Raw genomic sequence first — 68,620 nt, forward strand, 5'->3', positions numbered from 1 at the left:
ATGACTTTATTTTTCTTGGCAGCTGCATAGTGTGTAGATGTACCATAGTTTCTTCATCCACTCATCTGTTCTCATGCACAAGGGGTTGTTTCCAGAATCTGGGTACTGTAAATAGTGCTGCAATGAACATAGAAGAGGGTGGCTTTTCTGCAGTGTTTCTGGGCCCCCAGAGTATATTTCCAGGAATGATATTGCCGGCGTGTATGGAAGCTCAATTTCTAGTTTATTGAGAAATTCCCATATTGTTTTCCAAGGAGGCTGGACTAGTCGGCATTCTCATGAGCAATAAATGAGAGTTCCTTTCTCCCTGCATCCATGCCAGCATTGTCTGTTCTTGGTTTTGGGTTTTGTTGGTTTGTTTTTTTTTTTTTTTTTGAGCTGATGATTTTTTGTGCTACTGTTTGTTCTTGAGTCACACCTGCGGTGCTCGGAGGCTCTTACCTGCTTGGTACTTGAGAGCTGTTCTGGCAGCACTCTGGACCTTGGGGTGCTAGAAACTAAATTTGAGGCTCTAATGTGCAAAGCTGAGCCCAGCCCTTTGGAACATCCCTTCAGCCCCTAAAAACTGCTGCCACGGCAATTTTTGGGAGCCAACTCGTGTCCTTGCATGTCCCTCTCTCTCGCCCTGATCCCAAGTCAGACTCCTGCCTCCTCCTCTGGCTCCGGCAGCCCTTGGTGTAAAGGACCAAGCTTCGTCATGGCTTAGGGTCCCCGCGTGGCCCGTCCACACGCGCAGCCCACCCCCAGCTCCCCCCGAGGCCCAGCCCAAGGAGCCTTATCCCCACGGTCCTTCCATTTCTGCCACCAAGCCTGTCCCCCGCCTTCTCCTGACTGGCCTGTCAGCGTTTCCATTAGAAGCTCCTTGCCCGCTGCAGGGGGTCAGTGGGCTTTGGGGGCTGGACAGCCCCACCCGGTGGGCAGTGGGCAGTGGGCAGGCCGCCCCCACCCGTGGGCACACCCACGTGCCTGGTGAGCTCGTTTCCAACACCAGGACCCTGAGGCGAGCGCCTTTCTCGGACCCTCGCAGGGGACCCCAGCCAGTGGCCCAGCTGAGGGCGCCGGCTGCCCCCTTGGCCTGGTGGCCGTGGACACACATGGTCAGTGCCTGCTGTGCTCCCTCCCGCCAGAACTTTCTGTCCCCGCGTGTGCCCAGGGGCCAGATGCAATGGCTACTGATTAACACAGGCCGCTGGCACCTGTGTGTGTGAACGCCCCAGAGTGGATGTGGGCAAGAGGACAGCCAGGGCGGGGACGGGGGTCCAGAGGCGGACAGGGGCAGCGGGCAGCCTCGACACCCCAATCCTTCGAGCCTGAAGGATTCGACCGTGTGCAAGGCAAATGCCCTCCCCGTTGTGCTATCGCTCCAGCCCCTTAAATTTTTTTTTTTAATCCAATCGCCATGAGACCCATGCATGGTTACAAAGTTACTTGACTGTGTATGTTCCAACACCCTCCGCCGGCCCAGCCTCCCACCACCACCGCCCCCAGTTTCCCCACCAGCGCCAGCCTGCCTCTGTGGCTTCCTTCTCCTCCCTGTCCCTGTCTCCGTCTGCCCATCTCTCTCCGTCCCTCCCACGCTCCCTCTCTCTCTCCCTCTCTCTTTCTCCCTCTCTCTATCTCTTTCTCTCTCTCTCCCTCTCTCTCTTCCCCTCTCCCCCTTTCTCTCCCTCTTTCTCTCTCCCTCTGCAGGCTGTCTCCCCTCTCTCTTCCTCTCTCTCTCTCCCTCAGTCTTCCTCCCTCTCTCTCCCCTCCGCCCTCTCCCCCCTCTCTCTCCCCCTCCCTCTCCCCCTCCCCCTTCAGGCACTGAGGTTGCAGTACCCTTACTGTCTTTCCCTTTGGCTCCTCTCAGCACTCAGCTCCTGTCCAGAGTGATCGTTCCCAACTGTCACTGTCACAGCGGTCCCTTCTCTGTCCCAACTGCCTCCCTGCGCCCTAGTGGTCAGCTTCCAACCATGGACCAGTCCTGCTGGCCCTTGTTTCTAGTGATCTGATTCTTTTTTTTTTCTTTTTGGGGTCACACCGGCTACGCTCAGGGGTCACTCCTGGCACTGCACTCAGGAATCACCCCTGGCGGTGCTCAGGGGACAACACGGGATACTGGGAATCAAGCCCGGGCCTGCCGCGTGCAAGGCAAACGTGCTACCCGCTGTGCTATCGCTCCAGTCCCGTGACCTGAGTTAGGAGCTCACACGCAAACATGTTTCGGCGTGGCTGGGTCTGGGCGGCACCCAGTGGGGCTCGGCTCCGTTCTCTGTGCTCAGGGGTCACTTCCTGCATCTGCGCGTCTGGGCCGGTACCTGCAGGCCCAGGGCCTAAGCCCACGGCCCCCACCCCCACACTATCTCCAGCCCAAACACCTGCAGTGCTCCATAAGACCAGCGGGAAAGAGAAGGTACTGCAGAGCAGAAGGCGCCGGGGCAGAAGGGGAGCGTCTGGGCCCCCATGGGGTACAAGAGGCTTCTCCGGGCCGGAGCGATCTTAAGTTCTGGTAAGGCCCTTGCCTTGTGCATGGCTGACCCAGCCGTGACTCCGTGCTGTGGGGACGCTCCCCAAATAAAAGTCACGAGAGGAGATGCTTTTAAGGTTTGGCACGTTTTCAATGGAGCAAGAGAAGACTAGCTCAGTGACGGAGCCCCGAGTCCCAGGAGGCCCTTTGGTGGGGCGACCTGGCACCCAGCTCAGAGCTGAGCCCCTATCGTGCCAGCCAGAACCAGGAGGGTCATGGCAGGGGGCACACAGAGCCCCACTGTGCGCTTCAAAGGCGGCCGTGACCCCACGTGGCCAGGAGGCTGCTCGCTAGGTCGGACTCGAGTCTCCTGCCTGCAGTCAGGTCCGAGACCCCCGGGGGAGAGAAGAAAGTACACGAAGGAGCTTGGCCCAGGGCATCCCAGGACGCAGGAGCAGAACCTGAGCCGGCTTATGAATCCGCGGCTCCCTGAGGACACTCGGACCCTGGACACACCCGGCACCATATAAGCTCCTAAGCCCCGTCCTGGCCCCCCCCCCCCCCGTGCCCTCAGCTCCCAGCTGGTGCGGGGGGCGGGGGGGATGGAGGAGCAGCTCGGTGACTTGTGGGGACCCTTGGCAGACTGGCTCCCCCGCCAGGCCTGCGGTGAAGCTCCTTAGAGGCTGGGCGGGGCCCCAGCCCCCTCGGGCACCCAGGGGCCCCTCAGCACCCTCTGCCCTGGCCCCCGCCTGTGTGCCCTGCCGCCCCCCTCGTCTTGCTGACCCCCAAGGCGTGTCTGCCAGCCGCCGTGGGTCACCCCCAGAGAGGCTGCCTCTGGGTCCCCAGCTCTCCCAGGCGTGCTGTGGGTACTGGAGGTCAGCCCTCTGCAGGGAGGGTCCAGTTCCGGGGCTTGGGTGGGGCCTTGAGACCCTTCCCCCCTCACCCCCCGTCCTCGCGCCCCCCTCCCACAGGACGCACTGTGCACTGCATCAAAGATCCAGACTGTGGGAACCGGCCGGCCCGAGGCCCGGGGGTGGATACCCAGGGCAGCCCAGAGCAGCCGGGGCCCCCCCTGCCCCCACCCCACCCCCCTCGGCCAAGCGGACCAGAACAGCAGCTCAGAGCCGCTTACTCGAGGTGAGATGGCGGAAGTAGGTTAATGCTTAACCTCCGCGTCCCTGGCTTGGGGTAAAGGCACTGCAGTGGGGGAGGGTGGGCCTCGCCCAGCGGTGCTCCGCGCGTACTCTTGCCTCTGTGCTCAGGGATCCCTCCCGGCAGGGCTTGGGGGACGCTATGGGGTACAGGGACTGAACCCAGGTGGGCCGCATGTGGCAGGCGCCCTGCCCGCTGTCCCTGCTCTCCACCAAGTGCTCTGTGTTCAGGTTGGCTGTGGAGGGGCGGGGAGAAGTGGCTCCAAGGGGCCAGGACCCCCAGTTCCTCTAGCCCCTGAGACAGGGCCCCCAGCGCTGAGTTAAGAACAGCACAGAGAAGGAAACTGAGGCTCGAAAAGGAACGAGGTGGGGGGCCCTGGGGCACAGGGGGGCCCTCAGTCCTCCAGCACCCCGCCCCCTCCCCTGCTCCTGGGAAACGGTCCAGTAGACAGGACACACTGTACTGTCTTGACAATTTTCCTGTAAGACAACCTGAAAGTTATAATTTTTTTTCAAAACCAAAGTGTAGTTGAGAGGGTCATGGGTGGAGAGGTAGCCTGGGGCAAACAGGGACATGTAAGTCAAGGAAGGGCAGGAGCAGCAATGGAGCTACGTGGCCCTGGGCTGACAGCCCTCGTCCATCCATCCATCCATCCATCCATCCATCTGTACATCCACCACCTATCTATCTATCCATCCATCCATTCATCCATTCGTTAATCACCTGTCCGTCTGTCCATCCATCCATCTGTCCATTGTCTATCCATCCATCCATCCATCCACCCACCCATCCATCCATCCATCCATCCATTTATCCATCCATCCCTCCGTCTGTCCATCCATCTGTCCGTCTGTCCATCCATCTGTCCACCCATCTATCCATCCATTCATCCAATCATACATCGTCTATCCATCCACCCACCCATCTTTTCATCTGACCGACCACCCACCCTTCCATCCATCTACCTATTCAACCATCTACTCATCTGTCCTCCCATCCACCAGCCCCTCAAGCATCCATCCATGAGCCCATGCATCCATCTATATGTCCATCCATCCACCATCCACCCACCCACCCATCCATCCATCCATCCATCCATCCATCCATCCATCCACCATCCACCCACCCATCCATCCATCTCCCATCCTCCCCCCCACCCATCCATGTACCCACTGTACATACATCTGCTATCACATATATGCAGAATTTTCTTGCTGCCCAGCATTTTGCCAGATGCCAGCGGTGGGCAGCGTACTGCTCTGTGGTCACTAGCCTGACCCCCGGCTCAGCAAACCCCTCACGGGGCTCCGGACAGTAATTCTTTCAACCTTGCAGCTGTCCAAAGCACACAGCCCTTCTTTGTGGGGAATGCGGGCTCAGACAACATGCAAATGAGGCCGCGGCTCTGTCCCGACACAGCTGCGAGGACACAGTGCTCCGCCGCAGTGCTCCCGCGAGCTGTGCAGCACCCTCACGCCCTGCACTTAGCACCAGCCCTTAAAGACTGAAAAGGGGCTGGAGCAGTCGGACAGCGCGGAGGGGGGGCGCTGGCCTTGCACGCAGCTGACCAGGGTTCGATCCCCCGTACCACCATACGGTTTCCTGAGCCCCGCTAGGAGCGATCCCTGAGCACCTCCGGATGTGTCCCCAAAACAAACAAAAGTAAATAAAAACTGAAGACCCCCGTGAGGGGGCCCGGAACTGGAGCTCGACGGTGCGCATGCGCGCTCTGCGCAAGGGCGGCCCGGATTAGCCCCCCGTCCCACAAGCTCCCCGAAGCATCGCCGCGCATTTCTGGATGGGACCCCAAAGAACGAACGAATTAATACCTTAAAACACCCTTAGAGGGGCTGGAGCGATAGCACAGCAGGTAGGGCGTTTGCCTTGCACGCGGCCGACCCGGGTTCGATCCCCGGCATCCCATATGGTCCCCTGAGCACCGCCAGGAGTAATTCCTGAGTGCAGAGCCAGGAGTAACCCCTGAGCATCGCTGGGTGTGACCCAAAGAGGAAAAAAAAAAACCCTTAGAGGGGCTGGAGCAATAGCACAGCGGGTAGGGCGTTTGCCTTGCACGCGGCCGACCCGGGTTCGATCCCCAGCATCCCATATGGTACCCTGAGCACCGCCAGGAGTAATTCCTGAGTGCAGAGCCAGGAGTAACCCCTGTGCATCGCCAGGTGTGACCCAAAAAGCAAAAAAAAAAAAACACCCTTAGAGCCCCTGGCGGCACAAGCACACTAATATCTGGGCTGTAACGACCTTGACTCTGATCAGCAGATAAGGCCCTGGGTCCCTGAAACGCAGCGGGACAGCGGGGCTGTGTCCTAGGGGCCCCCTCAGCCCCTGCCTGCAGCCCCTCCTCCCTCCGTGGGAAAGCCGCATTCCCAGCTTATGCCTTCCTGGGGCCCGAGAAACAGGACAGCAGGTCGGGCGTTTGCCTTACCCGTGCTGCCCTGGGTTCGATCCTCAGCATCCCATATGATCCCCTGAGCACCACCGGGGAGTAATTCCTGAGCGTAGGGCCAGGAGTCAGCCCTGAGCATCACTGGGTGTGACCCAAAAAGAAAAAAATAAAACAAAACAGAACAGTCTATGCCTCTCTCAGTTTGCCGCCCATGTTCGAAGGAGGCAGGTTTACACGGCCTCACTGTGTTCAAGGGAGAGAGGGGCATGGCGGGGCGGGGCTTGGCACAGTGGGGAGCACTGGAGTAGGTGCAGCAGGGTGGGCTGCAGTGGAGTGCGCTGAGATGGGTGCGGTGCAGTGATGAATGTGTGGGCCGGGGTGGGGGAGGTACAGGGGGTGGGGTGCAGTGGGGGGCACAGGGGGGCACGTTGAGGCCTCGGCGGAGGAAGCTGCCCATGGTGCTTGGGGGGAGACGCAGAAGGACCCCGGGTCTCAGTTCGGGTCCCCTGAGTGCCAAGAGGCCAGGAGTAGAAGCAGAGGGGGTGGGACGGGGCTGAGGGGGCAGCACGGGGCGTCCCGTGGGCAGGGGGCCAGCTGGGCCAGCTGGACGTGGGCTGGATCAGGGAGTGCACCCGTTAACGCCTGGGCTTGTCCCCGGCTGACCCCGGAAGCCATGGTGATGGCCGAGTCTCCCGGAAGGCCTGGGGGTGAGCGAGCGGGGAGGAAGCAGAGGACAAAGCCGGGGCGGCCAGCTCTGGGCAGCGCGGCCGGCCCCCACCCTGGGGAGAGGCGCTCGGGGGGCCACGGACTCCACAGCCCAGCTGTGAAGGGGAAGGCAGGCCTGAGAGACGGTGTGAAGGCCGAAAGGGCTGCCGGGCGTCCCCTGGACGAGGACCCGGCGGGGTGGGGGGGGACGGACGGTCACTCTCTCAGGGAACCCAGGCAGGGGAGGCCGGGCCCAGGCTGCAGGGTGGAAGGAGCTTCTGGAAAGAGGCCACGGTGGGGGCGGGGGGCCTGTTCTGGCACGGGGAGGGGGTGCCGTGGCCAACAAATCTGCAAGCCATGCCCAGTAGGCTGGCTTCGAAACGGAAGACGGGGCCGAGCAGCAGTGCAGGAGGGAAGGCACTCGCCTTGCCCGCGGCCAACCAGGGTTCGATCCCCCGCACCCGTGGGGTCCCCAGAGCCTGCCAGGAGTGATCCCTGAGCGCAGAGCCAGGAAAAGCCCCGAGCACGCCGAGTGTGACCCAAAACACGAACAAAGAGAATAAAGAGCAGCGCTCCGGTTCACCAGACCCCCGTTACGAGGCGGAGGAGGGCTCCGCCAGCCCCGGGTTCTGCTTGGTTCTTAGTTAAGGGAAGGGCTGCAGTGTCGCTCAGCAGTTCACACCTTGCCCGCAGGAAACCTGGGTTCAACCCCCAGCAGTGCAAAACAGGAAAATTTCAGGCCGACAGCTCAGCGATAGCCCACTTACTCGCGTGTGTGAAGGCCTGAGCTCCAGCCTCAGCCTGCAGAAGGAAAACAACAAAAACCACAGACGCGGGGCTGGAGCGAGAGCACAGCGGGGAGGGCGTTTGCCTGGCACGCGGCCTACCCGGGTTCGATTCCCAGCATCCCATGGGGTCCCCGGAGCACCGCCAGGGGTAATTCCTGAGTGCAGAGCCAGGAGTGACCCCTGTGCATCGCCAGGTGTGACCCAAAAAGCAATAAATAAATAAATAAATAACCACAAACGTCATTAAGGCCCTGTTACCCCCCTGACCAGGCCTAGTGTCACCTCACAGCCCCGCGGCTTCCTGGGACCAAGGGGACACGCACAGTCTGAATGTCCAGCCTGGGGGGACAGGCACCCGGACTTGGCACCCCACTGAGACTTTCTGGACTGTTCCCCACTTTGTCTCACCTTAACCAGCGGGAGAAGAGCCAGACTCAGTCACGCCTCAGACCACACCCAGAGCCACACCCCGCCCCGCTTCCTGCTCTGGCCCCAGGGGGTCTCACGGCCTTAGGGGGAGCCAAGTGGTAGTTCCTGTGTGGAAGAATGAACCGCTGGGGAGCGATAGCAGAGTGGGGAGGCGCTGACCCAGGTCCAATGCCCAGCGCCCTCTGTTCCTTCAAGCCTACCCAGAGTGATCCCTGAGCACAACTGCGTGTGGCTCAAAACACCAAAAGAAAAAGGAATTCGCCGGCCGTTTGTAGGTTATTCGTCATGTCTCTCCGTGGGCTGGTCGGAGTGTCACGGCAACGGGGACTGTGGCGTTCTCAGACCGGCTGTATTTCTGGAAGCAGGGGTCCATACCTCCACCCCATCGCTCTGACCTTCGAAATCTTGCAAACTTCGGTCCATTTGTCCCGTATCTGCACTGTCAGACTCACCCAAACACAAGGTATGCTTCTGTGGATGAACCAGAGTAGATTCCAAACAGAGGCTGTAGGGACCCAAAACAGAGGCTGCTCAAGCCCACTGGGCACCCCACAGCCAGCCAGGCTGCACCCATTTGCTTCTCTGTCTCCAGGGTGCTGCCCAAGGCCACCTTCTCTCCATGCAAGTTCACTCTGGCCTCAGGACCTTTGCACCTGCTGTACCATAGCTCTCCTGGGCTCAGCTGCACCTCACCTGCTGCCTGCTATAGAACCTCCCTGTCCCCTCCGGATCCTGGAGCCAGTGGCCCTCACAGTTCCCCATGCTGGCTTCCTGCCATCCTCACCAATTGCCTTCCCCCCTCCCCTCTCCCCACCCCCTCGTTTGTGGAACACACCTGCTGGTCCTCAGGGCTTACTCCTGGCTCTGCACGCAGGGATTTCTTCTGACTGGCCTGAGGGGACCAGGTGCTTTCCCAGAAACAGAACCTGGACCAGCCCCACACAGGGCAAACGGCTTCACCCCTGTTCTGTCTCTCTCCAGCTCCTCGCCAAGTAATGATTTAGTTACTTTTCTTTTGTTTATGTTTTTATTCTGATTTGGGGGCCACACGTGGCATTTCTTGGGGGTTAATCTTGGCTCTGTGCTCAGGAATTACTCCCGGTGGTGCTGGGGGACCATACGGGATGCCGGGGATCAAACTGGGTCACCACAAGAAAGGCGAAGGCCCTCCCCGCTTGGCACCTGCTTTTTCTTTTCCTATTTACACAGGGCTAATGCTCCAGGGCTGAAGCGACAGCACAACGGGTAGGGTGTTTGCCTTGCCCACGGCCGACCGGGGTTTGATTCCTTCGTCCCTCTCGGAGAGCCTGGTAAGCTACCAAGAGTATCCCGCCCGCACGGCAGAGCCTGGCAAGCTACCTGTGGGGTATTCAATATGCCAAAAACAGTAACAAGTCTCACAATGGAGACGTTACTGGTGTCAACTCGAGCAAATCGATGAACAACGGGACGACAGTGCGACAGTGCTCTAGGATGGCAGAGACTGTTATATACTTTTTATTTTTATCTGTGTCCCCCTTTCCCTTCGTTTTTTTTTGGGGGGGGGGTTGGGATGTTACAACCTGTGGTACTCTGGGGTTACTCCTGTCTGTGCATCAGGGATCAATCCTGGTGGGGTTCAGGGGACCATATGGGTGCCGGGATCGAACCTGGGTCAGCCACATGCCAGGCGAACGTCCTCCCCGCTGTCCTATCACTCCAGCCCCCTCTCCTCTCCTTGACCGTGTGTGTGTGTGTGTGTGTGTGTGTGTGTGTGTGTGAGTGTGTGTTGGGTTGGGGCAGGGTGGGTCACACACACTCACTGCTGTGGTGCCGGGGTCCCGAGGGGCAGTTGTGGGGTACTTTGCATACCGGGCACCAGGATCAAGTCACGCCTATGGGTCCACGCTCCCCAACTGAGCCACCTGCCCCACCCAGGGTCTTTCGTACCTGACTGGGGGACTGCAGCCCGGCTCCTGCCCACACCCCCCCGTGCCCCCTCACTTACATAAAGGGGTGAAGTGCGGGCATCACGCTTGGCCCGCCAGCCCTATCTGAACGCCAGAGCAAGAGACGAGGGGCGTGTCCTGCTGAGTGGCGTGGGTGGTGGCACTCTGGAACCAAGGGCGCTGCTGGGTGAGAGCATCTGTGCCTCAGTCTCCTTGTCTGTCTTATGGGCCCACAGTTGCCACCACACCGGTGGGGGTGAACATGAGCCTGGGGCACTGCTCAAGCTGGCAGGGACTGGGGGCCCCGTTGCAGGCCCACCCACCATAAGACCGCAGCCCCCCAGGTCTCTCCACTTAGAAGGCAGCCCGTGGGGTGTCGACACCCCCCCAGAGCCAGTCCTCCCAGGAGCTCTGAGGTCTCCAGCACATACTCCCCTACAACACAGGCGCAGGGGCTGGCCTGGCCCAGAGAGTTCCGGAATGACAAGCCCCTGGGCCTGACACCAGGTGGGAGATACTCCCCTGCCCCACCACCACCACTGCAGGGGGGCTGCAGAGCCACTCGGAAGCTCAGTTTGCACACCTGTTAAATGGGAACAAGGAGTGGGGGCGGGGGGCTGTCGGGAGAATGGGGCTGGCCCAAACCCAAGGCTCTTGACCTTGGGGGTGTCATGGTGCCCCAAAGTTCTCTACCTGATGCCCTTCCTCCGTGGGGGAGAGATGGATGCTGCAAGTGTGACATACGTGAATCACCCGTGATCCAAAGGCAGCACCCTGGAGACTGACGTCCCAGCTGCTCGGGGGCCCTGCCGCTGTGTCCGTGGCCGGGGCGTCACCGGGAGGCTATTTCCAGGGTGTCGTTTGCCCCGGGAAGGGTGACTGTGAGCTCCTGGGGCCAGCGAATCCGCACCCTGGGTGCCTCTAGGGGCACAGGAGAGCCGACGGTCAGTGGCCCCGACCTCCAGCCCTCGAGGCCCCAGGCCCAGAGCACTCTCAGTTGAGCCTTCCGCAGCCTCGATGAACCTCAAGGGCCAGGGAGGAGCCTTATTTTTTATTGTTTTGTTTTTGCTTCGGGGCCTCCTGACTCTGTGCTCAGGAATCAGTTCTGGGAGGCTCAAGGGGACCCGTGTGGGGCGCCAGGGATCGAACCCAGGGCCCTACTGCTACATACAGCTGGGGCCTTGAGGAGCTTCCAGCCCCGTTACCAGAGACCAGAGCGTTGCCAGCCAGGGCCGCTGTACCCCCCCGCCCCGGCCTGGCTACAGACTCAGACGATGGATTTCCTGGGTGGGCAGCTGGCCAGGGAGGGGTCGCTCTGGGGAGCCTCTCCTCTGCTCACGTCTCAGCATGCTCGGGTCCGAGCAAGTCTGCAGGACCCGCCACCGGAAGGCACAGGACCAGGCTGGCCTGGGCGCCCCCAGCCCGGCCGGCAGAGTCTTTGCTGCACTTGCTCCGTTGCTGTGGTTACGGGGTGGGGAGGCGGTCGGGGCGGTGAGTCAGCCCTGGGCAGCGGAGGGCTGCTGGAACAAGGGATGACCGGGAGCGCGGGGCCGGGCTGGGGCGCGGCTGCCCAGCCGGGCAGATGCTCCTGGGGAGTGCCCACCAGGCGCCACACGTGGTTCAAAACATGTCGGGAACACGGGGCCCTGAGACCTGCCGTTCCACGGAAGCTGCTCCTCTTCAGAGAAGCCGACAGAGCAGCGAGGGGGAGGGGCACTGGGCTCGCAGCCCGGGGCCCTGGCTGGTCATCTCCGGCCCCAGACAGCAGAAGGACTGGCCTAACCGTAGCCCCCAGCCAGGCGACAGGTCTGGTTCAGGGTCCGGCCCGGGAGAGCAATCAGCCCTGCTTCTGCCTCCACCCCTGCAGACCTAGAATGTTCCTCCCTGACTCAGTGAGACCTGCAAGCCCCGGACGGCCGGTCCGACTCTCTCTCTCAGAGCTGCAGCTTCTGCGGGAAAATGAGGGTTAAAGTAGTCATGGAGGGGAGGAGCCAAGGGCTGGGGTGCCCCGCATGCCGCCCCCAAGGACTGCTGGGACTATCCCCTAAGCACTGCCATGTGTTGACCAAAATCACTTTTTTTTTTCAGGGGGAGGTGTCATACTCAGCGATGCTCAGGGGTTACTCCTGACTCTACACTGGGGAATTACTACCGGTAGTGCTTGGGGGACTATATAGGATGCCGGGGATCGAACCCGGGTCAACCACGGGCAAGGTAAACGCCCCCCTCCCCCACTACACTATCGCTCTGGCCCCATCAGTTTTAAAAGGTAAATAGAGACTCTTGTGACTGGAGCGATAGGACGGCAGGTAGGTGCTTGCCCTGCATGCGGCTGACCTGGGTTTGATCCCAGCATCCCATCTGGTCCCCCGAACAAATAGATAAGCAAAAAGTAAGTCAAGATTTGACAGCCAAGTGAGATAACAAGAATGAATAGCCCTTGGGGCTGGAGGAATAGCACAGCGGGTAGGGCGTTTGCCTTGCATGCGGCCGACCCGAGTTCGATTCCCAGCATCCCATATGGTCCCCTGAGCATTGCCAGGGGTGATTCCTGAGTGCAGAGCCAGGAGTAACCCCTGTGCATCGCCGCGTGTGACCCAAAAAGCAAAAAAAAAAAAAAAAAAAAGAATGAATAGCCCCCCGGCTGGGTACATTGGGTAGGACACTTGCCTTGTAGGTTCAATCCCCAACACCCCATAGGGTCCCCTGAGCACTGCCAGGCAACATTCCTGAGTGCAGGGCCTGGAGTAACCCCTGACCATAGGTCAGAGCTAAAGCAAACAAGAAACAACCAACAGCCTGGATCCACAGGAAGCCGTTGACCTTCTACACCTCAGACAGGCTCGTGGTCAGGGCTCGGCCCAGTGGTGGCGTGTGGGCCTTGCGTGTGTGGAGACCCACGCTGCGTCCAGATCTTGGGCACCAGGGGGCTGGAGCGATAGCACAGTGGGTAGGGCGTTTGCCTTGCACGCGGCCGACCCGGGTTCGAATCCCAGCATCCTATATTGTCCCCTGAGCACCGCCAGGGGTGATTCCTGAGTGCATGAGCCAGGAGTGATCCCTGTGCATCGCCGGGTGTGACCAAAAAAAAAAAACCAAACAGATCTTGGGCACCAGACCAGCCGCCCGTCCTCTCCAGCACCTCCGTGCAGCACCTTCTTTGTCCCGTCTTCATCTCTCTCTCTCTTGTTTTGCTTTGACCTGGGGGGCCATGCCCAGCTCAGGGGCCACAGGTGCAAGGGTCCATTCCACAGAGCACGCCCATTAAGCTTGCGTGCCATCTCCCTGCCCCCCACATTTTGGCGTGGTCCCGCACGCTCTGCCCTTCTGGCTCACCCCAGCCCTCCTTCCTCATTGCTAAACTCTATATATTGGATTTCTATTTCTTTTTTTTCTTTTCTTTTCTTTTTGGGCCACACCCGGTGATGCTCAGGGGTTCCTCCTGGCACTCAGGAATCACTCCTGGTGGTGCTCGGGGACCGCCATAGGCAATGCTGGGAATCGAACCCAGGTTGGCTGCGTGCAAGGCAAACGCCCTCCCTGCTGTGCTGTCACTCCGGCCCCTGGATTCCTGTTTCTAGGAAGGTCTCCTGCTGTGTTTTCTTTGTGTGTTGGGGTGGGGGGTGCTGATTCTGGGCTTGGGAATCAGTCCTGGCTCTCCGGAGACAGGTGCTGTGCCAGGGAGAGCCGCTGGGTGAGCAGCCTGCGAGGCAACCGCTTGACCCTCTGCGCTCTCTCTCCAACCCCGTTATTTTAGTTATTGGGTGCCCGTCTGTGCTCCACCATGGAGCCCCATTCCTGGCCCTGGATATAGTCTGCTTTGCACTGAGCTGTAACTGACACACAGCCCTTTTAGTTTATTATTTTTATTTATTTATTTATTTTTAATTTTTTAATTTTATTTTTTATTGAATCACTGTGAGATACAGTTACAAAGTTTTCATATTTGACCCACCACCAAACCCCGCATACCCCCCTCCCACTCCCCCTCTCTTTGTGTGGCAGACATTTTTCATTTTACTCTTTATTTACTTTGATTACTTTCAATTTTCAACAGGAATCTCACTATTATTATTTGGAGGTTTTCCTCCAATAGTCAGACATGTTGGATGGCATCAATAGATTGTATGTTTTCATTTTCATAAAAGGTTCGGAGTTGTCCCAGTCCCGCATCCCAGAGCCGTGTTAGTAGTTGCTCAGTGTCGCCGGGGCTCCGTCTGGAGAAGGCGTACCGGCTGTGCCTCCTCCGGCTGGCTCCCGGGTGTTGCTGGCCCATCTGGGGTCCGGAGCAGTCTCCGGCCGACACGCAGCCCTTTTAACAGTAATGTTTAATAAGCATTAACAGGTCCTTAGAGGCTAATCAGGATATTGAACGTTTTCATCACTCTGAGAAACAATATCTCCATCAGATACTTCCTGGTGTCTCCTTTGTTGCTATTCTTTTCTCTTTAGTGCTATTGAAAGTGGAGTTTTCTTTCATGTCTATTTATGTAATTATTTGTTTTGGACTTGAGGACACACTTGGTGGTGCTCAGGGGTGCCTCCTGGCTCTGCACTCGGTAATTATTACTGGCAGTGCTCAGGGGATCGAACCCCGGTCGGCTGCGTGCAAGGCAAACTTGCCATGTCGCTGTACTATCACTCCAGCTCCGAAAATAGAATTTTAAACAACTTTACATTCAAGTCAGACCAATGATGCCGTACTTGATCTTCTGCGCTTGCACCATCAGGTCCTCGATGGATGCTTCTGATGCCAGTGTCCGTGTGTTGAAAGTACAGACAATCATTTTAGTCTTTCTTCATTTTGTCAGTCTAGGTGGTCCCCGAGATTTTTTCAGCCTCTCTTTGCTCATCTTTTTTTTTTTTTTGGTCACACCTGGCAATGCACAGGGATTATTCCTGGCTCATGCACTCAGGAATTACTCCTGGCGGGGCTCGGGGGACCATATGGGATGCTGGGAATTGAACCTGGGTCGGCCGCGTGCAAGGCAAACGCCCTCCCCGCTGTGCTATTGCTCCAGCCCCTGCTCATCTTTCTTGATGCTGCCGTATCAGGGGCTCTTTCGGTGACAGGTGAATGAGGCCAATTGTTGTTACTGTTGTTGGCATATTGAATATGTGACGGGTCTGACTGAAACTAGGAGACATCAATCACATCACGTCATTTTCAACACTGGAGAAGAATTTTTCCTCAGAATATGCGACAACAGAGGCATCGGTGGCGTTGGAGTCCTTGTCAACATGAACTTGGCCATGAGCATCGATTCATTCAGGCCTAACAACTTGAATTGGACGATTACGCTTGAATAGATGTGGCTCACTGCCTGCAGTTTCATTTTCATCATCTATGCACCAACTTCCAACTACGATGAAGAAGAAATTGAGAGGTTCTACATGGAACTGGAGAAGTTCTATAAAGAAGACCACACCTTCTACAAGATCATTGTTGGTGATTTTAATGCCAAGATAGGTCCGAGAAGGTCGCCCAAAGAACTCCACATTGGGACACATGGCCTAGAATGGAACGATCCGGGTGAGAGACTGTCTGAATTCATCATGTCGACCAAGACCATCCATGGTAACTCACAGTTCCAGAAGGCCGAATCTAAACGCTGGACATGGGAGTCTCCCGGTGGACAGTTCCACAGTGAAATTAACCACATCATATTCAATCAAAGGTTTTGCCTGACCGATGTCACTGTTGTCCCAAAATTCCAAACGGGATCGGACCACCGTCTCCTTGGTGCAAAATTCTACTTCACAGAGCAGGGAGAAAAGTCTGCAAAATTTAAGTCTAAGAAGGCAACTCCCAGAATGACCACCAACTGGGAGCTCTTTGGCACTATTGCGGCAACGTGGGAAGATGCTGGCCTTGACAACATCGACAAGGAATACGATCGACTGGTTCAGCACCTCCATGTCTGTGCGAAGAATGCCAAGAGGGAGAAAGACACAAACAGACGCCTGTCTTCAGAAACTCTCAAGCTCATTCGTCAATGTGGTTTGGCGTGAGCCTCAGGCAACCACAAGCTAACGTCTGAGCTCACAAAGCTGTGCAGAGAAGCGATAAAGGAAGACGTCAAAGAGAGAAGAGCAGCAGTGTTGGCCAGTGCAGCAGAAGCCGGGAAAAGTATTCGCAACACTCGCCTGTCCTTCGCCAACTACAAGACCAAGATGACTGCCCTCCCACGTCCCGATGGATCTATCACATCCTCCAGAAGGGCAATGGAGAGGATTATTCACGACTTCTACTTGGATCTCTTTGACAGCCATGTCCACCTGCCCACATACCAAATTCCGCAGGATGGATATGTCATTCCCAACGTTCTCCCTTCTGAAATCCGACATGCCATTTCATTGGTAAAGACGTGAACAGTCCGGACAAGGTCAGACCAGAACACCTGAAGAATCTGCCGCCAGTACTCATCAATACACTGGCCCGACTCTTCACACGCTACCTGTCTGAATGCAAGGTTCCTTCTCAGTGGAAAACCAGTAGGACCGTTCTTTTGTACAGGAAGGGAGACATCCACGACATCGGCAACTATCGCCCAATGTGCCTTCTGTCTGTTCTCTACAAGTCATTCACTCATGTCATCCTGAATAGAATAGGCAGAACACTAGACGAAGGACAGCCATGTGAGCAGGCTGGGTTCCGAAGGGGATTCAGCATGATAGATCATATCCACACAGTGACCAAACTCATTGAAGTTTCACGAGAGTTCAAGATGCCACTCTGTCTAACGTTCATCGACTTAAAGAAGGCCTTCGATTCCTTTGAGACTGAGGCGGTCATCGAAGCCCTGGCCAAACAGGGCGTTCAAACTCAGTATATCAAAATCCTCCGAGAGCTGTATTGTGGATTCACCACCAGGATCTCACCATTCTACAAGGAAGTGATCATTGATGTAAAGAGAGGGGTGCGGCAGGGTGATACCATTTCACCGAAACTCTTCAGTGCCGCCCTTGAGAACATCATGCAACGACTAGAATGGGAAGGAATGGGAGTGAAGATAGATGGTCGGCAATTACACCACCTCTGCTTCGCTGATGACATTGTTCTCATAACACCAAACATTAGCCGAGCGGCACAAATGTTGGCAGACTTCGACCACGAGTGTGGAAAGGTCAGATTGCAGCTGAATCTCAACAAGACCGATGTTCATGAAAAACGAACTGGTCCCTGAAGCTCCATTTGCTCTCAATGGAACGAACATCTCTGAATGCAGCAGCTATGTGTACCTGGGTCGAGAAATCAACATGAGGAATGACTTGGTGCCAGAACTGCGCAGGAGGAAGAGAGCAGCGTGGAATGCCTTCAAGAGCGTCGAAGAAGTGGTTAAGAGGACGAAGAACCTCCGGCTCCCAGCACATCTTTTCCATTCCACCATTCTTCCTGCACTAACATATGCCTCAGAGACCTGGGCCCTATGCAAACAGGATGAGAATGCTATTCGGGTATCCCAAAGAGGAATCGAAAGAGCGATGCTGGGAATATCATGTCTCACTCAAGTGAGAGAAGGAACCCAGAGTTCTGACCTCCATCAATGGTCAAGAATCAGAGATGCTGTCTCGTTTGCCAAGGCATCAAAAATCAGATGGGCCAGTCATGTAATGCGACTCAGAGACGATCGCTGGACTAGAGCTGTTACCGACTGGATTCCACGGGACGTCAGAAGACCTCGTGGCTGCCCACCAACTGGATGGTCAGATTTCTTCGTCAAATCCCTGAATGAACAATTTGAGGCTCTTCCTGTTCCTGAGGCGAGCAGATATCATTGGGCTAGCACTAGCATGCGACAGGGACAAATGGAGACATTACTGGCGCCCACTCAAGCAAATCGAAGATCAACGGGACGACAAGTGATACAAGTGATGCATTCAAAGTTGTTTTGGGAGGTGGCACTCCTAGCAGTGCTGAGGGCCCCCGGGTACACAACTGGCAGTGCTCAGGGGGCCATATGGTGCTAGGAATGAACCCAAGACCTGACCCACGAAAGGCATCACGGGAGCCAACTGCCCAGCCCCTGGATCCAGATTATTTACAACTAACAAGTGCAGGATTTTTTTTATATTTTTTTTGCTTTTTGGGTCACACCCGGCGATGCACAGGGGTTACTCCTGGCTCTGCACTCAGGAATTACTCCTGGCGGTGCTCAGGGGACCATATGGGATGCTGGGATTCGAAGCCGGGTCGGCCGCGTGCAAGGCAAACACCTTACCCACTGTGCTATTGCTCCAGCCCCAGTGCAGGATTTTTTAATAAAATTTTTTTTTTGCTTTATCAATCTTGCCTTCTGCTGAATTCATGGATTAGTTCTAGTAATCATGATGTTATGGGGACCCAGGGAAGTGGGGCGTGAGGGGGTTTGGCTCAACAGTGCTCCCACTTTTCTGCCTGACCCATCTTGGCACCAGTTCTCGGGGAACTGCCCGGCTTGGGCTAGGACTGGCAGAGTCAGCTCCGAGCACCGGCGTGGCATGACGCCCACTGGCAGCCCCACGAGGAGGCTGTCTCGGGTGCTTCCTGCGGCCAGAGCACGGCACAGCGGGGAGGGGCTCCCCTGGCACACGGCCGACCTGGGCTCAACCCCCAGCATCCCAAACGGCGCCTGGAGCTTAGAACCAGGAGTGGCCACTGAGCATCGCTGGGGGGGGGCCCCGAAAGATATGCTTGAAGTCCACTTGTTCTGCACGGTGGGGGCTGACCCCCCACATCCCACCCGTCTCCCGGCGAGCCGTGGACTCGGGCTGCGGAGAGGAGTTCCTCTCTGCAGGAAGGAAAGGCAGCCCGAGTGTCCGCACAGGCCTCGGGGTCTGAAGCCTCCCCCGCACGGAAAAGAATTCCGGGAGATGAAATAGTGGAGCCAGATCGTTTTCATTGCATGAGACCCGTTTAGAAAGATGTGAAGGGAGGGGCTGGAGTGATAGCACAGTGGGGAGGGCGTTTGCCTTGCACGTGGCCGACCTGGGTTTGAATCCCAGCATCCCATATGGTCCCCTGAGCACTGCCAGAGGTGGTTCCTGAGTGCACAGCCAGGAGTAACCCCTGTGCATCACCAGGTGCGACCCAAAAAGCAAAAAAAATAAAATAAAATAAAAAAAAGAAAGATGTGAAGGGAGAGAAACTGAGGAATGCGTGTTCAAGAAAGCTCATGGGTCCTCCAGAGTGGAAGATGCAAGGGAGCGAAGAGACTTAGGAGCGAGCAAGTGGGGTTCACGGGAGAGCAGGGCTGGAGGGCGAGACCCAAGGCTGTTAGCAGGAGCTTCTAGACGATTCCCCCAAAGGCTCCCCCTCTGCCACCACCCCCCCCCCCAAGTTTGCATAAACAAAAGCTAATCCCAGGGCCTGGAGCACAGGCCCACCCAGGACCTAGGTTCAATCCCGGGGCATCCCATAGGGCCCCCTCATGGAGTAATTCCTGAGTGCAGAGCCAGGAGTAGCCTGAGCATCGCTGGGTGTGACCCCAAACAGAAGTAACAGAAAACAAAATGAAAAAAAAGCTCATCCCGGAGGAGATGCTCATGGGAGAGGCGTGTCCAGTCCGGGCTGGTCTCTTCCTGAGCCGGGCCCTGCAGCGCTACCTCTCTGGGTGGGGCTGTGCCTCTGCCCCTTTGTACTTCAGAGTACTGTCATCTTGATGCCCGAGGGCTACTTCTGGGCTGCAGAATCTCTTTGAGGGGGAGGGGGAGGGGACCACACACCTGGCCTTGCCCCGGGCTTACTCCTGGCAGCGCTCTGGGGACCTCACCTTGCTTGCCTTGATGTTTCTTTGCTTTTTGTTCCCCCTCCACACACTCTGGAGAAGCCCTGAGAGCGTGTTCTCTCTCTCTCCCTCCCTCCCTCCCTCTGTCTCTCCCCCTTCCTCCTTCCTCCCCCTCTCTCCCCTCTCTCTCTCCCCTTCTACCTCCCCCTCTCCCCTTTCCTCTCTCTCCCCCATCTCCCCCCCTCTCTCCCTCCCTCCATTCCTCCCTCTTTGTCCTCTTCCTCTCTCCCTCTCCTTCCCTCCCTCTCTCCCTTTCTCTCTCTGTTGTCTGCTTGGGTTTGGGGTTTGTTTCGTTTTCTGCCCCTGTTCTCTTTCACACTTACCTCCCTTCCGGTGAGTTCCATCCCATAAAAACCACCTAGCTTCAGTATCTGACTCCTCTGAGTTCTTTTATCGCGGGGGGCGCCTGTGCCGAGGTGAGACCCCCTTCCATCTCCCGAGACCCCCTTCCATCTCCCGAGACCCCCTTCCATCTCCCGAGACCCCCTTCCATCTCCCGAGACCCCCTTCCATCTCCCGAGACCCCCTTCCATCTCCCGAGACCCCCGTCCATCTCCCGAGACCCCCGTCCATCTCCCGCATGAGCAGTTCTGCCCCAGCCCGAGGGAGGAATCTGGGGGCAGGGCTCATCCCCACGCCGCAGACAAGTGGCCCCATGGGGCTGGCGGGACGGGAGCGTCCATGCAGTGTGGGTGCTCAGAGTAGACGTCACCCGTCCTGACCCCCGAGCACTGGTGGGCAGGGTGGGAGCACTCTTTCCTCAGGCTGTCTCCTTTGCTGCTGGCACCCCGGATGGTCCTCAAGCCTGCCAGCTCTCAGTTTCAAAAGGAAAAATTGCGGTGGCCCACAGGGAACACGAGTGTTTGGTTCCCTCATCCTGGTCCCCGTAGACCTGAGTCCTCTCCTTCACTATGTCCTTCCTCCTCTCGTCAGTCTCCGGGCCCCTCTCTCCCCTGACAGCACAGTTATACAGCAGTCACGCAGGGTGGGGTACACACGGGTGGGGCTGAACATTCTCATGGCAACAAACAGAGGGAAAGCCACCCCTTAGGGGAAGTTCTAGGGGATTAACTCAAGGACAAGAATCCCATCTGAGGAGACCCGCTCAGGGGCTCAGGGCGGGATTCTACCCAGGGAGCATTGCTTCCTCCTGTCCTCAGCGAGTGATCCATTTAAACAGTCACAGTGAATTTACTTTTTTTTTTTTAAGCCATTTTCTTTTATTTATTTATTTATTTATTTTCTTTTTGGGTTACACCCAGCGATGTACAGAGGTTACTCCTGGCTCTACACTCAGGAATTACTCCTGGAGGTGCTGGGGGACCATATGAGATGCTGGGAATCGAACCCGGGTCGGCCGCGTGCAAGGCAAATGCCCTACCCGCTGTGCTATCACTCTAGCCCCGAATTTACTTCTTATAATACATAGCACTGCACTGCACTGTCGTCCCGTTGTCCATCGATTTCCTCGAACGGGCACCAGTAACGTCTCCACTGTAAGACTTATTACTGTTTTTGGCATCTCAAATACGCCACGGGGAGCTTGCCAGGCTCCGCCGTGCAGACAGGATACTCTTGGTAGCTTGCTGGGCTCTCTGAGAGGGGCGGAAGAATCGAACCTGGGTCGGCCACGTGCGAGGCAAATGCCCTACCTGCTGTGCTATAATTCTAGCAACGTCACTTTGTATGAACGCAGTAAGAGACATATTAAGCTTAAAGGTAGGCTCTTCCAATAGCACAGTGGGTAGGGCGTTTGCCTTGCACGTGGCCGACCCGGGTTCAATTCCCAGCATCCCACATGGTCCCCTGAGCACTGCCAGGAGTGATTCCTGAGTGCAGAGCCAGGAGGAACCCCTGAGCATTGCCGGGTGTGACCCAAAAAGTAAAAAACAAATAAAAAAACAAAAAGGTTGGCTCTTCCTGGGGACATCCCAGACCACAGTCCTCAGGCCAGGTTAGTCTTCCCCAACCCCATCAAGGTCCTTATTCAGTCACTTCTTTTTTGGGTCATGACAGAGTTTGTCCCATGACCCTGCTCTTAACTTATACTTATGGTGCTTAGCTTGTGCCCTTTCAAAGCCAGGGGAGCTTACAGCTTGCCGTGGGTCCACCCAGTTCCTTCATCAGGATCCTGTTTTTGGAGTGCTAGGAATTAAGTGCAACTGAGGCTTAGTCAAGTAAATACGGATGCCCAGGAGTAAATATTATTTTGGAGTCAATTAACTCCCATGTTACAAAGCATAGCATGAACTGTCTTCCTGTGTCTATACAAAAAGGACATTGCTAAACCATGCAAATGACATAAAGGAAAGAGAAAAGCAATATAGGATTATTAGTGCTTGATGGTATTGGGTGTGCCTCGGGAGCACTGTTGTAGGAGTAACTCTATAAACCTAAGCCCCCTGTGGGAGGAGCAAGGACAATCCAATGTTATCCAACACCAATGTTTTCCAGCTATCTCTGACCCCTTGCCTCTTTTTTTCATCTCCCCTTTAACTCCCTAAGTCATTTTTTTTTTTGAAGTAAATAGATTTTATTCAGAGGTTTCTGAGGGAGGGAGGAAGGGATAAGTGGGAGAGAGAATAGTAAGAATAATGCGCTCGAGAGAGAACGCGGGCTTCTCCAGGGGTGGAGGAAGCCCCTACACATTATCGAGCTTTAGACACAAAAGTAGGAAAGCAAGAAAGTACACATCTCAAGAGAGGAGATGCGGGTGACACATGTGCTCGGGCAACACATGTGCTCGGCCACATGGGCACAAGCAGCACATGGGCTCAGGCAGCATATGCGCGCCTCCCTAAGTCATTTATTTATTCTTTCTCTCTTTTTTTTTTTTTGGAAGTAAAACAGATTTTATTTGGAGGATCTTTGAAGGGAAAGAGGAGAAAGTGGGAGAGAGTGGCGAGGGAGAGAGACCGAGTAACGTGCTCAAGGTAGAATGCGGGCTTCTCCCAGGGCGGAGAGAGCCTCTTTTTTTTTTTTTTAATGTAGGAGCACTGCTATTTATTCAGCCACTGATTAAGCTGATTGAACTAGGCATGAACTCTGCATTAATGTTTTTTAATTTTTGAAGTTTTTAATAAAGTTGTTCACAATAATTATTTACATTCAATATTTCAACACCTGGCTGGAGCGATAGCACAGCAGGTTAGGCATTAGCCTTGCACACGGCCGACCCGGGTTCGATTCCTTCGTCCCTCTCAGAGAGCCTGGCAAGCTACCAAGAGTATCCTGCCCGCACAGCAGAGCCTGGCAAGCTACCCGTGATGTATTTGATATGCCAAAAAACAGTAACAACAAGTCTCACAATGGAGATGTTACTGGTGCCCACTCAAGCAAATGGATGAATAACAGGACAACAGTACTACAGTGAGACAGTAATTTCAACACCAAGCCCATCACCAGTGCACCTTCCCACCACCACCCCAGCCAGCCCCTCAGGCAGATGCTAAATAATTTAGTTTGTATTGCTTGCCATGAATAGTATTAGGTGTCATGCAGCCGCGAAAGTGGCCACGGGCTCCTGGAATTCTAAAATTTTTAAATATTTGGGGTCCGGAGGCATCTCTGCAGTGTGCTGCTCTCTTCAGAGATTCATTTGTGAGTCTCTGAGTCTTGGTGGTTAACGCGCTTGAATGGCTCCCAGAGGCAGTTCATGGCGTGACTGCCAGGGAACGGGAAAGGCCTGGAGATGGGGGAGGTCGCCCACTCCCAACTCCGTGAGGCCTGGAGTTTTCAGTCACAAGTCACACATACCTGGAGTTTTCGGCAGATTCATTTTTATGCATTGAGGGCTTGGGACGAGCCTGTGAAGGTGGGCCACGAGCGTGGCAGCGATTGGGTTCGGGAGGTTTGTGGCTGCCAGGAGTCATTTGGGGCAGGCAGAGGGACACATGTGCCTCCCTCCGAGGTGCCCCCGTGAAATCAGCCTGGCACGGGCTGGGGAGACATCTCTGCCACACGCTGCTCTCCTCCAAGTTTCATTTGTGAGTCTCTGAATCATGGCCATGAGTGCACTTGCACGGCCTTCTTTTGATTTCTTTAGTGACTTATTTATGGGTCTCTGAAGCAAGGCCAATAAGTGAGCTTCTATAGCTGAGCTGGAGGTGGTTTGTGGCCGTGACTCCCACATACCTAACTTTTGGCCGTTTAATTTCTTGGGAAACTTGGTCCCAAGTTGTTGGGTCTGGCTGGAAGCACAGCAGCAATTTGGAGGTATCAGGAAGCCTGAAGTCACCATCAGGTACAGACTGACCTGCTACGTGGCACCCTACCCCCTTTTATTTATTTACTTAAAATTTTTTATTAGTGAATCACTGTGAGGTACAGTTACAAACTTTCATGTTTGCATTTCAGTCACACAGTGACCGATTACATCCCTCCAACAGTGCCCGTTCTCCTCCACCACTGTTCCCAGTACCCCTCCCACCACCCAATTTATTTTTTAAGGGGAAGAGTTGGACCACATCCAGCAGAGCTCAGGGCTTACTCCAGGCTTTGTGCTCAGGGATCACTCGCAGAAGTGCTCAGGGTATGTGGGATCAAACCAGGGGCAGCCGTGTGCGAGGCCTTCCCTGCTGAACTGTCTCTCTGGCCCTTTTCTTTAATTGATTTGGCTTTGGATTTGCGGCCACACGTCCTGCAGTGCTCAGGGGCTTCTCCTGGCACAGTGCCTGGGGTCACTCACTCTTGGGAGTGCCGGGGGGATCCTGACATTCCTGGGGTTGAAGTCAGACCTCTGGCCTGCGAAGTCTTTGTCTCGCCTTGGTTCCCTCTCGGGCACGAAGCAAGCCACGGGGCCGGAGTGACAGTACAGCAGGGAGGGCGACTGCCGCGACCCAGCTATCCAGTTCAATCCCGAGCACCGCCAGGAGCAATGCCTGAGCACAGAGCCAGGAGTAGCCCCTGGGTATTGCCAGTGCGCCCCTCAAAACAAACATAGTTGTCATGAGATCCCAGGAGAGCTTTGGCCCAAGAGGTGGACTGGGGGAAATTTGCAAGGCCTGGTTCCATTTCCTCTTTGTGTCCCTTTATCTCTATCTGGCAAACACTTTGGCTAAATATTTGCCTTCCCTTCTTCCTGTTAGTTGTCTTCCTCCCTCTGAGGTCCGAGGGCCCCACCCCCGTCTCCCTGCTTCAGACCCTGACTGCCGGCTCTGGAGCCCGGTACCTTTGCGGGCTCCCAGAGGTGCAACAATATTTGTTTGGGAGCCACACCCGGCAGTGCTAAAGACTTTACTCTTTGTTGGCACTCAGGGATCACTCCCGGCAGGCTCCGGGGATCACACAGGGTGAAGGGAAAAGGTCCTAGGAAAATGCAGTGTACGACATAAGCACCCTCCCTGCGGTACTGTTGCTCTGGCTGCCAACAAAATTTTTAAAAATGTTTTCCTAGGATCCGGAGCAGCCGCACACGACACGTCCAGCCCCTCTGCTCCTTAGAGACTATGATCCAGGAGGTCTACTAACCCATTTTGGCACCCAGAGACTTATAGAAATGCATCTTGACTGTGAGCTGAGCTAAAACAACAGAAATCCAAAACCGCGTGGCTGCGACAGCTCCTATAATCCTCATTCTCAGCAATGGAAAACAAACTATCAAATGAAGCCTTTTCAGCAGGTTCGATTGTTGGGGGGAAATTCCAAATAATAATAATCAGTTCTCTGTTGAAATACTGAATGTATCCAAAGTATAGAGAGTATAAAGTGAAAATCATTGGCCACTCAGGTGCGGGGAGTGGGGTTGGGAAGGGGGTATATTGGGGTTCTTGGTTGGGGAACAGGTGCACTGGTGAAGGGATGGGGGTTTGATCATTATATGGCTGAGACTTAAACCTGAAAGCTTTGTTTTCCTCATGGGGCTGGAGAAGAGGACATTTGCCTTGCTGGCGGCCGACCCGGGTTTGATTCCCCGCATCCCAAACAGTTCCCAAAGCACCACCAGGAGTAATTCCTGGGTAATTCCAGGAGTAACCCGAGCTTTGCCGAGTGACCCAAAAAGTAAAAAAAAAAAAAAGTTTTTCTCTTGCTAAGTTTTTTGTTTTGTCTTTAGGGGCCACACCTGACAGTGCTCTGAGCTCTTCCTGGCTGCGGGTGAGGGGCGGGGGAAGGAGGGAGGAACATGCAGCATCAGGACTTAAACCTGGGGCTCAAGCAAGCAAGGAGCGTGCCCTGTTGCATCCCTGGCACCTCTTGTTAATCTGCTTATGTCTATGATTAGAACAAAAAAGCCCTCGAGATTTCTTCTCTGAACAGTTTGTCACAGGCCCAGACTGATAGTTCAGCGGGGAGCGCACCGGCCTTGCGTACAGCCAACCCGGGTTCACACCTGGGATTGCTCAGGGGTTACTCCTGACTCTGCACTCAGGAATGACTCTTGGCGATGCCCAGGGGACCATACAGGGAGCCGGGGGTCTAACCGGGGTTGGTCATATGCAAGGCAAAGTGCCCTACATGTTCCGGGCCCCGCAGGACAACATTTTGACTGGCATGTCCAGACTTTGCCCCGAAAATGGCCTCATCTGCTTCCTCCTACCCATCCCCAGAGACCCGGGGAGGCGTGTTGGGGCCACTACAGACAAGGCAGGACAAGCAGGACAAAGCAGCAGTGTCCTGGGGGAACAAGGAGAGAGGCTGGGTCCCCCACTGGTGCCCAAGGATGCCGGGAGTCCAGCCTGCAGAGGGAGGGATGACCAGGTCACGTTCCAGGGCACGAGGAGACTCGACCTAGCATTGCATCAGTCACTCAGGAGCCAGTGACCTTGGGCGAATCGATCCTGTGTGTCCAGAGAAAGGGCAAAAAAACAACAGGCTGGCAAGCACCACCACCTCCATTGAGGGCACAGTGGAAAAGGCCGGTCCTGGGCTACCTGCACGCTGGACTCCTGTGGACAAGCTGCCCTGTGCTGACAGCCTGGGGGACAGACACAGGCTGTGTCCCCAGGACGGCACGGGGTGGCATGCGGGGTGGGAATCATGCTGAAGCAGGGAGCGGTTGTTTCCAGGTTAAAGGGCACCATCGCTCTTTCCTCCTGTCTACTGGGCTGCATCCAGCCTCCAGCTAAGACCAAGACCCATCCCCAGGCCACTCCAGAAGGAATTTGGAAGATGCAGAACGCTGGAAGAAACTCAGCTTTCCCCTTCCTCTCTGCTTTTCTTCCTCCCCCCACCCCCCTCTCCAGGCCTGGGAATAAATGGCTTTAATATAGGGCACTGGCTGGATTCACCAGTGAGCATTCCTCTTGCAAGAGTTGTTTTTCAAGGGTGCAGCAATCAAATACCCGGCTCGCTGATAGCCCGTCTCATTAAGCCATCCGTGTTTACACACAGGGCTCCAGCCGTTGGGTCAGCTCTGAGGTCTGAAAACAAAGGGCTAGTATATTCTGCTTGGTGGTGACGGAGACGCCACCAAGGACACTGGCAACTGCTGGCTTGGCCTGCGGTGACTGCACCAGGCAGTGTCGCCACCAGGACAGGAAATACAAGTGTCTGAGCAGCCTGGCAGGGAAAGGGACGCCCTAGGCCTGCATTACGATTCCCAAGACGCAGGGACCCCAGAAACCGGGGCGCCGCTCTTTGGAAGCTGCGAGAACAATTTAAGCCAGTGACGGCAACAAAGTAACTGCAGAAACCTGCGTGCTGACATTCAGGGGAGTCACGTGGGAACTCCCGCGGCCGGCCGGGAGCCGGGTAAGAGGACACCAACCAGGCAGGGCCGCATCCTCTGCGGCCCCACGGGCGGGCAGACGGGAGACAGCTTAGATGTGCCAGCCTGGAGCGCAGACTCGGGCCGGGAGGGGCCAGCGGAGAGAGCCCCCGCGGCGCGTGGCTGCTGCACCCTCTCCGGCTCTTTCTAGAACAACTACAAAGACATCAAAGGCGAGGGGTGCCCCGGAGGCTGAGGCTCGGTTGGATCACGTGGCCTCCCTCGGCGGAGAGACGTGGCACCTAACCGGCGATTCGCGCACCTGGCGGCACGGCGAGAAAACGGGAACTGTAAAAAGCCCGGCGCGGGGCTGCGCGCGGGCCCCAGGCCGCGATGCGGGCGCGCGCTCGGGCGGCCAGGCCCCGCCCCCGGCCGCCGGCCAATGGGGAGGCGGCGTGCGGGCCACACCCCCGCGCGCGGCCCCGCCCCGCCACGTGACGGCCGCGCGCCCGGCTCGGGCTTCCGCGCTGCGGGCGATCCGGGCGGCGGGCGCTCGGGCCGGGCGGGGGTCGCGGGCAGGGGGCGCCGCCGGAGCGGCTCCGCGCGCCTCCCTCGCAGCGGCGGCGGCGGCGGGCCGCGGAACCGGCGCGGCCATGGCTTCGAGCGCTCCGCAGAAGGAGAACACGCTGCTGCACCTCTTCGCCGGCGGGTGAGCCCCTGCGGGTCGGGGTCGCGGCGCCGCGCGGGGCCCGCTCGCCACCAAGGCCCCCCGCAAGGGGCGGTCGGGCCGCGCAGGGCAGCGGGCTAGGGAGGGCCGGGCTGCTGGGGAGCCGGGGGCGCTCCCGGGGGCCCGGGGGGGGACACGGGGGCGTTATTGGGGGGCTCGGGCGGGCTGTTGGGGGGCCTGGGAGACACGAGGGCGCTATCGGAGGCCCTGGGGGCACGGGGGCGCTATTGGGGGGCTCGGGGCGCGCTGTTGGAGGCCCTGGGGGACACGGGGGCGCTATCGGAGGCCTGGAGGACACTGGGGCGCTATTGGGGACACGGGGAGCGCTATTGGGGGGCCCCGGGAACACGGGGGACGCTATTGAGGACCCTGAGGAACAAGGGGGGCGCTGTTGGGGACCCTGCGGGGCCGGGCGGGGCGTATTGAGGGGCCCTGGAGACATGGGGGGCGCTACTGGAGGCCCTGGGTGGCCGGGGCGCTAATAAGGGCCCCGGGGACACGGGGGCGCTATCGGGGACCCTGGGGAGGCGGAGGGCCGCGGCGGGGAGCAGGGGGAGGGGGTGTTGACAGCCCCGGCGCCGCGTCACGGGGAGGCGCACCCCGGCTTCCTTGCATCAGCGCGCACCTGATGCTTTGCAGCGCGCGCACCTATTTTTAGGCGGCTGGGGCAGCCGTGGGGTGAGGACGGGGCCCGGCTCCCCACCCCGCCGACAGGGAACGGGAGTGACGAGCGTCCGGGTGTCAGGGACGCCGCAGTGGCTTTGGGCCCCTGTGACGTCTTCCAAATGTCTGGAGGCTCCTTGCAGGGACCCGGGGCTTGTCGTCACCAGCGTGGGGCATGCGGCGGAATTAAAATGGAATTTCCTCGCCGCCTGAGTGTTTTCCTTGCAGCTGGGGCCGCAGAACCATTGTGTGGCCGGGAAGTAACGCGTATGCAAGTGTTGTCGCTCCTGCAGGGATGGGGTTGGGGGTCAGCCCGTGCCTTTGTTTCCCCAACCCAACGTGGGTTGAGATGGAAAGAATCCCCCGAAAGAATTTCTCCCTCAGCCCTAACTGCCGCTCCCCTTACAGGCTCTTTGAAAGGCACCCGGGGCGGGGGAGCGGGGAGCGTTCTCCCTTAGACTTTGTTCATTTGTTGTTCTGGGGAGTTTTTAACAAGCTCGCGAGTCACCCAAGTCATTTGTCACGCCAAGAAGGATGATCCCTTATGTGACTTACTCCCCGGCAGTTTTCGTTTCGGAGCCGGTGCAGCGGGTGGAGTGGCCCCGCAGGCTGGCCGCGTAATGGATGGCCCTGTCCAGGGCAATATCCCCGCGCGCCCTTCACTGGCTCTGTCTGCGTGGCGGGCGGGGGGAGTCTCAGGGCAGGACTGGCGGCCCCGTGGCAGGCCTGTTAGCCCGCGTGGGAAGTCCTAGTGTTTGCTGGTGCCCCAGCAGTGCTGCATAGCCAGGAGAGACAGACAGACACACACACACACAAACACCATCAATTGGCTTCTAGATCTCTCCCAACAATTATTTGCATGTACTTGGGTCTCTGGGGGAGCACCGTTAAAGGAGCTCTGTGTGCCTTGCAAAGCTGGTTGCCAGTGGCTCATCAGGTGGGGAGCGTGGGAGGTAAACTGAGGACAGTGCGTCTCTCTCCGACTCACCTCGGCCCTGAGCACTGGGGAGAGGCCTGGCCCAGATCCTAACCTCAGCGCAGGCCCCCCCGGCCGCCGCCTCGCCCTCGCAGGAAGGCGCTTCAGGAGACTGCGGTGATGAAGCACGCTCTCCAGGGCAGTTCTCTCTGGAACTTTATTTACAAAGCCTTGCGGGAGAGGAAGGGAGAAGTGCGCGGTGGAGAGGGAGCGTAGGTCTCCCCGGAGTGGGAAAGGTAAGCAGAGGAATGCCCGGCGGGCAAGGTACGTGCCGGGAAGAGGGCCTTGAAGAGCGAGCCCGCGGCGGCCTTGACATAATTCTCCCCAAGGGGTTTTCCTGGAGTTTTGCACACGTTAAAAAGTCTGGACGTTGTCACAGGAAAGCCTGGCACTGTCTGTGATCTCGGAATCTTCTGGGCTCTTCTGCAGCTTCTCCTGTCCCGAGGGCCCACCCTTCCCTTGAGTGGCGCCTCAGTTTCTTCCTCCCATAGAGGGCTCAGGGTCTCTCTGTCCAAGGAATGTGGCCTCCAGCCCCAGCCTTGGCCGTCTGCGCCTGGGTTTTTATTGCTGCTGTTTCCCCGAAGTGCGTTAGCCGGGACCCCGACCTGTCTGCCCCCGGCAGGTGCGACAGAGCCCGGCAGGTGCGACAGAGCCCCGCCGAGACAGCTGAGCTGGCGTCCTTCCCCGGAACTCAGCTCACTTTCCTGAAAAGAAGGCAGGCGCCTCCTCTTAAAATCTAGCCCCATTTCTTCTGTTCATTGAACAGCCCTGGAAACTGGCATCAGGCACACTTACCGCGACGGCCGGATGGGGTTGGTGTGAGAACAAACCCCCCCAGCAAGCTTGTTGCCCAGGATTCCTGGCCTTGCTTTTCTGCTGTGCACTGCATCTCACTAAGAGCTGCTGGAGCCACGGTACGGCGGGGGGCCTCAGTCTGACCTGGGGGGACCCCCAGTGCCCTAGATGGCCCCGGAGCCCACCAGGAGCGACCCCTGAGTGTAGAGCCAGGAATAAGCCCCTAGCACAGCTGGGTGTGGCCCCCAACAAACAAGAAGTGCCAGAGTCCTTGGGTGGGCTTTCCGGGGTCCTCAGCCCCCTGAAGGGATGCGAGTCCTGAGAACCCTCGAGCTGTCCCCGCTCTGGAAAAGGTCATCGGACTGCAGCTGACCGGAAGGGCTAGTCGCACTCACAGACGTGGGCCTAGAATAGATCTTAGTTCTGAATAAGACAAGGTCTTATTTTTGTGGCTTTTATCTTTTGTCAAGTATACTTAGCTTGTCTCTAACATGTCTTTTTTTTTATGCTATGGCCTATCTGTAAGATTTTAATATATAATACATGTAAAATTCATGATACCTTCAATACTCCGTATTTTACCCTGTTCCTATTGTGGATGCTTGTTACCAGGTGGACCCCTAAACTGAGATTTTGTCCCTCTGGATTTCATCCTATCTGCTAATGGTTGTCTTGGAAATACTAAGGCACAAATGTTAATACAGTTGCTAGGGGACTACTGGCCAGAGACGGGCTTATTGGAAACGCTTAACGAATCTTGGGGAAAATGCAGTGTACGTCATATCTCACCGTTCACATCTGATGCCCAGAGCAGAAACTGATTTATTTCATCCAGTGTACTTCAGATATATGATGGTTTTTTTTTTTTTTTTTTTTGCTTGTTTTGTTTTTGGGCCACACCCAGCTCTGTGCTCCACCCCTGGAGGGCTGGGGGACCATCTGGTACCAGGGATGGGGCCTGGGCTGGCTGCATGCAAGGCCAGCACCTGTATCATCTCTCTGCCCCTGCCCCGCCTCTTTTTTTGCTTGTTTGGTGCCAAAGATCAAACCCAGAACTTCACACACGCCAGGCCTCTGCTCTTCCTGGCCACAGGGACAGTGTCTTTTTTTTTTTTTTTTTTTGCTTTTTTTTTTTTTTTTTTTTTGGGTCACACCCAGCGATGCTCAGGAGTTACTCCTGGCTTTGCACTCAGGAATTGCTCTTGGCAGTGCTTGGGGGACCATATGGGATGCCGGGGATCGAACCCGGGTCGGCCGCGTGCAAGGCAAACGCCCTACCCGCTGTGCTATCACTCCGGCCCCCACAGGGACAGTGTCTTAGAAACCTGCGTGGTGTTTGGGTGGAGGCTCCTGCTAGAGGTCGGGGTGTTTCCCACTGGGGTCGGGGGTCGTACCTGCCGTGATTGACTCGGATGCGGCTTCTCTGTGTGGGTTCGGGATGTCATTTCCTGAAACCATGCTAGCTAGCCTCAGGCAGTTCTTGTGGATTTGTGAGAGATTCCGAGTCTTCATGTTCAGAAAATAACTCTCAGAAAATACTCTCGGATTTTCTGTTTATTCAGGATGCCATTTAAAATGTTCCTTCCGGATCCGATAGTAGACAGGAAACCGCATCAGAAGGAAAACAGCAGCATCAAACAACAGATGAAGGGAATGAAAATAGAATTTGCATAATCAGATTCCTCGCAGCCTTGTCCCAGATAGTCAGCTAAAACGTTCCCTGAAAGTTTGGTATCTACAGAGAGGCGTGTGTTTCCCAACTATAGAAACAGCCAAAAAATGGAGACATTGCTGCAGCCTCCAAAGATTGCCGGCTCGCCGCAGTTTGATTTGTTGGTAGAATCCATCTCGTGCTGTGTGACATATGGGCCTGGAGGCCAGTTAACTGCTGACCGGGTGTTAGGGTGAAGAGCCTTTGCTCTCGGCGCCAGTGTGTAACTGCGTGCAGAAGACAGGTTCTGTCTTGGCCCGACCAGCAGTGCTCAGGGGTTCCTCCTGGCTCTGCACTCGGGAATCACTCCTGGTGGTGCTGGGGGGCCATATGGGAGGTGGGGGGTCGGCTGCATGCCAGGCGAATGCCCTCCCGGCTGTGTGATGGCTTAGGACCCAGAAGACAGATTCTTACAGGAAATAATCTCGTTTTTGAAATGTGCCCTTGAGACCGAGCTAGTAGGTAAACTTTTGTGTGCGTGATTTAAGCTGTTTATACCCGCTGGAAGGAGTCGGAAGGGCCAGTGCAGGGCTGGAGCGGGCGGGGCCGTGCTATGCTACAGATAAGACCGGAGTCAGGGATAGATGGTTACGTGTGTCTGAGTAATAAACACAAGAGACACAGGGCTCGGGTTCAAGCAGGAAGGAAGGGAGAAGGTCTTGGTGGGGAGGGTGTGCGGAGGGAGGACGGGTGTGGGGCGGGAAGAGCGTCTGGGAAATGGGCACTGCAGCGAGAGCGTCTGTCTCTGTGCGTGCGCCAGGGCCCTGCCCGGCTGTGGGGTTTGCTCTGGATGGGGTCTCCCTGCCCGGCTGTGGGGTTTGCTCTGGATGGGGTCTCCCTGCCCGGCTGTGGGGTTTGCTCTGGATGGGGTCTCCCTCCAGAGTTCTCCGTGGCCTCTGGCAGCCGAGATGTAGCAGCCTTACCCGAGCAGGGCGGGTCGGCCCACCGGGGAGGGCGCCTGCTGGCCGTGCGTGCGGCCGGCCCGGGTTTGATCGCCCGGAGCCCACCAGGAGTGATTCCTGAGCACCGCCAGCTACGGCCCCGAAACAAAGGGAAACAAACACAGCGCCCCCCGCACCCCCCCCGGAACCCACGTCCTGGCCACAGCTGCTGGCCACTCGGGTCCCCGGCAGCTGTGCTAGTCTTTCGCCGGGGTCCCAGGGAGAGCCAGGCTGGGGTTGCTCGTGGCGGTAGCTCTGCCGTGTCTCTTGGGGGGCCGGGCACGTGATTCCAAGGCTGGTCCCTGCGGAGTGCACCGGCTCCTTCCGCTGAGGCTCCTGGTGCCGCGTGCGTGCACCGTGTGCGTGAGTTGGGGCCCAACCCTGGGATGGGTCAGAGAGTCCCCAAAACTGTGGCTGTCGGGCCCGGGGTCTGTGTTAGGACGGGGGGCGGGGGCTGCTGGTTCCTGGGGGGGGCCAGCCCCACGGGGCCCCCCACCGTGGCACTCCTGTCCTGCCCGGACTGGGCAGTGCCGTGAGTCAGGCCTCTGCGCACTGACCTGGGACGGAGCCCGAGTGCCCAGCCCGCCCCGAGCGCGGACTCACCGCGTCTCTGATGTCAGAGTTGACCTCGCAGCAGTTGGCCAGTGGAGCGTGACCCTGCCCCGGGACCTGGTTGCCACATCTCTGTGCCCGCCCCACCACGTGGGCCTTCCCGGCCCACTTCCCCAGCACACACGCTTCCCAGGGCAGACAGGAATGATTTGCTGTGGGGCTGGAGCAATAGCACAGTGGGGCGGGTGTTTGCCTGGCATGCGGCCAGCCCGGGTTCGATCCCCGGCATCCCATAGGGTCCCCTGAGCACCGCCAGAAGTGATTCCTGAGTGCAGAGCCAGGAGTAACCCCTGAGCGTTATCGGGTGTGACCCAGACATCATCAGTGTCATCCCATTGTTCATCAATTTGCTTGAGTGGGCGCCAGTAACGTCTCCATTCGTCCCTGTCGCATGCTGGTGTAGCCCAATGGAGTCTGCTCGCCCCAGGAACACGAAGAACCTGAGATTTTAGCAGCCTCTCCTTACTCGTCCTTCCCAGTGCTGCCTCATTGGGCGCTCTTTCAGGGCCAGGGGAATGAGGCCCGTTATTGTTACTGTTTTTGGCATATCGAATACACCACAGGGAGCTTGCCAGGCTCTGCCGCGTGGGTGGGATACTCTCGGTAGCTTGCCGGGCTCTCCAAGAGAAAAAAGACCCAAAAATAAAAAAAAAAAGAAGAATTTGTTTTGTATGCTTGGGCATGGGTTATTGGCTTGGGCTCTTTGGGACCGGATAGTGCAGTGGTTAAGACTCATGCCTGGCCGCTGACCCACATTCAACCCCCTTATGGGCCCGAGTCCACCGGGTGTGATCCCCAAAAAGCAAAAGTTTTGTTGTATTTTCTGGGGGGTGGGCCTCTCCCAGCAGTCCCTCCCACCCCCGGTTCTGGGGCCCAGCAGGGCGGGGCCTCCTGCTCTTCAGGCCTTCCTGGCATTCGGCTGCATGTCAGATCTGATGGACCCACTGTCCGTGCGCGTGGGATTGTTCGGGGCTGGATGCTTGTCCGGGTCCTTCGGTCAGCGCAGTCGGGCTGGGGCTGCCCCGCGCCCCGCCACGGCACGTCCTGGCTCCAGGCAGCGCCAGGCCTGGCGGGGGGACTGGCGGGGACAGTGGCGCCCAGTCGCCCGGCCCCACCTCCTGGCGGAGCCACAGAGCAGGAAGCGGGTCAGCCCCGCCCTCCTCCTGCTGGTGTTGGTCATTGTGGGGGGGGACCTGTCTTGCCCCCTTCCTACGAGGACTGGGGCCCAGAGGGGAGTCTCCCGGCCCAGGGGGCCCGGTAGCCCCTTTGCAGATGCAGAACCCCTCAGCGGGGAGGGCTCTTGCCGTGCACACTTCCACTCGGGTTTAGTCCGTCCCCTGCGGTCAGCAAGCCACCAGGAGTAAGCTCGGGCACCCTGATACGGCCCCCGGGCACGCAGGGTCCCTTCTGGCTGCGAGGCACGTGTGGGCGGGCGGCTCGTGGCTGCACCGGGGCTGGACCGTTGAGGAACAGAAGGGAGCGGTGTCCCAGACCCGGAGGAGCCCCCTGGGAGGAGGAATTCTCGTTCTAACGCCCGCGATGTTTCACGAGGGGGACAGGGGACGGGTCAGGGCCACAGGAACCCAGGGGATGAGTTGCCGGTCCCGCAGACACTCGAGAGCTTTCTGATTCCAAGTAAGCCTCCGGGTCAGTTTCCATGGAGCCCAGTGGGTCGGTCCAAATTAAGGCCTTGGACTTCAGAAGAGTAGCATTATACAAATAACCGGTTTCACGGCGAAAAGATGTCATTTTCCGGGATAGTCTGTGCGCCGTGGTGGGGAAACGGAGTGTCTGGTGGTAAGAAATCGGGAAAATGGGGCCGGAGTGATAGCACAGCGGGGAGGGCATTTGCCTTGCACGAGGCCGACCCGGGTTTGATCCCCGGCATCCCATAGGGTCCCCCAAGCACCGCCAGGAGTAATTCCTGAGTGCAGAGCCAGGAGTAACCCCTGTGCATCGCTGGGTGTGACCCAAAAAGAAAAAAAAAAGAAAGAAATCGGGAAAATGCTATACCTGGACACAGATGGACAACGTGTGTCCTCCCGGAGGGGCACTGGGATCCCGGAGCAGGGCGGGCAGAGCCGTGGTTTTCATGCCCTGCCACGACCCTGGCATAAGAGATGGAGAACCGGCTCCCTGCAGGGCCCGAGAATGCGGGGTCCCTGGGCGGGGGCTGCCTCACCTCACCGCCTCTGCTGTCTTCTCGCAGGTGCGGGGGCACCGTGGGCGCCATCTTCACGTGTCCACTCGAAGTCATCAAGACGCGGCTACAGTCTTCAAGGTTAGCCCTCGGGACAGTCTACTACCCTCAGGTGCACCTGGGGACCATCAGCGGAGCTGGAGTGGTGAGACCAACGTCGGTGACACCAGGACTCATCCAGGTTCTGAAGTAAGTCCCCTCCCCGCGCGCCCCGAGGACGGAGGTTCTGCCTCATCGACAACCTTCGTTTTGTGTTTGTATTTGGGAATGATTTTCATTTCTAGGAAGGATTGGAAATACGTGTAGTAGAATGATTGTAAAATGTACTGTTTTGTGCCAGCTCCCTTTATTACTGTTACTGCGTTTAATTGAGACATCCCGTTTGCTTGCCGAGCGGCTGGTGAGTCGGGTGAGTTGGGTGGCTTCCCCATTTCTGCTGAGGGCAAAAATTAGTCGCTCAAAACTCCTTGAGAGTGTCTGGTATCGTTAGTGCCACTGAGAGGTCAGTGTGTAGTGGCTGAGTTTAACGGTGAGCGTCAGACCGTCTGAAGCTCTAGTTTAACGGTGAGCGTCAGACCGTCTGAGGCTCGTCCTTGGAGAGGAGGGGGCTGCTGCAGACCCCGCTCAGCGCTCGCTGGGGAAAGGCCGCGTGTCCGGGGAGGCGCCTGTTTATTTGAGGGATTCCGCCTGGGCATCTGGCCGAGGGTCTCGGGCGGGTGCCCGTGCCGGCTGTGGGCGAGGGAGTGCCACGGGGGAGGGCCCAGGGCTCCAGGCACACCCGAGGGCGCCAGCTTGGGGGGGGGGGGCCGGGACCCCTCGCCATCCTGCTTCCCCTCGTGCCGTGACACGTCTGTGCCGAGGAACACCCAGTGCTGGTGACGAAGCAGAACTGGGACAGGTGATTTGCCAACTTCACTCGTGCCTTCAGAAGGAACTTCCTCCTCGTTCTTGCCAAATACCTGAGTGTGGGTCTCAAGGTCGGGAAGGGGAGGGCGCCTGGGGGTGGCTGGGGCGGAGTCTCGGGCCGGCCCTGTCCTGCCCGCTAACCTGCCTGACCCAGTTGGGACCATTAACAGGGGGCTGCTGCCTCGTCCCTCCTCCTGCCCTCCCTCCTGCCCTCCCGCCCCCTCCCCGCCCCTTCCCCGCAGTCTGGGTGTCCCGGGCCAGCCCGTGGCTCTGTGGGGCCTCATTCCCCGTGCCTGCCGTCCACCAGGGTTCCCCAAGATGCACAGTGGACAGAAGCTGGGGTTCCAGTCCTGTTTGGGGCTCCACACTCACTGGGGAAGCTTCTCGCCACCTTCCTGGCAGGACCCGGGGCGGGCTGTGGGCGACCCCGTCCCCGGGCTGCTGAGATGGCCCTCACATGCCTCCCACCGTTGAGCTGGACAGCGCGGTGCAGAGGTGCCGGCGAGGGCGCAGACCTTGGGTTTGGGGAGACTCCCGTCAGCGCTGTTCCAGGGGTCCTCCTGGCTTGGAGCATGGGGGCCTCTCCCAGGGATGCTCCCGTGACCAGCGCAGTACTCGGGAGGGTCCCTGAGCCCCGGCCCCCTGGGCCGTTCCCCGCTCCAGCAGCCTTGATCCCAGGCCCAGCGGTGCTGTAAGTGGGGTGGAGGACCCCAGGGTGACGGTGTCTCGAAGCACTTGGCAGTGGTAGCAGGCGGAGGTGCACGCCCCACTCCCAGAATCAGCCGTTGGGGCTGGAACGGGCACCGTGGGGAGAGTGTTTGCCTTGCACCGGCGGTCAACCCCTTATGGTCCCCCGAGCACTGCCAGGAGAAATTCCTGAGTGCAGAGCCAGGAGTAACGTAACCCCTGAGCATCGCTGGGTGTCACCCAAAAAGCTAAAAAAACAAAAACCAAATTCAGCCCTATATTCCGTGGATCCAGGAATAAGATCCTTTTGTTAAACCACTTACTCTGGAGTTACCTCAACATATCGAGGATAAGAATTAAAAAAAAGGGGGGGGGGCTGGAGCGATAGCACAGTGGGTAGGGCATTTGCCTTGCACGCGGCCAACACGGGTTCGATTTCCAGCATCCCATATGGTCCCCTGAGCACGACCAGGGGTAATTCCTGAGTGCAGAGCCAGGAGTGATCCCTGTGCATCACCAGGTGTGACCCCAAAAAGCAAAAAAAAAAAAAAAAAAAAAGAATTAGTAAGAATCAATTTTTTCACATATTAGAAAAATGTTTTCTGGGGCAGGAGTGGTAGTACAGTGGGGAGGGCACTTTGCCTTGCATGCAGCTGACCAGGGTGACAGGGTGACAGCCCGGCACAGACCCGTCGGGGCCAGCCCTCCTCTCCCAAGGGGAGCCGGCGTTGTTCCCCCTCCCCCGCTGCTCCCCTCCACCGTCACCCTCCTTGTGAAGCTTGCTCTCAACTGCAACTGACCTTTCTCTCTCTCTCTCTTTTTTTTTTTTTGACCCTTTTTTTTTTTCTTTTTGGGTCACACCCAGTGACGCTCAGGGTTACTCCTGGCTCTGCACTCAGGAACTACTCCTGGTGGTGCTTAGGGGACCATATCGGATGCCGGGGATTGAACCCGGGTCCTCAAAGCAAACACCCTCCAGCCTGCCCTATTGCTCCGGCCCCCTGACCTTTCATATGTATGATTTTTTTTTTTTTTGTCTGGGGGCCACATCCGGCAGTGCTCAGGCCTTACTCCTGCTGGGGTTTGGGGGGCCATGGGGGTGCTGGGCGAACCTTCCCCCAGCCCAGCGGAACTGACCTTTCGGGTGCGAGCGGCGTTGGCTCGTGGCCCGTGCGCTGGTTCGCCTCCCAGCACCGCCTTCTCTGCGCAGCACGCGCACCTTGATGGTTTGAATTCGTTACTTGAGAAGACAAAAGAATTTGGTTTTGGTGGGGGGTGGGGCAGTGCTCAGGGCTGACTCTTGGCTCAGTGCTCTGGGATCACTCCTGGCGGGGCTCAGGGGACCAACCATAGGGGGTGCCAGGGATCAGCCTGAGTCAGCGGCGTGCAGGGCGCGCCTGCCCGCTGTGCTGTCACTCTGGCTCCTCTTCTCCCTTCCTCAGTTTGCGGAGAGGGACAATGATAGTCTGTTCCTGTCTCTGCTTGTAAATGTCTTTATTTTAATTGAGTTTTATCCTTTTATCTCAGAGCCCTTCCCAAAAGTGCTCCTGGGACTCAGGCCTGCCTCCCCCCACCCTCCAGGTGGTTCTCAACTGGCCACCCAGAGAGTTCAGTTCGGTGCTGGGCCCAGGGGCGCCAGGCCCACCTACACTGTGAGCTGTCTCGTACCCAGCCCAGACTCTAAATGATTTGATTTTGTTTGACTGGCCTTTTAGGCCACACCCAGTGGTACTTGGCTTTCTCCGGGCTCTGCACTAAGCAGTCTGGCAGTGCTCAGGCGACCTTATGGGATGCTGGGGATCGAACCCCGGTCACCTGCGTGCAAGGCAAATACTTCCCTGCTGAACTATTACTCAGTCCTTTAAATTTTATCATTTAATCTTCCGTTTCTGCATCAGAACTCCCATCCAGATGACTCAAGTACCTTCTTCCCTCTGGGCCGCCCTGGCCAGTCTCCCCATACTCAGGAGTCAGTCCGGGCGGTACTGGGGGGCTGTGGGGTGTCTTGAGTTCGAACCCACGTCAGCTGCGAGCAAGGCAGGCTCTCTACTGCTGTCCTCCCTGGCCCCTGGTTTTGTTTTTTCACAGTACCTTTTTGATCTGAAACACGAGAGTCAGGAGCCGGCATCTCTCCCCCTGGCCCGCGCGCTCCGATACGTCAGCGCGTCCCGGGCTTTGTCTGATCAGCCTGTGCCGTGCGAGTTGGGCCCACGTGGGTGGCGGGGGCAGGGCTGCCCGCGAGACCGGCTGTCCTGTGCATTTCTTTCCCCAGTGAAAATGTCCGCGACTGTCCTCTGGGTCTGGGAACCTCAGCCCGGACCCTTGGTGGCTTGTTTTGAACGGGAAGCGTTCCATTTATAGCAGGGCCTCGATGGCTGGAGACAAGCTTTGTAAACACCCAGCTGGGTTAGAGGTTCGAATTATGTAAGAGATCTGACTTTTTGCCCACTGTTAATAGCGTCGCTATGGAGACAGGCTCTGCCGTTCTTAAAAGGCCCGAGTCACTTGAGGACACGCGTTCCCTGTGCGTCCTGCGTGAAAGACACCCAGCTCCCGGGACGGAGCTGCCGGCCGGTGGCCAGGTGATGCCTGGGGCCGCCCAGCGTCAGCCTCGGGGCCTTCCAGAAGCCTCGAGGGGCCGGAGCCCCGGGTTCGATCCCCAGCCCCACACGGTCCCCTGAGCACCACCAGGAGCAGCCCAGCACTGTGGAGTATGACCCTCCCCCTCACCCCTTTCCCCCAAACTCAAAACCAGAAAGAACGGGGTGTTGGTTGGTACGCGTGTTTGCAGATCTCCGTCACAGACGGCATCACCAGGTGTTGGCCACCTCGGGGTATTCCTTGAAGGTGTCGCTCAAAGATCTTGGCTTTAAAAAAATTTTTTTTGGGGGGGGTGGGTCACACCCAGCGATGCTCGGGGGTTCCTCCAGGCTCTGCACTCAGGAATCACTCCTGGCGGTGCTCAGGGGACCCTATGGGATGCCGGGGATCGAGCCCAGGTCCGCCGCATGCAAGGCAAGCGCCCTCCCCGCTGTGCTCTCGCTCCGGCCCCAACCTTGGCTCTCGCAAAGCTGGCGCTGGTCTGGGGGAAGGAGGACGTTGAGAGGCGAAGCTCTCGTGCACAGTGAAGGCTGAGCCGCCTGTTTCAGCCCGTGGGACCCCCCGGGACGCCCCGTCCTCGTCCTAGTGTCGGGCTCCGGGAGCTTCTGTGACCGAGCTCCGCTGCTCTTTGTCGTCTGGAGCTTTCCCCCACTGTGTCCGTCGCCCTGTTGCTTCCTTGACAGGGTGCCCAGGCCTGGGTGGGTGGTGCACGCGGCGACGGGCCCCGCTGGGACTCACGGCCTCGCGCCTGCTGGGCCAGCTCCTGCCGGGACGCCGCCCTTCCCTCCCTTGCCGTTGTCTTTGCTGTTGCGGAGATGTCCTGGGGTTCTGCACAGGTGGCTTTGGTGCCCGCCGGGGTGGCACTGGAGGGGCCCAGCACTCGCCGAGACTCGCTGTTGCTGTTTATTTGAAGAATGTTCTAGGGCCGCAGTGATAGAGCAGTGGGTTGGGCACTTGCCTTGCACGCCACTGACCCGGGGTCAGTCCCCGGCTCCCGGTGTGGCCCTAAGCCCTGAGCACAGCCACATGTGGCCCCGAAACACACAAATGAGCATTTTAATCAGGCGAGGGGAAGCCGCGAGGGCTGAGGCGCGAGTCTGCAGCGGGAGCCTGGGGTCAGGCTGGGAGTGTGTCGCGTGTCGTGTCCCCCCCCCAATAAAGCAACTTTTTCTAGTTTGCCTTTTGCTCTGGGGCCACGCCCAGCTGAGCTCAGGGCCACTGTTGGCGGCTGTTTCCTTCCCCACTGCCCCATCTCCGGCGCTGAGGATTTGGGATTTAAGTCGAGGCCTCCCCAGCCGTGCTCAGGGGCTGGCCCCCCCTTGTGGCGATGCCCAGCCGGCCGCTGGGAGTGGGGGCGCAGGGCCGAGCTGTCCTGGGACCAAACTAGGGGCCTCGTGAGAGCAAGGCCTCGCCTGAGCGTCTCCTGACCCACAGCGGATCACCTTACTTAGACGTGTAATCTTTTTTATTTTCCTTTTTGGGTCACACCTGGCGATGCACAGGGGTTACTGCTGGCTCTGCACTCAGGAATTAGTCCTGGCGGTGCTCGGGGACCATGTGGGATGCCGGGGATCGAACCCGGGTTGACTGTGTGCAAGGCAAATGCCCTACTCGCTGTGTTCTCGCTCCAGCCCCTAGATGTGTAATTTTGACCTTGTTCATTGCAGTCATTTTCAGTGAATCCTTAGTATTTCTATACGTATGATCATATTGTATATGAATAAAGGCAGTTTTACAGAGCCAAGCCACTATTTAGAGGTACAAATACAGGAACAAGGGGGCTAGAGCGATAGCACAGCGGGTAGGGCGTTTGCCTTGCACGCGGCCGACCCAGGTTCAAATCCCAGCATCCCATATGGTCCCCTGAGCACTGCCAGGAGTAATTCCTGAGTGCAGAGCCAGGAGTGACCCCTGTGCATTGCCAGGTGTGACCCAAAAAGCAAAAAATAATAATAATAATAATAAATACAGGAACAAGAAATAATAACAATAAAGCTACTGAAGCTGGGGCTGGAGTGATAGCACAGCGGGGAGGGCGTTTGCCTTGCACGCAGCTGACCCGGGTTCAATTCCCAGCATCCCATATGGTCACTGCCAGGAGTAATTCCTGAGTGCATCGCTGTGTGTGCCCAAAAAAGCAAAAAGTAATAATAATAATAATAAGGGCTGGAGCGATAGCACAGCGGGGAGGGCGTTTGCCTTGCACGTGGCCAACCTGGGTTCGATTCCCAGCATCCCATAGGGTCTCCTGAGCACCGCCAGGAATAATTCCTGAGTGCAGAGCCAGGAGTGACCCCTGTGCATCGCCAGGTGTGACCCAAAAAGCAAAATAAATAAATAAATAAATAAATAAATAAATAAATAAATAAAATAATAATAATAATAATAATAATAATAATAATAATAAAAAGCTACTGATGCTACTGAAATATTTTACCCGCAAGAGAGAGAGGAGAAAAGTTCCTTCCTGCACACTCGGAGAATCTAGCAGAGTCTCAGCGCTCTGAGGAAGGAAGGATCTGGGGAATCTGTCAGCAAATAAAGGGGCCCAGGGATGGCTCCGTGGCCGGAAGCACCAGCTCTGGCCACTTAAGTCTGCTCGGGCCACGAGTTTGTTCCCCGCCATGGCGCCTCCTGCCTGAGAGTGGCCCGTCACTGTGCATCTCGAGCCCTGGTGACAGCAGAGCGAGCAATCTCCAGGGAGCCCATGTCGAGCGCCAAACCAAGCGTCAGAGCACCCGGGCAGTGCGGCGGCCTCATAGACTGAGAGCGATGCCTCCGCCTGGGCTGTGGGGCGCGCGCTCTCCGGGAGGGCGGCACTTGCCTGAAGTAGAAGTTGGCCGGGCCAGAGAGAGCGAGCAGTGGGTGGGCTCTCGCCTGGCATGTGGCCGACCCAGGTTGTTGCCCAGCCCCCAGCATGGTGCTCTGACCCCGCCGGGATGATCTCTGAGTGCAGAGCTGGGAGTGGGCCCTGAGCACCCTTGGGCAGGCCAGGAAAACAGAGCAACGCATGAGCTGGCCAGATTTGCGTCACTGTTCGCTTTTTTTCCCCTTTTGGGTCACACCCAGCGATGCTCAGGGGTTCCTCCTGGCTCTGCACTCAGGAATTACTCCTGGTGGTGCTCGGGGGACCGTATGGGATGCCGAGGATTGAACCCGGGTCGGCCGTGTGCAAGGCAGACGCCCTCCCCGCTGTGCTGTCGCTCGACACCCACTGTTAGCTTTATGGAATCCTCCGAGCAGCAAAAGGTTGTTCTTTGCCTTCGGGGTCAAATATAAAGCCTTACCTCAGCGCCCACAGACAGATGAGTGTGTGTATGTGTATGTTTGGGAGCCACACCCAGTGACACTCAGTGGCAGTGCTCAGGGGACCATATGGGACACTAGGATTGAACGTGGGCTGACCGCATGCAAGGCAGACTCCCTACCCGGTGCTCTGTCCCTGCACTTTTGAGCTCCGTCAGCTTAGAAGGTGTCGCCTGCAGGCCCGGATGCCCCCGTGAAGGGAGTTCTCAGTGAAGGAGATCGGATCATTGTCGAGCCCCACCAGGTGTCGCCCCAGTGGCCCCAGCTGTGCTAGGGCATCCCCCAAATCTTTACTAAGATCTTTGGTTTGGGTGCTACACTCGGTGATGCTCAGGGATCACTCCTGGTGGTGCTCAGGGAACCAGATGTGGTGGGGGGTGGACCCTGGGTCGCCCCCCAGCAAGGGAAAGGCCTCCCCTCCTTCCTGTCCTCCCGCCCCAGAAAACTAGCCCTTTAACTCAGCCCAGGGCGTGTACCTTGCAGGCACCGTATGGCCCCGGACTCTGCAGAGGTGGTCCTGGAGGCCCCCGGCACCACCAGATGGGACCCCCGGCCCCCACACCTGAGCAGCACTGTGTGCCTTGCCCCAGCACCCAACCATTGGGCTGCCCGGCTCCTGCTTGGGAAGTGCCCAAAGAGAACCTGGAGGGGAACAAAATGTGCGAGTGGATCCCCTTGGGTCCCGGTCAAGTCACGCCGTTGAAGAGGAGGAGCTTGGCAGGCCTGCTGGGCGTGGAGAGAGGCCTTGGAAGAACGGACCCCGCACCCTCTCAGAGCCGAATTTAATTTTGCGTGCGCGTTTTCCACGGACCACACCGTCTCGGCACCGGGGACTCAGCTGGGCTTAGTTATTGCAAGGCGAGTGTTGCTCGCTATCCTGACCCGCTAGCCCCTTAACGATTTTTTTTTTTTTTTTTTTTGCTTTTTGGGTCACACCCAGCAATGCACAGGGGTCACTCCTGGCTCATGCACTCAGGAATCACCTCTGGCGGTGCTCAGGGGACCATATGGAATGCTGGGATTTGAACCCGGGTGGGCCGCGTGCAAGGCAAACGCCCTACCCGCTGTGCTATTACTTCAGCTCCGCCCCTTAACAATTTTTTAACTTATTTTTTTATTTTCCTTTTGCACTTTGTGTCAACACTGTGGTTTGCCAAGCTGTTCATGAGGATTTGTTGCTGGCGTTCAGTAATCCAGCATAGCCCCACCATGATCACCTTGCCTGCACGCTGTCTCCCTGTTTCCCAACCCCCCGCAGGCCTGCCCTGGTAGCAGGCCCTCAGTGATGTGTTTCCTACTGCTTATCAATGATTCGCTAACAGAATGATTAAAAACTGCTTCTCTAGGAGAAAGTTCATGGAGATTGTTATATCTCACCACGGAGTCCTTAAGTACTTGTACGGGCAATGTTACAGGCGTTGTTACAGGTTGAGCCTTGTGGGTTGTTGTTGTGTTGAGATTGGATGTCCGCTGTATCACATCCGTGCAGCCCGCTTTATCAGTGTGGTAGAGTTTGAGATTCGCTCCAGGAAGTTCAGAATTTTTAATGGGGTGATACAGCTGGAGTTAAGTTGTTTTTTTTTGTTGTTCTTGTTGTTGTTGTTGTTTGTTGTTTTTTTTCTTTTTGGGTCACACCCAGCAATGCTCAGGGGTCACTCCTGGCTCTGCACTCAGGAACTACCCCTGGCGGTGCTCAGGGGACCATGTAGGATGCTGGGAATCAAACCTGGGTCAGCCACGTGCAAGGCAAATGCCCTCCCTGCTGTGCTATTGCTCCAGCCCCTGGAGTTAAGTTTTGTTTTTTTTGTTTTTTTTGTTTTTGCTTTTTGGGTCACACCCAGCGATGCTCAGGGGTCACTCCTGGCTCTGTACTCAGGAACTACCCCTGGCAGTGCTCAGGGGACCCTATGGGATGCTGGGAATCAAACCTGGGTTGGCCACGTGCAAGGCAAATGCCCTCCCCGCTGTGCTATTGCTCCAGCCCCTGGGGTTAAGTTTTTAACCGGGTGGCGGTGTTGGGGCCCGTGGTGACGGCCGGGAGGTGGGCAGAGGTGGAGGGAGGTGGCCCGTCGGACTCCATGAGCGCCTGGAGGTTGCGTCACTCACTGACCCATACACCAGGTGTTGTGGCGGATTATTTTCTGGATGAGGCGCCTCCCGAGCAGTGGAGCGTGGCTGGGAGCGTGGCAGCGGTTGCGGAGTGTGACGTTTCCTGCTGCTCCGGCTCTTGCTTGGGCGGGCGCTGGGCTCACGCTCTCCGGGTGCCCCAGACGCCTCAGCCTTCCGTGGGGTCCGAAGGAATCTCAGTCAGTCTCTCTCTCTCTTTCTCTCTCTTTTTTTCTCTCTCTCATATATATATATATATAATTATTATTATTATTTTTTTAAAGCATTATCTTGGGACTAGGAACTTAATGTAGAGCAGGTGCCTGGATGCCTGGAATGTTCTCTGTCCCAGGTTCAGTCCCGACTCTGCATGATACCCTGAGCACCACCAGGGGGCGTCCTGGTGGCCTCTGGATGTCAGGGGGAAACACACATTGGCAAGGGGGTGGGGGAATTGGGGCCTGTGAGCATTGCTGGTGGGGATTTAAATGGTCCCGCTGCCATGAGCGAAAATGAGGGAATTTCCAAAGCCTGAAATACAGAATGATTGTGAGTAAGGCACTGACCTGCACGCGACCGACCCGGGTTCGATCCCCGCCGTCCCATAGGGTCCCCTGAGCACCGCCAGGAGTAATTCCTGAGTGCAGAGCCAGGAGTCACCCCTGAGCATCGCTGGGTGTGGCCCCCCAAATAGAGATCTGCTAGAACAGATGAGAATCTAGAGGCTCCCAGTCGGTGTACCACCCCCTTCCGGAGAGAGAAATCACTCAGCTCCCCCGGGAAATTCACCCTCTTGAAGCAGACAGGAAGCGCCCCGTTTCCACCCGAGACTCCTGTGGCTTCTGGTTTGTCCCGCCTCGTGGGCGGGGGTTATCACCCCCTCAGGAGACGCTGGTCAGGGTGACATTATAGGCCAAGGGTAAGTTGAACAGAAACACCACCCAAAGAAAACTCGAGTCAGTTTCTCCACGACTCTTGTTCTGGGGACATGGCACGTCCTTTGGCACGTGCCTGCCAGCCTCAGGGGGTTTGGAAGCGGTGTCTCCTAGGGTGTGGCACACAGGCGGGGCCGGGCAGACGCTGCCTCCTCTGGAGTGAGGTGGCTCCTCTCCTGCAGGACCCAAGGATTCATGCCTGGGGATCTTTTTCTTTTTTCTTTTTTTCATAAAGTTGTTCACGATAATTTATTACATTCCATATTCCAGCACCGGTCCCAGCACCATCACACCTTCCCACCATCATCCAAGCCTGTCCCAAAGGCAGAGCCTAAATAATTTATTTTGTATTGCTCATATGAATAATCTGCTAAAAATGACCAAGAAAAGGTTCCCTCGAAGAGAGTGTGTGAAGATTGTCATATCTCCCCTGGAGACGTTACGCCCTTGTACTCTGGTCCATCAGCTGCGGCTGCGTGCTCCAGAATTCTGAAATTTTAACTAGGATGATACAGCTGCAGTTAATTTTTAACTGGATGGTGACTTTGGGGTCTGGAGGCATCTCCGCAGCGCATTGCTCCCTCCCGAGATGTATCCCTGAGTCTCCGGATCAGGCCGATAATGAGCTTATATTAAGCTCTTTAATAGAATAAAGTGGGCGTGGCCGCCAGGCTCCTGAAGAGCAGGGAGAGGCAGGGAGGCCGCCCGGTCCCGGCTCTGAGCGCCTGGAGCTTTCGGTCACAGCCCCGCAGCCCTGAGCTTGTCCCCAATTCAGTCTCAGGCGTGAGGCCCCGAGTGTGGAGATGGGTTGTGGGCGCATGCCGGAGGAGCTCAGAGATGCCTCTTCTCTTGTCTGCCCTTCAGGTCAATCTTGGAGAAGGAAGGACCAAAGTCACTCTTCAGAGGCTTGGGTCCAAACTTGGTTGGAGTTGCACCGTCCAGGTAAGCGTCTCAGCCTCAGAGCTGCACGGCAGCACTGTTCAGGAGGTGGAGGACGAGAGTGACAGCAACGGGCGTGCTCATATCCGTGTGTGTGTGTGTGTGTGTGTGTGTGTGTGTGTGTGTGTGAGATGCCTCCTGGTTAGGGACTGCGTATTTGTACATGTGTGTATGTTTGTGAGAGAGAGAGAGAGAGAGAGAGAGAGAGAGAGAGAGAGAGAGAGAGAGAGAGAGAGAGAGAGAGAGAGAGAGACACGCCTATTGGGATGGTCTCCTGGTCAGGGACTGTGTGAGTGTGTGTGACTGTGGTGGGGGGGGGAGACACGGGAGACACATACACATGTCTGTTGGGATTGTCTCCTGGTCAGGGACCATGTGTTTTTTTTTGTGTGTGTGTATGTGTGTGTTCATGCCAGGGTGTGTGTGTGTGTGTGTGTGTGTGTGTGTGTGTTAGGGACTTCGTGTTTGTATGTGTGTGTATGTTTGTGAGAGAGAGAGAGAGACACGCACGCCTATTGGGATTGTCTCCTGGTCAGATTGTGTGTGTGGGGGGGGGGGAGACAGACAGACAGACACACACACACACACACACATACACACACACACACACACACGTCTGTTGGGATTATCTCCTGGTCAGGGACCGTGTGTTTGGTTTTTTTTGGGTGTGTGTTTGTGTGTGTGTGAGAGAGACAGACAGACAGACAGACAGACAGATAGACAGACAAATAGACACAGACAGACACAGACAGACAGACAGACACCTGTTGGGATTGTCTCCTGGTTAGGGACTGTGTGTGTGCGTGTATCTGTGTGTGCATGAACGTGTGACCACAGACACATCCCCCTGCAGCTCTGGCAGGTCCGATGCTGTCGGTGCGTGTGTGGGGTGCCGAGGGGAAGCAGTAGTGTTGGGGAAAGGGGAGAAGGTGCCTCTAGAAATGGCTCCTGCAGAGTGCCAGGTGCGGGATTCCTCTTTAACCAGAGAAGCGTTTTCTACGGGGGAGGCGGCCACTTGCCCCTCCTGCCCGTCGGGGCTGTGTGCCGTGGAGAGGCCTCTGGGCTCTCGGCACCCCAGAAGACCAACTCTCTGCCTGTCGGCCGTCCCGATCTGGGCAGCTGTTGGTGTGAAGCAGGCCCAGCTCCCAGCCCAGAGGGGGACAGAGGAGTTGGGCAGGGTCACAGGAGCGCGTTGGGTGGCACGGCCAGACGCTGAGTTGGAAATAGATCCTGGGCCCATTGCCCAGTCAGGGGGAAGCGGCTTTCCCTGACGTTGCTGGTGAAGAGCAGGAAAAATTCATCCCAGCTGTTGAGCAGCCAAGCCGGGGGCCGGCGGGGAGGACGGAGAGTGGGCTGGGGGAGCACGGAGAGTGGGCTGGGGGAGGACGGAGAGTGGGCTCGGGGGAGGACGGAGAGTGGGCTCGGGGGAGGACGGAGAGTGGGCTCGGGGGAGGACGGAGAGTGGGCTGGGGGAGGACGGAGAGTGGGCTGGGGAGGACGGAGAGTGGGCTCGGGGGAGGACGGAGAGTGGGCTCGGGGGAGGACGGAGAGTGGGCTCGGGGCAGCACCTCTTGAAGGCACAGTTGAGGGCTGCTTCCATGGGACCCTTGGTCAGCCCCGTCGTGTCCGTTCACACGAGGCGTGCTCAGGCCGTTGTGTGCAGGTGTGTTTCAGAAGCGTCACAGGTAACCCGAGTCACCGAGTGTGGGGTCAGGACGTGGCTCAGGGGCCCGGCACTGCCTTTGCAAGTGTGAGGCCTCCCCCGGCATCACGAAAGCCGGGGCAAGTCACAGTGCGGGTTGGTGCTAGGGGGCGAGTGTCTCCAGAAGGCAGCGTGTCGGTGGAGCGTGCGTATCCGCTGCGCCCAGTTTCTGGGACTCCTCGGGACCCTTGGAGACCGTCTGGAGCTGCCGTTCTCCGGCGCGGTGCAGCCCTGCGTGGCCCGCACGCCACTTCTGTCTGTTCCCACAGGGCTGTGTACTTTGGGTGCTACTCCAAGGCCAAAGAGCAGTTCAACGGCATCTTCGTGCCCAACAGCAACGTGGTGCACATCTTCTCGGCGGGCTCTGCAGGTTCGTGCCCTCGCCCTCCTGGCCCACAGCCCCCACCCCCAGCAGGCACTGATGCTGCCTCTTGCGCCCCTCAGGCGGCTCTCCCGGGGCTCACTGCTGGGACTGGGCGGTCAGGCGGGCTGGCCGAGATGGGGATCCCGGTGCGTCTCCTCGGATGCGAGATCTCCGGACCCCCTCCAGACGCTCCCCTGCGTGCGGCGGGGCAGCCGCCTTCTGCTAGTGGAATGTGCTTCCCGCGTCCTCCCGGCTTGTCCCGGCCTTTTCCCGGCCCAGCTGCTTTTCCCTAGTCGCTGCGGGTGCAGGGGGTCGGCCCATCCCCAAGCCCACAGCCCCCTGTCCGGGCAGGCACCCCTGTTCTCCTTGGGGGTCTCGAGCCACTCGGGGCTCCTCCCTCCCCGGGGAGTGCTCGGCCACAAAGATAGACTTGTAGATTGCGGGACAGGCTGTCGAGTGTCGCTCTGTTAACGGAGAGGCATTTTATTAACGTAAGGCTGGAAGTGACACTTGCGGGACGGTGTCGGCTTCGTGCCTGCCTAGAGGCTGCGTCCCAGTGTCCCCGCATGGCATCCCAGAGGTGCCTAGTCAGGGCCAGCCGCATGGCCCAGGGACAGGGAGCACATGCCCCCAGGTTCAAGGCCACAAGCTTGATCCCCAGTATACAGCAGCCCCCCTTACAGACATGGCGAGGTGTCGGTCCTGTAGACAGGCAGACAGCACCCATCTGATCCCCTGGAGGGCCTGTGGCACACCTCAGGGACCACCGCAGTGCCCAGGGTGCCAGTCCCCCCGCTCGCTGCACTGTGGGCCTTGCTGCTGGGACAGGCCGGCCGCCCCCTGGCCATGTGTGACAGCCTGTTCTGTTCTCTTGCAGCTTTTGTCACGAATACCCTAATGAATCCCATATGGATGGTTAAGACCCGGATGCAGCTAGAACGAAAGTAAGTTGCTGATGATTCCCTAAAACAGGAGTTTGGGGGTCCCTCGCTTCAGTGGCTGCCTGTCCGTGTTTTGTGGAACAGTGACATGTGCAGGGTTGAGATCCATCGCAAGCCAGAGGCAGCAGACAAGTCCCGCGGGGGAGGACATTGGCCCTGCTGCAGCCCAGCCCGCCCAGAGCCCCCCCCCAGTGCTCACCTCGCGGGGGAGGGCAGAGCGCCAGGACTCAGGGTCAGCTCCAGTGTCTGTCCTGAGCTCGCCCAGGGCGCCCTGTGGCGTCAGCGAGGGAGCGGGCAGGGAGCAGGGCGCACCCTGGAGCCCTGTCCCGGCCAGGGAGCCTGTCCTAGAACAGACAGGCCAGTCACAGGAGCCGCAGGGTGAAGGGAAGACCGTCGCAGCAGACGTACTAACCGGCCCGGGAATGAGAAGCGAGTGGCGAGGGGAGCTCTGGGAGGGTGCTCCCAGAGCACCCGAGATGTGCCCGGAAACGGGCACGAGGCTGCCCCGGAGCTGGTCCCGAGTCGCCCTAACCTAGCCGGGAGAGAGCGGGCAGGGGCGCCCCCTGGAGGGAGGCTGGAGGACTCGGCCTTACCGGGTGGAGAGCCGGCAGTCGCCACTGCCTCCGTCCCTCCCCGCCCGGAAAGAGCCTTCTTTGGCTGTTGTTTGTTTTGTTTCTTGGCCACGCCCTGCGGTGCTCGGGTGACTCTTGGCTGGTGGTGCTCAGGGGACTGTGTGGGGTGCCCTGCCCGTGGTACTGTCTCACCAGCCCCCACTCTGAAAGGCGCTGCAGCCCTGATCACTCCTCCACGTCCCGATCCCGTCAGGGAAAACCCCTCATTCCTTGCTTGACATTCGGACCCCTGCAGTTTCCAGGAAACCACCGGACTCTTGGCCTTATGCCCCTGTGGGCTCCGCCTCGCAGGGGGCCTCTCCCCACGCCGCGTGTCCCCGTGTCACTGCCATCACAGTGACATGTGTTGTTTGCCGGTGTGGCCCTGTTCTGTGCGATTACGTGGCAGTAAGTTAAAGGAGTTAAATATTATTCTTTGTTGTAAAGAAGTGCCCTCATTGTGGGGAAATGGTCCCCACCGAGAACACGGTGCAGTGCGTTTCCAGACCATCACAGAACAATGGTCTGCGGTGCTGCCGGTGGGGGAGGGGCAGCTCAGAGGGCTCCAGAGCTGGGCCCAGGCCGCCAGGCCGCTGAGCCCTACCCCGGGCCTGCATTTCCGCATTCCTCCTCTTGTAAGGAGTATGTAATCATGCACCTTCATACAAAGATGCTAATTTATTTGCTTGCTGACCTTGTCTGTGGCTGTGGCTCCCCAGTCTGGAGCACGGGCTTGGCCTGCAGGAGACCCGGGTTCAATCCCCGGCACCACGTGGCCCTCTAAGCACCACCAGGTGTGGCCCCAGCACTGCCAAGAGCCGGAGGGGGCCCAGAAGTGAACAAAATCATTGTTTCTGGGAAGTCAGGTCTCTGCGTTCTTTTCATGGACCCCGGAAGGACCGTGTTGGGGACACTGCACAGCTAGGGGAGGGGCTGTCAGTGCAGCTCTTGGACACAGGGCAGGCCCAGGCCGGTGGGATGAAGGTGAGGACCTGGATGCTGAGGCCCTTGGAGGCCTCGCTCACCGTCCCACCCACTCCCAGGATCAGACCTGAGCACCCAGCTCTGCTCAGGGGTCGAAGGTCAAGCCTCACTGCTGACGCCTCTGGTGCAGGGAGTGTGGGGTGGGGGTGAGGGGGCTGGTCTGTGCCTCGCCTTAAGGTAGATTTTGAGCAGGGCGGGCACTAAGGTGTTTTTGTTTTTTGTTTGTTTGTTTTTTCTTAAAAGGGGGCCATGTGTCAGATAAGTTTAGAACCTTTGAAATAAACAGGACTGAAGTGCTTCAGGCAGAGGCCTGCAAGGGCAGCAAGGGTGCTGGATTTAGTCTGCCAGTATGCCAGGTGGTTGGAGGGTGCGCTATAGGGATGTACCGGGAGTATCTGAGAGAGTGGCGGGAGGGTGGGCGGCCACTGCTGGGTGGCATTCAGAATTTAAGCTTGTTTCCCTTGTATCATCTTGATTTGTTTTGTTTTGGGGCCACACCCAGCTATGCTCTGGGCTTACTCCTGGCTCTGTGCTCAGGGTCACTCCTGGTGGTGCTGGGGGACCATAGGCAGTGCTGAGAATTGAATCAGGCTTAGCCACATGCAACACAAATTCCTTAACACTCTTTTCTCTCCAGCCCTTGGGTTTTTTTTCTTTTCTTTCCTTGGTTCTTTTGAGGGGGTGGGGGCTCCCAAGTGGTGCCCTGTGGACTGCTCGTAGTTCTCCAGAATGTGGCACTCATCCTGGAGAACTACTAGGTGCCTGGGCCACCCCGCAGTACTCAGCGAGCCTTGGGTTTCAAATGGGATCCCTGTGCTCTCTCTCCGGCGTCCGCTTTTTGTTGTTGTTAATTGGAGTGTCCCTTGGGCTTTATTTTGATAGCTGTGGCCAGGAGAGGGAGGCCCTTTGCCGCCTGGAGACACTGGTACTGTCTGGAGGCAGTTTTCAACTGTCACAGCACAGAGAACTAGGTAGGCGTGCAGTGTTCCGTGGGCACAGGCCAGGGCACTCGGCCAGGAGCCAGGCTGGCAAGTCCTGGTGGTAAGCAGGGCCGTGATGTTAGGACGGGGCCAGTGATTGGCCATGAGTTAGCAAAGTGTGGTTGGCCTTGTGTCAGGAAGGGGCCAGTGATTGGCTGGGTGTTAGAAGGGAGTCGGTGATTGGCCGCGTTTTAGGAAGGTGTGATTGGCCGTGCTAGGAGGGTGCCGGTGATTGGCCGCGTGTTAGGAAGGGGACAGTGATTGGCCATGTGTTAGGACAGGACCGGTGATTGGCCATGTGTTAGGACAGGGCCGGTGATTGGCTGTGGGTTAGGAAGGGGCCGGTGATTGGCCGCGGGTTAGGAAGGGGCCGGTGATTGGCCGCGGGTTAGGAAGGGGCCGGTGATTGGCCGCGGGTTAGGAGGCCCTTGTTACGGTGTTGGGGTATAGCGAAACGTCAGTCTGGAGGCCCAGGAGCCCCCGTTACATCAGGGAATCCTTTTCCTCCGGGGCCGGGGCCAGGGCAGCCACTCTGAAGGCCTCTTATGTCGTGTCTGTGTCTAGTCTGTGTTGACTGTCGGAGCCTGCCAAGGAAGGATGGGTGGGGCGGGAAGCCAGGGGCGCGCGGCTCCGTGGGCCTGGGGCTCCTGCACCCCGGGGGTCGCGAGCGCACCGGGTGAGAGCACTGCCCTTCCCCACAAGGGCAGCGCGGCGTGGCCCGGTGTGTCCGTCACGCCCTCCGTGAGGAGATCCCGGCCGGCGTCGGGTTTCTGCGGCGCTTGCGCGGACACAGGCCGAGGTCGGGGAAGGCCACCGCGCTGGGGCACGCAGCCCGGGCGCTGACCGCCTGCCTGCGTGGACGTTCCCTGTGCAGAGTGCGGGGCTCCAAGCAGATGAACACGCTGCAGTGCGCGCGCTACGTGTACCAGACCGAGGGCATCCGCGGCTTCTACCGGGGCCTCACGGCCTCCTACGCCGGCATCTCGGAGACCATCATCTGCTTCGCCATCTACGAGAGCCTGAAGAAGTACCTGAAAGAAGCCCCCTTCGCCTCTGCCACCGGCGGGACCGAGAAAACGTCCACGAGTTTCTTTGGACTCATGGCAGCTGCGGCCCTCTCCAAGGGCTGCGCCTCCTGCATCGCGTACCCCCACGGTAGGTGCTCGGGCTCATGGGTCAGCTCGGTGGCCAGTGCCCAGAGCCGTGCTGCAAGGGAAGGGGTGGGCGGCAAAGGTTAGAACGGACGGGGGTGAGAGCAGGCAGTGGGGGGGGGGGCCGCACACGGGTCAGTCGGTACAGGGGTGAAGGCCCTGCCCTGCCGCTCTCCGCCCAGATGTGACCCCGAGGGCTGCACACGAACGGCTCCTCCGTTCCCCAAGGCCCATGATCCCGGAGGCCCACTAACCACTCTCGGCACCCAGAGGCTTCTTGCAGAAATGCTTCCAGACTGTGAACTAAGGTGGTCCGGCCCCACGCCGCCCTGGGAGGGGGAAGGTTTTTCTCTCTCAGCCTTTCCTTTCCTCGGCGGCGTGGCAACCACCAGCTTATAAGGCCCTAAAGAGAGGTACGAGCTCGCAGTGAAGGCCCTGCCGTGGCTGCAGCCAGGCCCGGTATCCTCCTATGGATGCAGCCCCGGAGGACCCCCCAGCCCTCCTGGGGTCCTTAACAAAAAGGAGCCCGGAGCTCTAGGGCCTTTGGGGCCCACCAGCAGGCCCTTGTGTTCAGCCACCAGCCCAGCACGCCCAGAATCGCTGGCAGAGCTGCTGGGTGCCCCCACCCCACCCTTAAAAGAGACTTGAGGATAATGGCACAGTGTGTAATTGGTTGGGAATAGAACAGCATAAACGTATGTGTGTGTATATAATGGCACAGTGTGTAATTGGTTGGGAATAGAACAGCATAAACGTGTGTGTGTGTATAATGACACAGTGTGTAATTGGTTGGGAATAGAACAGCATAAACACATGTGTGTGTGTGTGTGTGTGTGTGTGTGTGTGTAATGGCACAGTGTGTAATTGGTTGGGAATAGAACAGCATAAACACATGTGTGTGTGTGTGTGTGTGTGTGTATAATGGCACAGTGTGTAATTGGTTGGGAATAGAACAGCACAAACGTGTGTGTGTGTGTGTGTGTGTGTGTGTGTGTGTGTGTGTGTGTGTGTGTGTGTGTGTGTGTATGCTAGTGCCGGGGTTTGACCTAGGTTTCCTGCAGCAAGGGCTTAGCTTGATACTCAGCCCCATCAGGCACATCCTCCTGAAGGAGAGCCCGTACCCCATCTTCCTGGGCCTTCCTGCCAGCTTGTTTTCTTCAAAGTCATCACTCCTAGATTCAGGAAATTAAGAGCAAGTCTCGCTCACACTCAGGTCTTTGAAGTTCTTTCAGAGTTGGCAGTTTTAAGTCAGGGACCTGTTAGCGTCTAGAACGGCCTCCACCGTCCTGGAGTTCGGAAGCGTTCTAGAAGGACCGTCCCTTCCCGTCGCGGCTGCGCCTAACCCGTGCTTGTGTCCGCAGAGGTCATCAGGACGCGGCTCCGTGAGGAGGGCACCAAGTACAAGTCCTTCCTCCAGACGGCGCGGCTGGTCTTCCGGGAAGAGGGGTACCTGGCGTTCTACCGAGGACTCTTTGCCCAGCTCATCCGGCAGATCCCCAACACGGCCATCGTGCTGTCCACTTACGAGCTCATTGTGTACCTGTTAGAAGACCCTTCTCAGTAGCAGGCCTGAAACTTGTGCTCTAGAAGAATAAAACTGAAAAACTCCAGAAAAAAAAAATTTTTTTTTTTCAGTTGATGTGTAGAATGTTTGAGCCTGAGACAGGAAGGCCACAGACTGGCTGCCCAGAGCAGCTGCAGACGTCGCCGTGGAGCCTGGTTTCTGGACAGTGAGACAGTGACACTCGTGACTTAGAGTTCATTAAAACTTTTTTTTTTTTTAACTTAAATACCCAGGATTAAGCCGCAGACTAAATTAAATCATGCTATTTAATTTAAGTATGAATCTGGCTTGTGTTCTCTTGTGTTCACGGTGCCGTAAACGCTGGCCGAGGGCTTCGGCGGAACGGCCCTCAGCTTGTCTCCGACCCGAGGCCACGCTGCGTGGCGGGTCAGAAGTGCCGCGTTCAGCGGCTTGGCACAGACTGAGCCCAGCCTCCCCGCTGTCTTCCCACCACCCTTGAACATTTCCAGGCCGCACCTTTCCGGCACCAAGCACTTGAGACTGCACCCCTTTTTCTGATGTCCTTCTCTTCTCTCGGCACCAACCCCAAAGGTAGACGTTTTCAAGAACTGTGCCAGCTGCCATGTTCTGGTTGGTGCTTCTCGAAGGTGGGTGTGGCTGTGGCCCTCTGGGCCGGAGCGTGCTGCCTGGCACCCCCCTCGAGCTCCGGGCCATATTTGGGTCTTTCCTGCTTAATGAGGAGCAGATGCAAAGTCGGGGGGTCACTGCCCACCTGACCAGAGGGGTGGTGTTACCTGGATACCAGGCTCAGAATAAAACAGGCTGGAGAGAGAAGGTTGCCCTCCTTGCAGACAATTGAGCCCACTCGGCCCCTGAGCACTACTGGGGGGGCTTGGCTAATTCCCGGCACCCCAAGGCCCAAGCAGCACCGCATCCTCGGGCCCTCGGATTGAATTGCAGGCTCAGTCGGCCAAGAATTTCCACGAGGGACCCCCAGCCTCCTGAGTACACGTGGAAGACGCTCCCTCCCCCCAAAAAATAAGCAAAACAAAAACTTAAAATGAGAAATGACCTCACTGGGGGGTTTGTGGGGGAGCCCCGTGCTAGGGACTCCGGGGATCAGAGCCAGGGGCCCTGGCGTGCCAGGCACGTCTCAGGGTTTTGCACTATTTGCCAGGCTCTGAGGGACTCCTCAGTATTTCTAGGGGTGCAGCGGGGGGTTGGTTTTTGTGCTCAGGGCTTACTCTTGGCTCTGAGCTCAGAGATTACTCCCGGTGGAGCTCAGGGGACCGTTTGGAGTGCCAGACATCGAACCTGGGCCAACTGCATGTATGCCAGCACCTACCCACTGTGCTCTCTTCCCCGGCCCGGGCCCCGCAGGGAACAGGAGGGAGAGGGGGGTGCAGTCAGGGACAGGCTTTCACACGCAGGGACTGTGCATGGAGATGCAGCAAGATCCGCCACCCGAATATACCCCAGGCAGGAGAGCTGAGACCCAGAGCTCACCCCACTGGCCACAGGGCTCCTGAGTGCTCCCTAGTGCTCCCCCGTGTCATTCGCTCCAACTCCGCAAGCACGCAGGAGTCACTCAGTGCTTCTGCCCAGCGGCCCTGCTTCCGAGACACAGCGGAGAAGTGGTTTCCCTTGCAGAAGCTCCCTTAGCTCTTGGGCCATGGCACTTCGTCACAGCCTCTCTTTTCTTTGAATACTCAGAGCCTGAATGTCTCCGCATGATTGTATCGAAAAGGAATCGTAATCATTCCCTGCTTGCTCTTCGCTAAGTGGGTAGGAGAACCTTTGGAAATAATTCACGTTTTTGAATTAATAAATTGGGTGCTGTCCTGCCATGGCTTAGTTCTCTGCTTCTCCTGCATCGGGGCCTGGGGGTGGGGGGGAGACGGGCCGTTCCATCCAAGAGGAAGAGAAGAAGACACGGAAGCAGACAGCGGGGCTAGAGCCCAGCGCTCACAAGTGCAAGGCAAGTGCTCTTACCCCCGAGCCACACCCTGGCCCTTGACTTCCTTCTTGGGCTCAGAGGATTGAAACCAGGAGTTATCACTGCTGGCGCTATTAATAGAGGGATCCCAGAACTCACTCCAGCTCTCTATCCCCGGATACCTTTTTATTTTTTCATTCACTGTATCACTGTCATCCCCGTTGTTCATCGATTTGCTTGAGCACCAGTAACGTCTCCATTCGTCCCAGCCCTGAGATTGTAGCTGCCTCTCCTTACTCGTCTTTCCCAGCGATTGGAGGCTTGCTCAGGGCCAGGGGAATGAGACCTGTTATTGACACATCTGTAAAAGACTTCAGAAACCGCATTGCTGGGGCCAGGGATGCAGCTCGGTGGTGGGGCGCGTCCTGTGCATGTGCAAGACCCTGGGCTCGATCCCAGGAGCCCCCTGAGCATGGCTAGATACAGCCCCTGTGGCTCCCGCAAGGACAAATACAAATAACAGAACCACCCCGATTGCTTACCTGGTGTGTGCCAGGCACTGCGCAGGGTGTGATGTTTCCTGATTGAATCCTGATGCCCAGAGGGGCAGCGTCACAGGTAAAGCAGCCTCAGGGCCGCTTGGTCACCACAAGATCCAACCTGGACCCCAAAAGCTCTAAAGAGATGGTGGCTCAAACGTGTGGTTAGAATGCAAATACACGAGCCTTGAGTTTTTTGGGGGGTTGCTTTTTTAAGGTCACACCCGGCAATGCACAGGGGTTACTCCTGGCTCTGCACTTAGGAATTACTCCTGACAGTGCTCAGGGGACCATATGGGATGCTGGGAATCGAACCCGGGTCGGCCACGTGCAGGGCAAACGCCCTACCTGCTGTGCTATCGCTCCAACCCCATGGACCTTGAGTTTTTCGCTTGTGATCTCCCTTCGCACTTAGTCTCTGCCTTTCCCAACAGTGCCACACGGGCAGTGGCCCAGTCACAGGTTCTGGGGCAGCAGCCCAGGGAGGGTCTCCCAGGAAACAAGTGGCTGTTCCTCCTGGTGATCGGGTCCAAACCTGTGTCTGCTCCTGGACAGGCTGTGGACGCCGCGACAGGACACCACCTGTTTCACTAAGGATATTCCACTTCTTTTTTTGGGGGTTGGGGACAGATCAGAATCTGACATTCAAACGCATTTATTAGTTTATTTTGGCGTGGGGCCTGTGCCCAGGGGCCTGTACCCAGAGTGGCTCGGGTACTGTGGGTTCTGGATGAAAACCAGGCCTCCAGCATGCAAAGTGTGTGCTCCAGCCCCGATGGTGAGAATCTTTAAATACCTCCTCTGAAATGTGGAATATGGTTGCTGAACGCTAGGCGCAAAAAACAAATAGGGTGGTTTTTTGGTGGGGGGGGCGTTTTGGGTCACACCTGTTGGTGCTCAGGGGTTACTCCTGGCTTTGCACTCAGGAATTACACCTGGCAGTGCTCGGGGGGACCTATGGGATGCAGGGAATTGAACCCTGGGTGGGTCTCATGCAAGGCAAATGTCCTACCCGCTGTCCTATCGCTTGGGACTCCCAGAAAAATATTTTTATTTTTTTGCTTTTTGGGGTCACACCTGGCTCTGCACTCAGGAATCATTCCTAGCGGTGCTCAGGGTGCCATAGGGTATCGATACTGGGAATCGAACCCAGGTCAGCTGCATGCAAGGCTTACGTCCTACCCACTGAACTATCGCTCTGGCCTGGTCCCAGAAATATTTCTATCACGAGCCTTTTTCCCTTCCTAACCTCACCCAGTGGCTGTTGGCGGTTCAGTCCCTAAACCATTATCTGCTTGGTTCAAACACAAACGATGGGGATCTTTTCATTCAAACCAAGGGGACTACAAATTACCACGCATGTTGTTTTTTGGAACCCCCCAGACCTTTGGCTTTTTTCCCAAGCGAGGCTGTTCTGGGCTTTACTCAGCCTCTGGCCTAGGGGTGTGGCGTCTATGAAGCAGTTGTCTGATTGCGGTGGCATCCGTGGAAGTGGCATGAGAGCGGCGGAGACACAGCGCGCCCGCCAGGCCAAGCTGCTCCGGGATGCGCGGGGGGCGGGGCTGCCGGGCGCGCTCGGGCCCCCGCGGCGGCGGCTCCCTCTCCGGCCGCGCGGGGGCGCCCGCGGGCTCCCGCCGGGCCCCGCCCACACGGCCCGCCCCGCGCCGCCATTGGCCGCGCGGCGGGCGCGCGCCGAGTCAGGGGGCGTGTCCGAGGCGGCTACAAAGCGGCGAAGGTCACGGCGCGAGCAGCGCGCGCCGCCGCCCCGCGTCTCGCCCGCGCTCCGCGTCCCGCCCGGGCCCCGCCGCCGCCGCCGCCGCCGCCGCCGCCGCCGCGGCCGCCATGGAGGGCGTGAGCGCGCTGCTGGCCCGCTGCCCCGCGCCCGGCCTGGCCGGCGGGCTGGGCGTCACGGCGTGCGCCGCGGCCGGCGTGCTGCTCTACCGGATCGCGCGGAGGTGAGTGACGCCGCGCCCGGCCGGCCACGCGCTCGCGGCCCTGGCCCGGGGCGCGCGGCCCCCGCCCCTCCCCGCGGCCTGGGCGCGCCCGGGACCCCCGCCCGGGACCCCCGGCCCGGCCGGCGCGATCCGGGCGCGGGCTGGGAGCCCCCGAGCGGCGGGGGGGCGGCGTGGGGGCCGTGCGCGCCCGGGTCGCGGGGGGACGGAGCGCCCGGCCCCGCGCCGCTCTCCGGAAGCCGGAGGCCCGCGCCGGCCGTTGTGCCCACGAGGGAACTGTGCGGAGCCCCTGCCCCCCTCGCCCGGGCCGCGGGAGCCCGCGCCGGCCCCGCTCCCGACCCCGCGTGGGGCCCGGTCACCGCTCTCGGTCTCGCCTGGCTCCTTCCCGGGGCCCCGGCTTGGGGGAGGCGCCCCCAGCCCCGACTCGGGGCCGCGGGCCCGGGCCGCCCGCTCGCCCGCCCGCCGGACGCGCGACTCGCGCGCTGATTGGCCGTCGCGGGAAGCCCCGCCCCGCGGGCGCGCTCCCGCCGGAGGGGGCCGGGCGCTGTCCGCGCTGTCCACGGCCTGCCGGGCTTTGGGGGGGCTCCGGCCCGGGCTGGCCGGCTTCCCCACCCGGAACCCTTGGCCGCTCGCGACTGGCGTTCCGACTTGGGGGTGGCGGGGGGTGGGGGCGCCTCCTACTGTGGACCCCAGCCCAGCTTCCAGCAGCCCCGGGAGCTGTTGGCTGCAGCATCCTCTCGGGACCTGGTTTCCGAGGCCCTGGCGTGGCTGGGGGTGTTGGGTTCACCCCTTCCTGCGCCGAGGTCTGGGGGATGAGCCTCCGGGTGGGGGACATCCGGAGTCCGGACGGGCCTGCCAGGTGCTCTCGGGGCGCCCTGCCCTGGTCCAAACATGTGAATGCCCGCAGACCCCATTCTGGCCCGGGGGCCGGGCAAATGCTCCCGGTGTGGCCGCTGTCCCAGAGGCCTTCGGCCTGGTCTCTGCGCCGCCTGCCCTGCAGCGGGGTGCCCAGCTAGCGGGGTGCTCTGGGCCAGGTCTGCCCCGTCTGGATGCGGCTTTGCTGTTAGCCCTGCTGGGGCCTCATGCGGCCCAGCTGTGGGGTGTCAGGACCTCAGTTTCTCCCTCTTGGGAGGGACAACGCGTGATGCCGCTCAGGCACGAGGGAGCGTTCCGCCATCCTGGGGTGTCTGTCAGCATCTGACTCGTCCCACACGCCCCCAGGGAGCCCCCTCTCAGCACCCGGACGACTGGCCACTCGCAGCCCTCCTAGGCTGGCAGAGGTGGCCGGGTCAGTACCCAGCACTGTCCTGGGTGTGGGTCCGGAGCGCCCACTCTCGGGGGGCCGGGCCCACGTTGGTGGGAAGGGCAAGGGGAGGCGCCTGCGTGGTTGGCAGGAGTTGGGCTGTGGGGTGACAGGGTGAGAGTTGGTCAGCTCTGGGCTAACACACTGTAGGGTCAGTCGGTTTGGGGCACTGTTAGGGCCAGTGGCTGGGGGTGACACACTGTTAGGGTCAGTCACTGTTAGGGTCAGTCCATTGTGGGCTGGCACTGATAGGATCGGTCGTCTGAGCTGACCTGTCAGCGTGGTCAGCTGTGGGGTGACGGTTAGGGTCAGTCACTGTTAGGGTCAGTCCATTGTGGGCTGACACTGTTAAGTCAGTCATTTCAGTCGGCTGTGAGCTGACACTGTTAGGGCCAGTCGGCTGTGGGTGACACAGGGTCAGTCTCTGTTACAGTCCCTTGTGGGCTGACACTGATAGGGTCAGTCAGTTGTGGACTGATATTATTAGGGTCAGTCAGTTGTCTGGTGACACTGATAGAGTCAGCGTGGGGTGACACTGTTAGGGTCAGTCGCTGTTAGTCACTTTTGCGCTGACAGTGATAGCGTCAGTCAGCTGTGGAGTGACACTGTCAGCTATGGGGTGACACGCTGTTAGGGTCCGTCACTGTAAGAGTCAGTCCATTGTGGGCTGACACTGCTAACACTGGTAGGGCCAGTCGGCTGTGGGGTGATGCCGTTAGGGCCAGTGGGCTGTGGGGTGACGCTGTTAGGGCCGGTGGGCTGTGGGGTGACGTCGTTAGGGCCAGTGGGCTGTGGGGTGATGCTGTTAGGGCCGGTGGGCTGTGGGGTGACGCCGTTAGGGCCGGTGGGCTGTGGGGTGACGTCGTTAGGGCCAGTGGGCTGTGGGGTGATGCCGTTAGGGCCAGTGGGCTGTGGGGTGACGCTGTTAGGGCCGGTGGGCTGTGGGGTGACGCCGTTAGGGCCGGTGGGCTGTGGGGTGACGTCGTTAGGGCCAGTGGGCTGTGGGGTGATGCTGTTAGGGCCGGTGGGCTGTGGGGTGACGTCGTTAGGGCCAGTGGGCTGTGGGGTGATGCCGTTAGGGCCAGTGGGCTGTGGGGTGATGCCGTTAGGGCCGGTGGGCTGTGGGGTGACGCCGTTAGGGCCAGTGGGCTGTGGGGTGACGTCGTTAGGGCCGGTGGGCTGTGGGGTGATGCTGTTAGGGCCAGTCGGCTGTGGGGTGACACTGTTAGGGTCAGTCGGCTGTGGGGTGACGCAGTTAGGGTCAGTCGGCTGTGGGGTGACGCCATTAGGGCCAGTGGGCTGTGGGGTGACGTCGTTAGGGCCAGTGGGCTGTGGGGTGATGCTGTTAGGGCCAGTGGGCTGTGGGGTGACGCTGTTAGGGTCAGTCGGCTGTGGGGTGATGCCGTTAGGGTCAGTCGGCTGTGGGGTGATGCCGTTAGGGCCAGTGGGCTGTGGGGTGATGCTGTTAGGGCCAGTGGGCTGTGGGGTGACGCTGTTAGGGTCAGTCGGCTGTGGGGTGACGCCGTTAGGGTCATTCGGCTGTGGGGTGACACCGTTAGGGCCAGTCGGCTGTGGGGTGATGCTGTTAGGGCCAGTCGGCTGTGGGGTGACGCTGTTAGGGCCAGTGGGCTGTGGGTGGCGCCGTTAGGGCCGGTGGCTGCGGGTGGCGCCGTTAGGGCCGGTGGGCTGTGGGGTGACGCCGTTAGGGCCGGTGGGCTGTGGGGTGACATCGTTAGGGCCGGTGGGCTGTGGGGTAATGCTGTTAGGGCCAGTCGGCTGTGGGGTGACGCAGTTAGGGTCAGTCGGCTGTGGGGTGACGCCATTAGGGTCAGTCGGCTGTGGGGTGATGCTGTTAGGGCCAGTGGGCTGTGGGGTGACGCTGTTAGGGTCAGTCGGCTGTGGGGTGACGCCGTTAGGGTCATTCGGCTGTGGGGTGACGCCGTTAGGGCCAGTCGGCTGTGGGGTGACGCTGTTAGGGCCAGTGGGCTGTGGGTGGCGCCGTTAGGGCCGGTGGCTGCGGAGGCGCTGTGGACAGCATGTGGATGTCGCGGATGCTCCTGCTGGCCTCTCCGGAGCTTCTGCTGTGTGCGCCCCCCTGAGCCCCGGCAGTGCCCAGAGGCTCTGCAGCCTGTTCCTCCCCGTCTGTCCCCTCAGCCGCCTGCAGTGACAGGTGCTCAGACCCGGAGCTCACTGGGGGAAGGGGCTGGGGGAATCGGGGTGTCACCCTGAGCCGAGCGGAGGACTGGGCCATGAGCCAAGGCCTGGGGGTCCCGGGGGGCATAGACCCAGGGACAGGTCACCTGGAGACAGCTGTGTGTGTAGGTGGCCCGGGTGCAGGGACCGGCCACCCGGAGACAGTGCATAGGGGGCAGGGGGGACACTGCCCGTGGCCAGCTCTTGTCCTCGGGAATGGCTCCCTGCTGTGGCTGGCCAGCGTGCCCCCACCCCCAGAGGGACAGCTGGAGCTGCTGGCCCCAGGACCGGGCAGGGCCTGCTCAAGTGTTGCCCTGGCAACCAGCAGGCTCGGGGACTTCCGGGCAGGGTGGGTCCTAGGGCCTCTCGCCTGTCCCCTGCCTGTGCCCGGCTGCAGCTCCATGTCAGCCGCCTGCTTCTGTGTGCCCGTGGGTCAGGCTCGGGGCGCTGAGCGGCCTACCCCGCCCTCCCCACTCCCCCCCTGCAGCCTTCTCCCCTTTGCCCCCAGAAGGGCGCTCCCTGCCCTCAGCCAGCCTCCTGCGGCTGGTGGCCTTCCCGGGGGCACCCGTGCGCTCAGAGCCCCGTCCCACACCCGCCCTCTCATCCGACCGCCTCTGTGGCTGCTGTCCGGGGGCGGGGGTGACAGCGGGACAGCCCGTCTCTGTGTGCAGGGCTGGAGGGGTCAGACAGCTCCGCCACGACAGAGGTGGCCTCTGGGCAGCTGTCCCCGGGCCTGTTGGATTCTGGGCTCTCGGACAGCTGCTGCAACACCCAAACACACACACACTCACACACACGGTCCACCTGTCACCACGGGGGCTGGTGCGCGTCTTGTCTCTGTCCCCCGCCCCCCGTGCCACAGGGGGGCTGGGGGACTCGGGCTGGGCAGCTGGCCCCTGGCGCTGCCCCAGAGACAGGGGTGGGGGCGCTGCTGGGTGGGCGTGCGGCTGAGCCGGCCGTCTCCCGCAGGATGAAGCCCACGCACACCGTCGTCAACTGCTGGTTCTGCAACCACGACACCGTGGTGCCCTACGGCAACCGCAACTGCTGGGACTGTCCCCACTGCGAGCAGTACAACGGCTTCCAGGAGGTGGGCACGGCCGGGCCGGGGCCGGGGGGGGCGCGGGGCGGCCGCGGCCCCGCGACCTGACCCCCCCCCCCACCCCGTCTCCCCGCAGAACGGCGACTACAACAAGCCCATCCCGGCCCAGTACCTGGAGCACCTGAACCACGTGGTGGGCAGCGCGCCCGCGCCCCTGGCGCCCCCGCAGCCGCAGTGGGTGAGCAGCCGCACGCTGCTCTGCCGGCGCTGCAGCCAGCACCAGGCCGCCAAGGTCCGCCAGCTGGCGGCCTTCACGCCGCGCGACGAGGTGAGTGGGGGCCCCCAGGGCGGCCCGGGGCCTCCAGCCGGGGGGGACACGCAGTGACGCGCGCCCGGGCCCCGCAGGGCAGGTACGACGAGGAGGTGGAGGTGTACCAGCACCACCTGGAGCAGGTGTACAAGCTGTGCCGGCCGTGCCAGGCGGCCGTGGAGCACTACCTCAAGCACCAGAACCGCCAGCTCCGCGCCCTGCTGCTCAGCCACCAGGTCCAGCGCCGCCAGGACGCCGAGCGCAGCCACGGGCAGGTCCGCGGGCGGGGCAGGGGCTCCCGTCTCCACCAGCCCCTCACCCCCTGGGCACCCCCACCCCGGTTCCCGAGGGTCCCCCGGCCAGCAGGCCTGTGGGCTCCTGTCCCCCGGGATGGGCCTTCACGGGAGGGCCAGTGAGCCATCTGCCTGCTGGCCCGGGCCGTGGGGTGGAGCCCTGCTGACCGGCCCTCTCCCCTGGCCCTGCTGACCGGCCCTCTCCCCCGCCCTGCTGACCGGCCCTCTCCCCCCGGCCCTGCTGACCAGCCCTCTCTCTCCCCTGGCCCTGCTGACCGGCCCTCTCTCTTCCCTGCCCTGCTGACCGGCCCTCTCCCCACTGCCCTGCTGACTGGCCCTCTCCCCCCCGCCCACCCTGCTGACCAGCCCTCTCTTCCCCTGGCCCTGCTGACCAGCCCTCTCCCCCGCCCTGCTGACCAGCCGTTTCTCCCCAGAGCTTCTGCTCGTTTGCGGTGAAGTCGCCGGTGCAGGTCATCGTGCTGCGGGCCCTTGCCTTCCTGGCCTGCGCCTTCCTGCTGACCACCCTGCTGTGCGGCACCGGAGACCCGTTCATCCCGGGGCCCGCCCTGCCTCCAGCCCTGCCCCCCGGGGGTAACGGCTCGGGCGCCGCCGCCGCAGACAACGGCACGAGCGCCGAGAGCTGGCGGCAGCTGCTGGCCCTCCTGCCCGCGCCGGCCGCCGAGAGGCTCCGGGAGCTCTGGGCCCTCGGGCAGCAGCACCAGGTGGCCGTGGTGGCCCTGGGCCTCCTCACCTGCCTGCTGGCCATGCTGCTGGCCGGCCGCCTGAGGTACGTGCGGGGGGACGGGCCTCCCCGGCCTCCGCCGCGTGCGTGCGTGCGGGGGTCCTCACGCCCCCGTCCCCCGCAGGCTCCGCAGGATCGACGCCTTCGCCGCGGGCCTGTGGGCGCTGCTGCTGGGCCTGCACCTGGCGGAGCGGCACCTGCAGGCGGCCTCGCCCGGCTGGCTGGACACGCTCAAGCTCAGCGCCACGGCCCTGTGCTGCCTGGTGGGCTTCACGGCGGCCGTGGCCACGAGGAAGGCGACGGGCACCCGAAGGTTCCGGCCCCGAAGGTCAGAGAAGCCGCAGTGATGGGGCGGGGGGACGGACAGACGGACGGATGGACGGGCGGGCCGCCCCTGCACTGCGTCGCCTCTCTCTAAGCTGCCTCACCCCTGCTTTCCTGGTGCCCAGGCCTGACCCCGCCCCGCCCCGCCCCACCAAGGATCTGGGCGCCCCCTCGCTGCTCGCCCCTGCCACCCCCATCTGGCCAAAGACCCCCGAGCCCGAGCAGGGGCTCCTGTCCCTGCGGTCAGAGGATGCAGCCCCACACGGCCCTTGGCGCCCCCGAAGGGAGAGGGGGAGCCTGTCCTTGGACCGGTGCAGGGCGAGTGCCCCAGAGGGCAGGAAACGCCCCCTGCACCCCTGCGGCCTCGCGCCTCTCCGGTCGCTCACTCGCTCGTTGGTCCCGGGGCTCGGGGAGCACCCGCTGAACGTGGCACCACGTGCCTCTCCCCCTCGTGATTCCGGCCCCTGTTCCATACCCTGCTCCAGCCCGGCCCCCTCCTGGCTGTGGCTCCAGTCAGACCCCGAGTGCCCGGCTCTCGGAGCCCCTGGCCGGGGGAGGGGCGTTCCCTGGAGGCAGGAACGGGCCTTGGGCCTCCTGGTCCTCGTTCTGGAATCTCCCGGACCCCGCCAGCCTGGGCTGGTGGGCGCTGTCCCTGTGTGTTAAGTTATTTATTCCGCCCCCGCTCCCCGTCCCTCTCCGTGGGGCTGGGCGGGCACCGAGATGCCCGGCTGGAGGAGGGCCCTGAGCCCCTAGAGCCCACTGGCAGGGCCCCCCGCCGCTGTCCCCGCACTGTGTGCCCAGGACGGCTGGGCACGGGCGGGTGGGCAGCGCCTGGTCCCCCCTGGGTCTGTAGCATGGGACGATTGTCTAGTACCCGAATTGTACCCACGGTCCAGCCTCGCACATCGCGGTGTTGCTGCTGTATTTTCAATAAACGCCCCGGGCCTGTGTGGGCAGGGGTGCCAGGCACCGTCTTTTCTGCTTGGTTCTTTCATGCTCCTTCTGCGCAGAGGCGGGGGGCCGGGAACCACGGGCCCCCAGGAGTCAGGGAGGGGCAGGCCCCAGGCCCCGCCGGCTCGGGGGGCTGCCGGAAGCCCAGCTCCACGGTGCTCCCAGGGCCCAGCGGGGAGCTTCTTCGGGGCCCATGGGCAGAGCCGAGTCGTGGCAGGAGAGATGAGACGGAGGGCCATGTCCCCCGCCTCGGGTTCGAGCCAGGAGGGCACTGGTGGCTGGGACGTGACCTTGGGGACCCTGCCTGGCAGGGCTGGGCAGAGGGGCCTGATTCGGGGGACTCGCCCCCACAGGCCGGCACGGGTGGTGCCCAGCCGGCTTCCCGACCGTCCGTGTGGGGCGCCCGGGCCCTGCTGCCGTCTGCTGGGCCCCCAGGACCGGCCACAGCTCTGGGGGACAGTTCACAGGGCCGGTCTGGTTTCGGGGGGCACCTCGGCCATGTCCTGGGGAGCTGGGTGGGCTGGGGCGGCCCTCGGGGAGCTTCTGCCTTGGTGTCCCCAAGTTCCCCGAGCATGCACGCACTCGGGAAGGCTCCGCGGTCACACGGTCCCCCGGGAGGCTCCTGCTGGCCCCAGGATTCCTTGGCGGAACCGGTTCAAGGCGGTGGGGGTGCAGAGTAGTGGGGAGCCTGGCGGGTGCAGATGGCGAGTGCTCCGCTGCAGGGCCGGCCCGCCCGGCGTCACCCACCCTGTCCCCTGGGACCGAGGTAAGGCTGACCTGCAGCCCTCAGCTCTGATGGATTAACCCCCGGCGCCCGTGAGCGCTGCTCTAATCCTGCATGGTGGCCTGGCTTGGGCCTCGGTGTGATTGGTCCCGCCTCGGGCTAAAGAGACACTGCCATCCGCCCGACGGGCAGCCCTGGGCTTGGCGCCGGCCGCGTCCCTCTGCCCAGGGCACCCCTGCTGGCTGCTGGAGGCTGCGGGTGCCTCTGCCACGAGGCTCTGGGCAGGGGCCGGCAGTGGCGCCCGCGTGGGGCTGGCAGAGGGCGGGCGAGGGTGTCCGTGTCACTTTAGCCCCGAGACCTGGCGTGCAGTTGGTGGTTTGCTGTGAGCCTGATCCGGGGGCCGGAGGGCGTGGGGGGGAGGGCCGGGCACGCTGGCACCTCACGCCACCCGCTGCTAACGTGCGCGTGCCAGGCTGCCCTCCGCTCCGACTAACTCACACTCTGGCCCCGACTCGGCCCGCACGCGGAAGAGGGCCCCGGGCCCTCACCGTGCCCTCTCCCGCACCTGGCGGCTCTTGCAGGTACTTCCCCGGAGACGCCGCAGGCCTCTTCCCCGCCGGCCCGGGCCTGGCCGTGCCCTGCCCAAGCGTCCTGGGCTCCCCGCCGCCGTCGCTCTTCGTCCCG

At 59.4% G+C, this 68,620-nt stretch overlaps 2 protein-coding genes across 2 annotated transcripts in view; both read left to right on the plus strand.

Moving 5' to 3' along the window:
• The first annotated feature begins 27,793 nt into the window (after window positions 1-27,793).
• SLC25A33 (solute carrier family 25 member 33) lies at window positions 27,794-57,477 on the plus strand. Its single transcript, XM_004607060.2, has 7 exons — window positions 27,794-27,973; window positions 35,899-36,078; window positions 47,295-47,372; window positions 49,341-49,441; window positions 50,313-50,379; window positions 53,826-54,106; window positions 55,464-57,477. The coding sequence occupies exons 1-7, from the start codon at window positions 27,918-27,920 to the stop codon at window positions 55,664-55,666; spliced, it is 966 nt and encodes a 321-aa protein (XP_004607117.1). The 5' UTR covers window positions 27,794-27,917; the 3' UTR covers window positions 55,667-57,477.
• Window positions 57,478-59,925: 2,448 nt separating this feature from the next.
• Window positions 59,926-68,620, plus strand: part of TMEM201 (transmembrane protein 201) — a 12,277-nt gene continuing 3,582 nt past the window's right edge. Inside the window, exons 1-7 of the mRNA XM_055140415.1 lie at window positions 59,926-60,057; window positions 64,520-64,640; window positions 64,729-64,920; window positions 64,998-65,177; window positions 65,630-65,982; window positions 66,062-66,265; window positions 68,518-68,620. The exon at window positions 68,518-68,620 is cut by the window's right edge and continues 133 nt beyond it. Of these exons, the coding sequence (XP_054996390.1) occupies window positions 59,945-60,057; window positions 64,520-64,640; window positions 64,729-64,920; window positions 64,998-65,177; window positions 65,630-65,982; window positions 66,062-66,265; window positions 68,518-68,620 (1,266 nt within the window). The 5' untranslated portion in view covers window positions 59,926-59,944. The remainder of the gene's footprint in view (window positions 60,058-64,519; window positions 64,641-64,728; window positions 64,921-64,997; window positions 65,178-65,629; window positions 65,983-66,061; window positions 66,266-68,517) is intronic.

The sequence above is a fragment of the Sorex araneus genome, chromosome 5 (genome assembly GCF_027595985.1).
Source record: "Sorex araneus isolate mSorAra2 chromosome 5, mSorAra2.pri, whole genome shotgun sequence".
In the NCBI taxonomy this organism is placed as follows: domain Eukaryota; kingdom Metazoa; phylum Chordata; class Mammalia; order Eulipotyphla; family Soricidae; genus Sorex; species Sorex araneus.

Bases quoted from the DNA above. Each gene is read 5' to 3' on its own strand.
- SLC25A33 (XM_004607060.2), top strand. From the start codon at position 27,918: ATGGCTTCGAGCGCTCCGCAGAAGGAGAACACGCTGCTGCACCTCTTC. The intron at 47,373-49,340 runs GTAAGCGTCTCA...CTGTTCCCACAG, and splicing joins GTTGGAGTTGCACCGTCCAG to GGCTGTGTACTTTGGGTGCT. The intron at 49,442-50,312 runs GTTCGTGCCCTC...GTTCTCTTGCAG, and splicing joins CTTCTCGGCGGGCTCTGCAG to CTTTTGTCACGAATACCCTA.